Source organism: Cervus canadensis, chromosome 24, assembly GCF_019320065.1.
Source record: "Cervus canadensis isolate Bull #8, Minnesota chromosome 24, ASM1932006v1, whole genome shotgun sequence".
Lineage (NCBI taxonomy): Eukaryota > Metazoa > Chordata > Mammalia > Artiodactyla > Cervidae > Cervus > Cervus canadensis.
In genome coordinates, this window is record NC_057409.1 from 11,104,875 (window position 1) to 11,157,547 (window position 52,673).

General features: G+C 49.9%; 1 protein-coding gene across 5 annotated transcripts; it reads left to right on the forward strand.

Moving 5' to 3' along the window:
* Positions 1–448: 448 nt before the first annotated feature.
* OPRD1 (opioid receptor delta 1) lies at positions 449–52,024 on the forward strand. 5 transcript variants are annotated; one of them, XR_006265212.1, is made up of 4 exons: positions 449–939; positions 34,595–34,944; positions 37,794–43,213; positions 51,531–52,024. XR_006265212.1 is itself a non-coding variant. In XM_043445784.1 (3 exons), the coding sequence occupies exons 1-3, from the start codon at positions 713–715 to the stop codon at positions 38,333–38,335; spliced, it is 1,119 nt and encodes a 372-aa protein (XP_043301719.1). In that variant the 5' UTR covers positions 449–712; the 3' UTR covers positions 38,336–44,716. The 5 variants fall into 5 exon arrangements, 4 of the variants coding, with proteins under 4 accessions (XP_043301719.1, XP_043301720.1, XP_043301721.1 ...); XM_043445784.1 differs by lacking the exon at positions 51,531–52,024 and having other exon boundaries at positions 37,794–44,716; XM_043445785.1 differs by lacking the exons at positions 449–939; positions 51,531–52,024 and adding an exon at positions 30,074–30,356 and having other exon boundaries at positions 37,794–44,716.
* The last annotated feature ends 649 nt before the right edge of the window (positions 52,025–52,673 follow it).

Here is a 52,673-nt window from a genome sequence, read left to right on the forward strand (position 1 = left end):
GAATGGGCTGCAAAAAAAAAAAAAAAAAAGGATAATAATGGTTATTTACGAAGCATTTACTGTGTACCCGGCACTGAGATAAATTCTTTAACCCCATCATGTTAATCTCCCCAACAACCCTCTGAAGGAGGTGGTGTGATTATTCTCACTTTACAGAAAAGGAAAATGAAGTCGAGGGATGTTAAGTGACTTGCTCAAGGTCACTCTGCTTGTTGGTGCAGGGGTGAGGGGCGGGAATCATATACAGGTCCTTCCCACCCGCAAAGCAGCGAAAGATGCGGAGGTGAGTCCCGGCTGCGGTGCGGGCTCACCCGAGCCGGCGGAGCATCCCTAGGGAGCGAGTGGGCAGTTTCCCCCGGCTCCACTGCGAGCCGGTGGTGCAGCTCCCGCCCCCGGTCGCGGGCGCAGACTGGCGGCCGCCTCCGGGCCACGTGGTGCGCGCGGCGGGCGCGTCCGAGGAGCCCGCAGCGGCTCCGGGCTCAGAACTCTCCCGGCTTGGAGAGCGGGCGGGAGCCGGGGGCCGGGCTGGTGCGGGCGGCGAGGAGGCTGAGGAGGCGCGGAGGTAGCAGGGAGGCCGGGGCTTAGCGCCCGGCGGCGTCGGGGCCGTGGCCTCGTACCGGCCGCAGCCGCTTCCCTTGGCGCGTTGCTGGCACAGGGTCTCTGCGCCCAGGGCGCACGGCGGGCAGGGACGCAGCCCGGCCGCCTGGCCGCCATGGAGCCGGCCCCCTCCCGCGACCCCGAGCTGCAGCCCCAGCTCCTCGCCAACGCGTCGGACGCGTTCCCCAGCGCCTTCCCCAGCGCGGGTGCCAACGCGTCGGGGCCGCCAGGAGCACGGAGCGCCTCTTCCCTTGCCCTGGCTATCGCCATCACCGCGCTCTACTCGGCGGTGTGCGCCGTGGGGCTCCTTGGCAACGTGCTCGTCATGTTCGGGATCGTCCGGTGAGTCCACTGCGGGTTGGAGCGCCCGACAGGGCCCCGGGGATGAGGGTAGGGACCGCGACCTGGGACCCTTACTTCGGACTCCGCACACCCGGGGCCTCCGGGCTTCCTGCAGGGGGCGCCCGGGGGCCCAGCGGAAAGAGCACTTCCATGGCAAGGGGGACCCTGGCGCGCGCGCGCGTGTGTGTGTGTGTGTGTGCGTGTGTGTGTGTGTGTGCGCGCGCGCGCGCTCGTTTAACTAACATTGGATCATCTGTTGGCCTCCCCCTATTTCTGTGTCAGACTATGTGGGACAGTTTGGTGACAGTTGTGTGTCTGTCACAGTTTGTGAGTGCGTGATTCTGTGTTTGTGACAGTACCGATGCGTGTTTGGACCTCTACAAACCTGGTAGTGGTGGGCGGAGATGCCCGAGGTGTGCTGGGCCTCGGCGAGACAGCGGTGTGTGGGCTGAGTATGCAGGTGGGGGCACAGGAGCGCTTGTGTATCTGCATCACGCTGACGGGCGTTTACCCAGTCACATTTGGGGACCATCTGTTGGGGTTCCAGTGTTGGTGTATGTGCTCGTCTCACACTGTCAGTTGGTGATTCTCTCTGTAGGAGCGAGTGACAACGTGACTCTTATTTCTTGTCAGACCCTGAAGCCCCCATAGGAGGAGAGCATCCAGAGTGGCTGTGGACACTTGTGTGTGCATCTGCTGAGGGGTCGCCGTGGTTCCTGGGTACAGTGGGCCAGCCAGTTGCTCTCTGCTTCCTTCCCTGGGGCCATCTGGTTCTGAGCTCTGGATGTGATTCAGAGAGGCTGTGGATCCTCCTCACAAATGTCCCCTCTCTCATCTTCTCATCTCCAACAGTTTTTTTTTTTTTTCTGGCAAAAGCAAAAGCGATGTGGTTGTGCTGGAGTGGAGTTTGTACTTTCATCTCAGGAAGTAAAGTTCTCTTCTATGTGTCTCTGTTCAGTGCAGGGACCTTCTCAGAGAGTCTAAAGCATCATGAGCTTGCCCAGAAGCAGTTGTCCTGACCCAGCCCTGCCTTTGCAGACACCGGCAAAAGGGATTGAAAGGAAACTCCCATCCTGGTTAATTGGAAATGGGTCATCTGTGCTGGCTGACCAAGGGACAACCCTAAACCTCTCTGGGCCCTGGTACCACCAGACAGAGCAAAAGGCAGGGGGCAGATTGTGGATTCAGAGGCTGGAGATGCGAACTGAACTGTGGTCTTGGCCCAACTGCTGATGCCTGTCACACTGGGGGCCCTTTCCTCTCACCCACTGTCTGCTCCACCTGCCTCAGTTTCCCCATCTGGGGGATAGAGACCCTGTCTCTGCAGCTGGGAATGTGAGTTCCCGAGTGGGAGGCCTCTGTCGGACAGAGCACAGTACGCCCGAGTGTTGTGTGGTGTGGGGGTGTTGCGGGAGCTTTGGCTTGGATGACTCCGGGGAAGATTTGCTCCCCCAGGAGGAGCGGAGGGCACAAGAATTTCCTGTGCTTTCAGTGACTCATCCCCAGCTCTAGTGAGAAAATTCCCCCAAGCACAGGCAGGAACAGTCTTTGCTTTGTCAGTGGTTCTCCCCACTTTACCTTGGGAAGTAGTCCTGCAGACTCAAGTCAACCTGAGCATTAATTCTACCCACGAACTGGCTCTGCCACTGGGGTAAACCACTTGGCCTCTTTGAGCCTCAGTTTCTTCATCTATAGAATGGGGAAGTAATAGAGTCATCTTTGACAGGGTTTTTGTGAGGTGGCACTCAGCACTATAAATGCAGCTGGCATGGTGTCTGGACCCAATAAGTGTGAGGAGGAGGAGTACGATTCCTCAGAAGGAGAGTGAGGGGGCGCTTTTCCTAAGGTGGGCCTGGGAGTAGCTCTGATTCCAGGAGTCTCAGGTTCCTGCACGCGCGGTCTCTCGGGGGCTGGGGGGTAGGTCTCAGCGCTCTGATCTGGGGAAAGTGGAGCATCATTGTGTTTACTTCCATCTCCAGTCTCTTTCCTGGGGCCTCTGGCTGGTTGGCTGATGAGCGAAACCCCCTCGCCGAGCCAGGGGAGGGCCTCTCACTTCTGAGGGTCCACTGAGGGCAGGCTCTGGGCTCCCTGTGCTAGGGTGCTGCCCATCAACCTTGCCCCAAATCACCCAGTGTCAAGTGCATCTTGCAAGCAGCATAGCAGGCCCCTTAGGTCCCTGTGTTGCGCAGACATTTCCCGGGGCAGCCATCTATGTGATCACTGGGCCTGACTGATTGAATCTTCGCCTGCAGCCCGGTGGGCGAGCCATTAGCATCCCCATCATTGTCACCTCCAGTCTACACGTGAAGAAGCTGCAGTTCAGAGGGCGGCAAGGTGGCTTGTTCCCCCAGTCCAGAACTTTTTCCAGAGCTGCCTGGGGTAGGGGACAAAGAATTACATAGAAGGAGGGGGTGGAATCCTATCCCTCCTCTTGTCCTGGGATTCTCAGAGAATGATGGAGACAAAAGCACGATGACTCTACATGTTATTTAGCACATGTGCTTTAGGCTGCCATCCTTGGGGAGGGGAATGACAGGCCCTGGCACTGAGTCCTCCCCCACTGAAAGGGAGGCTAGGGACAGGGCAGCTGTCTGGGGCTCGGCTTCTGCTGGCAAAGTCCCAAGAGCAGTGTGTGGACAGCGGGGAGCCAGGATGAAGAAAACCTCCAGTGTATCCGTGGTTCTCTGACCATGCAGAGCTTAGCCGCACCAGTGAGCGAGTCAGTTGATTGACTGGATGAGTGAGTGATTGAATGGATGAATTCTGCCAGTCAGTCCTGAGCTCAACCTACTTGGAGAGCAGGGGAGGGTTTGCAAAAATGATCCAGCGGGCTGTTTGGGACAAAGAAGGAGGAAGGTGAGCGGCAGAGCTGGGGCTCTGAAGCCAGACATATCAATGTGTAAATCCGAAGTTCAAAGTCACTTACTTGCTGTGTATTCGGACTAGTGACTTCACCTTTCCAAAGCTCATTTCTTCACATATAAAGTGAAAGTAACAGCAGTGTATCTGGGGTGGTGGTGAGGATTAAAGGAGACATGTTGTGTCTGAGCCCTTTAAGCCCTTTGAGAACAGGGAGGGTTTCTATGTGAAGGAATGAAAAGAATTAACTCATTCAATGAAAACCCATGCTAGATGCTGAGATGTGATGGTGGGGAAGAAAACCCACCATCCCTGCCCTCATGGAGCTTAGGTCTGGGAGAAATAGACATTCATCCACTAGTCATCCAGCAGATAGAAGTTTGCAGCTGTGCTGAGGGCCATGAGGAGTGAGCTGTGGGACCCAGGATCGGGGTGGGGGGTGGGGGGGTCTCACCTGGTCTGGAAATTCCAGGAAGGCCTCTGAGGAGCTGAAGGGTAGGGAGAGGATAACTAAGTAAAAAGGTGAGGAACAAGGCTGACATACATGAGGGGCTGGAAAAAAAAAAAAAAAGAATACAGGAATCTCAGAATCCCAGAGCACAAAGCACTCCCTGTTCCTCCATCCCAACTTCCAAGAACATGCTTGGGAAGCCTGTTCATCCTTCTGGATACATGAGAGGAGCCTCTGGGAATTACACTCTTAGCCAACAGCCTGTGGTTCCTGAGGCTTCCATGAAGTGTGAGCAGAGTTTGGGGATGTGTGGTCCCCAGGCAGATGCTCCCTCTCTCCCCTTGCAGGGTGAGTTCAGCCAGTGTGGGGACTTGGGGAGTCTTTATAGCAGATGCCTGACAACCCCTCCTTCTGGGTGGAGTCATGCCCTGAGCAGGGCTGGTATCTCAGAGTTCCCATCCCAGCTCTCTAGGTGGAGTGGAGTGAAGGGCTTAAGGATCCCCGCATCTCTGATGACTCCATCTTCAGAAGTCATCAGTGGTGATGCCATCTTCCCTGTACGTGGCCCAGAAACTTCCTGGTTTGCCTGCCCTGAATCCAGGGAGGAGAATGGAGTCAATGCTTCTCCAGTGTGACCTCTCGTCCGCCTGCCTGTCCCCTGTCTCTACCTTGCCCTGACCCTGGCTTGGGCGTGTTTACACCTTGCTGTGTCTCTTGCCACCCCCCACCAGACCTCCCGGTCTCTTCATGACTCTGCCCCTTGAGCTCTTCCTGGGCTGGTGTCTCTTCTGACTCTCCTCCTTGTATCAGATGCCAGCTCTGCCACCTGCCCAGATCTTTAGCAGGTTGGATGGTCACTCTGTCCCCTGGTTTCTTCATTTATAAAATGTGGATCGTAGCACCTGCGTAAGAGGCACCTTTGTCCTAAAGATGACAAGGTGATGTTGGAAAAGCATTGTGTTTTACCTCCCATCCCAGGGAGCTGCAGGACGGAGCAAGCAGGCAGGGGAGGTTGGGCCTGGCAGCCTGGTGTGGGGCAGGGTCACGACAGGTGAATGAGGCATTCTGGTTGTCCCGTCTGTCTACTGCCCAGGTGCCAGGGGTGGCTGGGACGAGTGCTCAGAGTGGGAGCCTGAGTTCCTGTCTTGCTCTCAGAGACCCGGCATGAACTTCTTGCCTTCTGGTCTCCCTCCCCTCTCTTGCCTGGATTGAGGTCTTGCAGACCCCGGGGCCCCTGGGCCAGGAGAGATCCCAGTGAGGTGAGACAGTGCAGTGGAGAAGGTCACACCAGGAGGTCAGGTGGTGCTGGCCTACCATCCCTGCTCTACCATGTCCAGTGGCGTGGCTTTGGGCAAACGGCTTAACTCCCCTGAGCCCGCTTTCTGCGTTTGCAAAATTGTGGTGATCAGGCTAGGCTCTTGGGAGGACTGCGTGAGATCATGCGTGTAAAGGTCATAGCACAGCGCTGGGCAGAGAGTAGGCCTCAGCACGTGCCAGATGCTGAGATTAACTGGCACCCAGGGTCTGCTCTGGGCAGGCAGGCTGCTCCTGCTCAGGCTCTGGCCATGAGATTGTCTACACTTTCCACCTTGGGTCCTTTCCTGCTTCCTGCATCATCTGCACATTCACTCATTCAACAAGCATTTGCTGATACTGACCCTGCCAGGCCTGTCCAGCTGCAGCCCCACGGCCCAGACGCTCAGCTGAAGCCGCATCGTGGGCCCTGGCTTCTGACACAGGTGTGTCCCCTGGTCCCCCTAGTAAGTTACAGCTCCAGGGACAGTTGCAAATTTTCAGAGTTGATGGAGTCTGGAGGCACCCAGCCAGGGCAGGTGGTGACTGTGCTGAGTCGTGACGCAGGCAGGAGTGGTGGTTGGCTCCACGGAGAGGTGAGGATGGAGCATTCCAGGCAGGGGGAACAGCATGAGCAAAGAAATCTTCAGGAGATGATCGGAAGGCAGCACTGCACGGGGCGGGGAAGTTCACCGTGGCTGAACGAGGAGTGCTAGGGGGCGGGGCTGGCTGCCAGGGGCCACAGCAGGAAAGGTCTTGCGGGTGGGTGTCTGCCTCACCTTGGTTGTCAGGAGCGCCTGCCGAGTGCTGAGCTGTGGCCAGCCCCTGGGGCTGGTGATGAACCACTGACCACAGTCTCTGCCTTCCAAAATTCCTGGGGGGAGGGGGCTACACATATTAGAGGAACTCAGTGAGCCAGCCCCCGGGAATTGGAGGGAGTCATTCTGATGGGGGCTTCGCTGGTGGCTCAGATGGTAAAGAATCCGCCTGCAGTGCTGGAGCTGTTAAGTTGCTCATTCATGTCTTGACTGTTTGGACTGCAGCAGGCCAGGCTTCCCTGTCCTTCACCATCTCCCGGGGTTTGCTCAAACTCATGTCCATTGAGTTGGTGATGCCATCCAACCATCTCATCCTCTGTCACCCCCTTCTCTTTCTGCCTTCAATTTTTCTCAGCATTAGAGTCTTTTCCAATGAGTCGGCTCTTTGCATCAGGTGGCCAAAGAATTGGAGCTTCAGCTTCAGCATCTGTCCTTCCAATGAATCTTCAGGGTTGATTGCCTTTAAGCTTGACTGGTTTGATCTCCTTGCCATCCAAGGGACTGTCAAGGGTATTCTCCAGTACCACAGTTAGAGCATCAATTCTTCAGCACTCAGTTTTCTTTTTGGTCCAACTTTCACATCCGTACATGACTACTGGAAAGACCATAGTTTTGACTATATGGACCTTTGTTGTCAAAGTGATGTCTCTGCTTTTTAATACACTGTCTAGGTTTGTCATAGCTTTCCTTTCAAGAAGCAAGTGTCTTCTACTTTCAAGGCTGCAGTCACCATCCACAATGATTTTGGAGCCCCATATTTTCCCCCCATCTATTTGCCATGAAGTGATGGTATTGGAAGCCATGATCTCAGTTTTTAGAATGTTGAGTTTTAAGCCAGCTTTTTCGTTCTCCTCTTTTACATTTCTGAGGTCAATCCCGAGGTCAGAAAGACACCCTGGAGTAGGAAATGGCAGTGCATTCTGGTTTTCTTGCCTGGAGAATTCCATGGACAGAGAAATCTGGCGGGCTGCAGTCCAGGGGGGTTGCAAAGAGTTGTACACGACTGAGCGACTAACACTTACTACTATTCTGGTGGGGAGAGGGGAGGGAGGACTTAAGAGAAGCCTGGATTCAGGTCCAGCATGGCTGTATGAGGGGCTGGAGGCTGTGCTGAGGCTCGACTTGTGAGGCTGGACAGGTTCTTGGGCCCACGGTAAGGCAGTCATGCTGGGAAATGAGGGAACTTGGAGTCACAGGCCATGGGGAAGAGGACTTTGGAGCAGTCTGTGCAGAATGGAGTTCAAGAGGATGAATTTGGTGTAGGGGTCATGGGGCAGATTGGAAGGGGTTGGATCAGGGCAATGGAGAGCTGGATGACCTTGGGCAGGCCCCGGAAATCCTAGCCTTGGTTGTGCCTTTCAAACTGCAGTGCTGTGGGACCTGCAGAAAGCTGGAGGCTGGGCCGGATGAACCCTGGTGAGGCTGAGCAGGGAGGGCAGCTGCAGTCCTGGCCCGTGTCTCTGTGCCTCTTGGCCCTGCCCTGGGGCCTGGCTTCCCAGCCTCTTGGGTTTACTTTCTGGGGAGTGTGTGTGAATCATAGGCACACCAGGGAGAAGCCAGAGGAGTCACTCCCGCATTCCTGCCACATGCCAGAGGCTCCTCTGAGCCACGACGGGCCTGCAAGGGAGCAAGAGATGAGGACCAGAAAGCTCAGATGGAGCAGGTGCCTCTCACAGCCAGAAAGGGGCAAACCCAGGTCTTCCTCGCCCCCAAACCCCTCCAGACCCACTCTACCACTGCTGTCCATGAGACACATTGGCAGTGGAGGTGAAGGTTGGGGCTGTCTAGTTAGAGGAGGGAGGACCAGGGCTGGAGAGGAAGGCAGATTGCTGTCTGCAAACCTCTCAGGCCTCTGCGTGGGGTAATAGCACTTGAGAGCCTGGATGTCAGAGCCAGACTGACCTGGGATTGCATTTACTAAAAGAGGGAGCTTGGGAGATACATGCATGACCTTTCTTGGCCTCAGTTTTCTCATCTGTAAAATGGGAGTAGAAATAGACCCCGTGAGACCCCCACCCTCACAGGGTGCTTATGAGAAGTTCATGAGGCTGGATGTGAAGGAATTCAGTACAGAGCCAGGAACTTGGTAAGTACACTATACACATTTCCCATGATTTTGTCTATTTAGAAGAAGAGTGAGACTTGCTTCTCATTCATTTGAGCGACATTTCTTGAGCCCCAGAGGAACTAGAATTTTGGGGTGGATACTACAGGGAAACTATCAGCTCAATACTAAACATTTTCTTTTACAATAAACACAGTAACACATGTTGCTATAAGTAACACTAGTTATTTCAGAAACTACTGAGGTGATTAAGCAGAGACAAATGTTACCCATGATCCTACCATAAAGAGAAATGCTTTCTTATTTTGATGTATTTGCTTCCCATCTCTTTCTGTGTCTCTCACTGTGTGTGTGTGTTTTAATGACATTGGTGTCATACTATATTGAAATAATGATCACATCGTATATAATATTTTGCTAGCTGCCTTCTCACATCGTTCAGTTCAGTCACTCAGTCATGTCCGACTCTTTGTGACCCTGGGCTGCAGCACACCAGGCTTCCCTGTCCACCACCAACTCCCAGAGCTTGCTCAAACTCATGTCTATCACGTCAGTGAGGCCATCCAACCATTTCATCTTCTGTTGTCCCCTTCTCCTCCCGCTTCAGTCTTTCCCAGCATCAGGGTCTTTTCCAATGAGTCAGTTCTTCACATTAGGTGGCCAAAGTATTGGAGCTTCAGCATCAGTCCTTGCAATGAATATTCAGGACTGATTTCCATTAGGATGGACTGGTTGGATCTCCTTGCAGTCCAAGGGACTCTCAAGAGCCTTCTCTAACACCACAGTTCAAAGCATCACTTCTTCAGCGCTCAGCTTTCTTTATAGTCGAACTGTCACATCTGTACATGACTACTGGAAAAACCATAGCTTTGACTGGAGAGACCTTTGCTGGCAAAGTAATATGTCTGCTTTTTAATATGCTGTCTAGTTTGGTCATAGCTTTTCTTCCAAGGAGGAAGCATCTTTTAATTTCATGGCTGCAGTCACCATCTGCTGTGATTTTGGAGCCCCAAAAAACAAAGTCTCGCTGTTTCCATTGTTTCCCCATCTATTTGCCATGAAGTGATGGGACCGGGTGCCATGATCTTAGTTTTCTGAATGTTGAGGTTTAAGCCAACTTTTTCACTGTCCTCTTTCACTTTCATTAAGAGGCCCTTTAGTTTTTCTTCACTTTCTGCCATAAGGGTGGTGTCATCTGCATAGCTGAGGTTATTGATATTTTTACTGGCAATCTTGATTCCAGCTTGTGCTTCATCCAGCCCAGCGTTTCACATGATGTTCTCTGCGTATAAGTTAAATAAACAGGGTGACAATATACAGCCTTGACGTACTCCTTTCCTGATTTGGAACCAGTCTGTTGTTCCATGTCCAGTTCTAACTGTTGCTTCTTCACCTGCATACAGATTTCTCAGGAGGCAGGTCAGATGGTCTAGTGTTCCCATCTCTTGAAGAATTTTCCAGTTTGTTGTGATCCACAGCTTGTTGGCCTTCCACCCTTGGGCTCACCTCACTGAGCCTGTTTTTTCCTCTGAGAAATGGGGATGATAGAAAAACACCTGCATTGCAGGTAAACATATATTTGGCAGCTCGTCCTAAGTACCAGGCAGGGTTCTAGGCACTCGGTATGCAACAGTGATCAAGACACAGTCCCTGTCCTCATGGAGCTGACATTCTAGTGGGGAAAAGTTAGATGATAAAGAAATAGATGTAAAGCCAATGATATAGGCAATGAAGTCAACTCAAGCAGACTCAGGGAGGGAGAATGGCGGGGTTGCTGGTAAAGATGGGGAGGATGGTGGTGGGCAGGGGGAGGAGACCATTGAGCAGAGGCCAGTTGCTGGGAGGAAACGTTTTAGCAGAGACAACAGCGAGGGCAAACATTAAGGGAGATGATGCATGGCCTTAGCACGGGGCCTGGCCCATATCAGGAAGTTGTTGGTGATAACGATGCCTTTTGGATGGTTGCCTAGGACTTGGGAGCAGGGGTAGGGATTAAGCCAAGGGAAAGAAGCTGCTTCCCTCAGCCAGGCCAGATGCCTCTGCAGGACAGATGGAGGTAATCTGTTTCCCTTGGTTACAAAAACTCATCCTCCTGAAGTGCTGGGAAATGCCCCACATTTAGTGATTTTCCATTCCTCCTGGTGAGGAGGGCAGGAGCCCGCACGTGGTCAGAGGGCTGCCCTGTTGCGAGGGGCAGGTGGCCCCAAGACACTTCCTCCATGGGCTCTGGCCTGGTCATCCTGGATAAGAGAGAGGTCTATAGCAAAGCATGGCATATCAACTTGTTGGACTTAACACCAAAGATACCACTGCTGAGGGCTGACACGATGGGCACCTCTGTACCGAGTGCCTCACATACACGGTCTCATTTAATTCTCCCAACTCTTTGACATACTTGGTCCCTTGTTTCTGTCCATTTGACAGAGGAGGCCACTGAAGCTCAGAGCTGGTAACTTGCTTGCTGAGGGCAACAGTGGGAAAATGGCAAACTCAGCCTTTGAACCGAGGCCCTAAGATTCCTGAAGCTCACTCATGCAGTTTCCTGTCCATGAAGCTGTGCAAGAGGGTTCTGGCAAACTACTATGTGGAGGTTTGGCACTGGAGATTTAGGTAGAGGAAAGGTAAACAGAATTTCAGGCTCCTCTTCCCGTAGCTGGGACTGGAGGAAGACTGCATCTCAGATTTCCCTTCTCCCCTTCCTGGAGGATGATGCCTGAACTTTAGAGGAAGGGGGCTGTGCAAGGGCAAGACATGATTTCATTAACGTCAGAGTCCTGGGACCTCGGAATCTAATTGGCTACCCGGAACATCATAACATGCACAGGAAGAGGGATAATCGAGGGGCAGAGCAGAAGCCAGGCTTAAATTAGCAATTTACCATCATGCAGGCTGCAGCGGCCCCATTACCAGCTGAGGGGCGCGGAGTAGGACGGGGTGTCTGGGTTGTGTTCTATTGATTTAGAGCTCCCAGTGCAGCTGCAGAAATCAGCAGCTTTGTCTCTGGCCGGGGTGGGCGTGTGCAGCAAGAATTTTTCCTTCTGTAGCTTCCCAAGTCTTTCTTGATAAGTGGAAGAAACTCAAACTTCAGAGTCCTGGGAGGTCAGAAAGTCCCATTCAGGGGACTTCCCTGGTGGTCCAGTGGCTAAGACGCCATGCTCCCAATGCAGCGGGCCTAGGTAAGCCCCATTCAACAAACATAACACATGGGGAGGTGGAAATGTCCTCGCTGCCCTCCCCTGCAGAAGTAACCTTTTCACCAGGGCGTAGAATTTTGAATCATGGATGATGGTTCTCTTTATTGCACATTTATTTTGTGCCAGGTGCTCTGCTTAGGGATGTGTATATATTATCCTGTTTAATCCTCACCCTGTTAGTGAGTACTGTTTACCCCTTTTTCTAGATGGGGAAACTCAAGGCTCAGAGAATGTTTGATGTAATAACATCCTCAAAGTTCTGGAGTTGGATTGAAGTCAGGTCATTTTGATTGCAGAGCCCACACTCTTTTTTTTTTAATTGAAGATTAGTTGATTAAATATTAAAAAAAACAATAAGAATAAAATAAAATGCTGACTTGGTAATAAATAGAACAAAAGTGAAACTGCTGTGTGTCAGGCAGAAGGAGGTGTATATAATAAGGAATGCCCAGCATGGCCAAAGGCCTGGAGCGGGGAAGCCTGGGCTTTTCAGAACATGTGACTTTAGACCCTGGTTCTGTTCCTGCTGTGCTTCTTGACAAGCACCTCTCTGTGCTACAGGCTCCTTCTGGGAATGAAATGGAAATGTGTTGATACCCACTTCCCAGGGTGGGTGTGAGTCAGAGGAGACTGAGTGTGAAGTGCTCTGTCTTGTCCATCTCTTCAAGGAGTGACCCTGGGGTGTGAGGTCGGGGGAGGGACAGATCAGGCAAACTGGGTAGCATTCATATAGGATCACTAAGGATAATAAAGTTGTGGGCATTTTTTACACTGAATTACGGGATGGGAACATTCACTTGGCAATGGTAACGACTCAAAATAATTAAGAATCCAACCAGTTACAACTGTGGCAAAAATGAGCCTGTGTTTTGGTCATATTACAAGGCTCCATGCTGGAGACCTTCCATGCCAAATCTCACTTAATCTTCGTAGCACTTTTATGAGAGAGGAACCATTGAAAGTGCCTTTACAGATGATGAAGCTGAGGCTCAGAGATGTAAGACTTCTGCCCGAGGACACCAAGGTTAGTAAGTGTTTGCCTGGCCAGGCCTGCTCTCTCTCCACTTGATCACTGCCCTTCATCACACTCGACCCCCTAAACAACCTAGCACGCTGGTGGTGGTCATTGTCCTTTTCAGGGTGAGGAGATGGTGGCTTCCTGGCACCAGCCTTAGCCTAGAGCATGATTTTCAGGTCTGTGTCAGTCAGAATCCTACCAGAAAAAAAAAAGACCAGTGAGGTATATAGTTCAAGGAATTGGCTTATGCAACTTGGGGTCTGGCTAGGCAAGTCTGAAATTTGTTGGGCAGGTTGGCAGGCTGGCAACTGTCAGGCGAGAGCTGATGCTGTGGTCCACAGGCAGAATTTCTTCTTCCTCTGGGAAGCCTCAGTTTTGCTCTTCAGGCAAAACTCATTATCATGGATAATCTCCTTAAAGTCAACTGATTGTAGATGTTAATCATATCTACAAAATCCCTTCACAGCAACAACTCGCTTAGGGTTTGATTAAATTTGTTGTTTAGTTGCCAAGTAGTGTCCGACTCTTTGCGACCCCATGGACTGCAGCACGCCAGGCTTCCCTGTCCTTCACTATTTCCCAGAATTTGCTCACACTCCTGTCCATTGAGTTGGTAATGCCATTCAACCATCTCATCCTCTGTCACCCCTTACTCCTCCTGCCCTCAATCTTTTCCAGCATCAGGGTCTCTTCCAATGAGTTGGCTCTTCGCATCAGGTGGTCAAAGAATTGGAGCTTTAGCTTCAGCATCCGTCCTTCCAATGAATCTTCAGGGTTGATTTCCTTTAGTATTGACTGGTTTGATCTTCTTACTGTCCAAGGGACTCTCAAGAGTCTTCTCCAACACCACAGTTCTAAAGAATCAGTTCTTCACTGCTCAGCCTGCTTTATGGTCCAGCTCTCCCATCCATACATGACTACTGGAAAAAACATAGCTTTGACTCTATGGACCTTTGTCAGCAAAATGATGTCTCTGCCTAGATACGCTGTCTAGGTTTGTTATAGCTTTTCTTCCAAGTTGCAAACATCTTTTAATTTCATGGCTACAGTCACCAATCAGCAGTGATTTTGGAGCCCAAGAAAATAAAATCTGTCACTGTTTCCATTTCTCCCCCATCTATTTGCCATTAAGTGATGGGCCAGAAGCCGTGATCTTAGTGTTTTGAATGTTGAGTTTTAAGCCAGCTTTTTCACTCTTCTCTTTCATCTTCATCAAAAGGCTCTTCAATTCCTCTTTGGTTTCTGCCATTAGGGTAGTATCATCTGCATATCTGAGGTTGTTGATATTTCTCCTGGCAATCTTGATTCCAGCTTGTGATTCACCCAACCCAGCATCTTGCATGATGTGCACGTAAGTTAAATAAGCAGGGTGGCAATATACAGCCTTGTTGTATTCCTTTTCCAATTTTGAACCAGTCTGTTTTTCCATGTCCAGTTCTAATCATTGCGTCTTGACCTGCATACAGGTTTCTCAGGAGGCAGGTAAAGTGGTCTGGTATTCCTCTCTCTTTAAGAATTTTCCAGTTTGTTGTCATCCACACAGTCAAAGTCTTTAGTGTAGTCAGTGAAGCACAAGTAGATGTTTTTCTGGAACTCACTGGCTTTTTCTATGATCCAACGGATGTTGGCAATTTGATCTCTGGTTCCTCTGCAATATTAAGTAACTGGGTACTGTAGCCTAGCCACATAGACACATAAAATTAATGACCATCACAGGGTCAGCCAGACCTGGGATTAAGTCCTGGTCATATAACCTACTGGCTCTATGATCTTGGGCAAGTTTCTCTGCCTCTCTAAGCCTCAGAGTCCCCTAGTCTGCTAAATGCAGTGATAATGCTCACCAGAGTCATTAGTCATAAGGATTAAGTGCAATGATGGAAATCAAGTACCTTCAACCAGTGTCTGGCATATAGGAAGAGGGGAGACACACACACACACATTAGTGATCTTGAAATGGGTATTTTCTGACTGTAGTGTAATCGCACATTCCAGTGCTTGTCTTTTTACACCGGTGGCTCCTGGAGGGCGGGGACTGCGTCCCTTTCATCTTCTGTCCTGTTTCCTAGATCAGTCCCTGGCTCTGAGGAGGCCTCACTGAGTGTTTCTTAAATATCTAGTTGGCACTTTGTTAATGAGATTCCCTCTGAGGGGCTGGGATGTATAAGAAAACTCTCCCAATGACAAGACAAGAGAGAAAGAAGATGTGCGGGAACCTCAGACTTCTGTTTGCTTTACAGTAACACCCCTTCCTTTTCAGCTTAGTAGGGCTTCCCTTGTGGCTCAGCTGGTAAAGAATCCGCCTGCAGTGCAGGAGACCTGGGTTTGGTCACTGGGCTGGGAAGATCCCTGGAGGAGGGAAAGGCTACTCGCTCCAGTATTCTGACCTGGAGAATTCCGGGTATAGTCCATGGGGTTGCAAAGAATTGGACACTACTGAGCGACTCACTTTCACCTTTCACTTTCAGCTTAGTAAGTCTTTCCTTAGTAAGTTTCCAGGAGACTTCTCTAATGCCTTCTCTGTGTTCCCACAGTGTTCAGTGCATGCCACATCAGAGACCCGTACACTTTTCAAACCCCTGATCACTCATTCCTCTCTCCCCAGATGAGGGGGAGGGGGGGTGAGCATCCTTTGGAGGCCCAGTCTAGGGTCTAACACACTCAGGCAGTACGTAAGTAGGTGTTTGCAGGAGGGACATGTTCTATTTTCAGAGAACCATTGGGGCTTCCCTAGTGGCTCAGATGGTGAAGGGTCTGCCTACAATGCGGGAGACCTGGGTTTGATCCCTGGGTCAGGAAGATCCCCTGGAGAAGGAAATGGCAACCCACTCCAGTACTCTTGCCTGAAAAATTCCATGGACTGAGGAGCCTGGTAGGCTACAGTTCATGGAGTCACAAAGAATCAGACACGACTGAGCAACTTCACTTCACTTCACTTGACTTCATGGGCTGATAGGCCACATCTAAGGAAATCTGCCTCTGGGGCTTCTGTAGTGTCCAGCTGCCTCATCCGCTGGTCCAGCCGTCCTTACGCCAGAAGCAGAGCCAGGGTAGGGAAGAATTTCTCTTCCCTGCCTCCCATGGATGTGTTGTACCAAACAAGGTGCCTGCCCTGTTTATTGCTGGGTGCGCCCTGAAGGCCACCCCACCCCCCTCACTCATGTGCAGCTCAGGGGCCTTGTATTTCTACAAGGCCAGTCGTTAATCTTCTCTTTCGACACGCTTGCTGGGCCTCGTTGTCGTTAACCACTTTCCTTCCTCAGGCTTTGCCAAAACTGAGATAGCTAATTAGTTTCTGGCCAGTCGCCACTCAGATGGTGGGCAGGTCGTAGCTCGCCGCCCTCGCTGCCCAACCCAACTTGTTTTGCGAGTGGGAAGAGCAAGTGCACTTTGTTTACAAATACAGGGAGCCTCAGCCCGGACCGCTGGCTGGCAGTTGCTTTATTTAATTGCTTTATTTAAGCTGTTCATCCCCCCTGCATGGGCAGAGCCTTTGGGATCACTGCTGTAGCTGTGCCTCGGTTTCCTCATTTGTAAAACAAAGGGATTGAACGTGACCAGCTGAGAGAAGATGGGGTAGAGGTCAGGACTCTGGGTTCTGGAATTAACCCAAGGCTTACCCAGGCCCTGCCACTCCTAGCTCCAGGATTTTGGGTGAGTCACTTGAGCCCTCTGAGCCTCAATCTTTCTCACCTGTAAAATGGGGAGAATAATGGTCACCTCCTGTGGTGGCTAGGCACCTTCAGTGGGATGGTGAACACACATATGGCCCTTAGCAGGGCAACTGGCACATAGTAAATGCCCAGTAAATACTCTTATCTTTCCAGTGCTAGCATTCTGTATTTCTGATAAAAAAAAAAGTCTTTTTGCTGGGCTTGCTGGGGAGTGGAGCAGTTTTAACAGACATTGCTCCTGTGTTTTAGGCCACTGCTGGCAAGACGGTTATCCTTATGTATTCATTTCCTAGGGCTGCCATAACAAATCACCATAAACTGGGTGGTTTATTTTTATTTTCTAATAAATATTTATTTTTATTTGGCTGTGCTGGGTTGCAGCAGGCAGGATCTTAGATATTCCTTGTGGCATTCGGGATCTTTAGTTTCATCCTGTGGAATCTAGTTCCCTGACCAGGGATCGAATCCAGGCGCCCTGTTTGGGGAGCGTGGAGTCTTAGCCGTTGGGCCACCAGGGCAGTCTGTAAACTGGGTGGTTTAAAACAATAGAGATATTTTCTTTATAGTCCAGGAGGCTCGAAGTCTGAAATCAACAGGACTCTGCTCCCTCTGAAGGCTCTGGGGAAGAGTCCTTCCTCCCTGAGCTTCTGGTGGTGGCCGGCACTCGCTGTTGTCCTTTGGACTTGTAGCTGTGTCACTCCAGTTTTTGACTGTGTTTTCATGTGACTGTGTTGCTCTGTGTGTGTCTCTGTTCTCCTCTTACAAGGACACCAGTCATATTGGATTTAGGGCCCACCTTAATCTATTCAATAGTACAACCACTTCTTTTTTTTTTTTTTAGAAAAAATAACTCTATTTATTTATTTATTTTATTCATTGCAGTGGCTTCTCTTGTGTAGCACGGCTCTAGGGCACGGGCTCAGTAGTTGCAGCGCGTGGGCTGCAACAGTTGTGGTGAATGGACATAATTGCTCCACAGCATGTGAGCTCTTTCTGGACTAGGGATTGAACCCGTGTCCCCTGCACTGGAAGGTGGATTTTAAACCACTGAACCACCAGGGAAGTCCTTAGATGTGAATTCTGAGGGCAGCTATTCAACCCAGTATGCTCTCCAAGGCTCACTTTCCTCCTCTGTATGGGGATGATAATAGTAGCAATTTCAAAGGGTTGTTGGAGTGATTGAATGAGATAATCTATATAAATGTCATGGTAGGGTGCAATATAATACATCAGGCTCGTGTTAAGTACTGAGTCTGTGTAGCTGCTGTGCTGGAGATGGTGGCAAAGATGCTGACAGTGATGGGGACAATTGCATCCATGGACCCACCCTACACTGGTTAATCACTGGACACAGGGACATACAATGTAGGCAACGATCTTGTCAGGAACTCTGAAGCCTTGGACAGGAGACTGTTTCCCTTTGGCCTCTTGTCTTGAACCCTCATCTGAGATTTAGCTCCTGGGAGAGCAGGTTCAAAAAGTAGAAAGAACTTGAGCTCCCAGAAGTTGGGGGAACTGCTACTCTGTGTGACCTTGCACAACTGTCTTTCCCTCTCCAGGCCTCAGTTTTCCCATCTGCAAAGTGGGTGAAGAAGTTTGAACTCAGTGTTCCAGATCAGAGCCTCTGCTAGGGTGGAAGTTCAGCACAGGGCTCTGTGTTTCATCTCAATGGTGGTAGGTTACCAAAGGGCCAGAAAAGGAGTCAGGAGCCTGGGACCCCAGGACTGCTCACCAGGGATCATTCTGGGCCCATTTTCCTCATCTGGACAAGAAAAGAAGCCATATGATATGAATGTGCCAGGAGTGTCCTAGGGACATCATAGGCATGAACTCATTCCACACTCACCACACCCTCAAGAGGGAGGATGGTTATACCCAGTTCACAGAGGAGCAAACTGAGGCTCAGAGAAGTTAGAGCTCGCCCCAGTTCATACAGTTAGAAGCAGCTGTTGTTGTTCAGTTGCTCATTCGTGTCCGACTCTTTGTGACCCCATGGACTGCAGCATACCAGGCTTTCCTGTCCTTCATCATCTCCTGGAGTTTGCTCAAACTAATTCCACTGAGTCGGTGATACCATCCAATCATCTCATCATCTGTCATCCCCTTCTCCTGCCTTCAGTCTTCCCCAGAATCAGGGTCTTTTCTAATGAGTCAGCTCTTCGCATCAGGTGGACATAGTATTGGAGCTTCAGCTTCAGCATCAGTCCTTCCAGTGAATCTTCAGGGTTATTTCCTGTAGGACTGACTGCTTAGACTGACTGGGGCTTAAACCTAGGTGTGTCTGCTGCTGAAGTCCATGCTTCTCCTTGGCTGCACTTTTACTGTATCGTTTCCTAGAGCTGCTGTAACACATTGCTGCAAACCTCATGGCTTAAGACAACAGAAATGTATTCTTTTACATTCTTGGAGGCCAGAGGTCCAGAAAGTGTCTCCAGGACTGCGCTCCCTCTGAAGGCTCTTGGGGAAAAACCTTCCTTTCGTCTTCAGCTTCTGGTGGCTTCAACAGCCCTTGGCTTGTGGCCACATCATTGTAATCTCTGTTCCCATCACCACATGGCCTTCATTCTTCCTATGTGCTGTGTGTCTCTTACAAGGACACTTGTCGTTAGAGCTAGGGGCCCACCCCAGTAATCCAGGATGGTCTCAAGATCCTTAACTTAGGGACTTCCATGGTCACCCAGTGGTTAAGATTCTGCACTCCCAATGCAGGGAGTTCTATCCCTAGTCAGGGAACTAAGATCCTATATGCACAACCAAAAAAAAAAGTATAAATTAAAAAAAAAAACCACCTTAATTGCATGTGTAAAGACCCCTTTTCTAAATAAGGCCACTTTCACAAGTTCTGGATGTTGGGATGTGGACTTGTCTTTCAGGGGCTGCCATTTAACCCACTATAGTTGTTATTGAATTTTGGTAGTGACACTATCTGCTGGGGGTGCAAGGAGCTCAGGGACTTTCTGGAGCAGCTTAGAAGTAGAAAGAGAACAACAAAGTTGTGCGCTGGAACAAAGTTGCTAGTCTGGGGGGCATGGGTGATGGGAGCGTGGCTTACGCTGATGTTCCACCAGCAGTGATGTCAGTGAAGTAAGAAATACACAAAAAACACATCTGGGGGAAAAAATAAAAAGTAAAAAAATAAGTAAATAAAAGGAGAGACCCCCACCACATCTGTGTACGGTGGATGCAGTCAGCCATGGGGCAGAAACCTGAAAACTTATCCACAGAGGCCACGCTTCCTCGTGTGGCCTATGTCCACATTAATGACTTTGGGGTTATAGATCCCACTGAAAGTAGATTCAGCCTCCTTTACCCACCTGGAGAGATGGGAGAAGGCCTGAGTGTCTGTGATGTGGTTTACCTGCATCATCTTGGGCCTCCCTTAACCCAGAGGACGGTACCATCTTTACTCGGATCATTCCATTTTTAAAAAGATTTTATTTATTTATTTTTGGCTGTGCTGGGTCTTCATTGATGATGGGCCTTTCTCCAGTTGCAGCGAGCAGGGGCTACTCTTCCTTGAGGTTCACGGGCTTCTCATTGTGGTGGCTTCTCTTGTTGCAGAGCCTGGGCCCTGGGCACGGGCTTAGTAGTTGTGGCACACGAGCTTAGTTGCCTGGAGGCACGTGAAACCCTCCCGGACCAGGTATCGAACCTATGTCTCCTGCATTGGCGGGTGGATTCTTAACCACTGGCTCACCAAGGAAGCCTGATAATCATGTTCTTGAATGCCTGAGGCCTAGCTGAGATGGGGGCTCCAAGGAATGGCTACCCGGTGTGAGAAGGCAGCTTACCAACCAGCCGTACTGAGCACTTACTCTTCTTCATATTAACTCAGGTCTCACCAAGCTGGGTGAAGGGTGTACTGTTAACATCTTTATTTTCCAACACATGGAAAGGAGAAGGGTTAGGTTTAGAACCTGTGATTTGTGAGCGGAACCAGGAAAAATGGTGCCAGGTGACAAGGAGGCAGTTTTCGGCTCAGATAAAACCAAGAACTTGTTTTCCTGTGAGTTGTCCCCAGTGGGATGGACTGTGCTGTAGGTGGCGAGTTCCCCATCTGTGGATATACACAAGCAGAAACTGCGTAGTCACTTGTCTGGAGTGCCACAGAGGGAATGCCCTCACTGTGAAGTTTCCTTCTAGCTCTGAGATCCTAGGAATTTTCCCAAGAGACCTTCAGATATCTTTGTGCACAAAGACATTTATCACAGTACTGTTTATAATACCAAAAGAGCAGAAGCAACCTATATGTCTTTTAATTGGAGATTTATTAAGTAACTACATTTGGGAGCATTAGTGTCTGTGAGACTAGCTCCAGCCTGTAGTCTGTTCTTGTATAGTCCTTGAGCTAAAAATGATTTTTTACACTTTTAAAAGCTTGTAAGAAACAAAAACAGGAATTCCCTGGTAGTCTAGTTGTTAGGACTCCACACTTTTACTGTTAAGGGCTGGAGTTCAATTCTTGTTCAGGAAACTAAGACCTCCGCAAGCCCTGAGGCCAAAAAACAAAACTACACACACAAACACACACACATTAAACAAAAAGCAGAAGAATATGCATCAGAGACCTTAAGGGGCCTACCGAGCCTAAAATACTTACTTTTTGGCTCTTTACAGAAAAAGTCTGTTGACCTCTGGATTAGAATAATAGTCAGTCACCAAAAATTATATTAATTTGTGTCTGTGGATATGGAAAGATGATTACAGCATATTTTTGAGAAGAAAGAAACAGGTTATATAATAGTATTAGAACCAGATCCCTTTTATTTAAAACAGGGTCTGTATATTTGCCTGTTATCTGTTAATGATAGTCTGTCCTACTGATGGTTTTTAAATTTTCTTTATGAAATGATTCTGTGTTATTTGGACCTTTTATAGTGAGCAGCTGTTATTTCTGAGATCTGACAAAGCACTGGGGAAGAAAATTAACTCTGAATCCTCCCAACAGTCCATGCTGTTTGGGACCCAGTGAGTTTTGATCTAGGCTGAAGCATTTTGTTTGATTTGGTTCCTAAGGTGCCCTAAGGTCGATCAGCCTGATTGGTGCCCTTACCTTGTTGCTCTTATTGTTTTTAGGTCTCTTGCCTGGTGAGCTCTTATGCATGAGAGGTAAAAAAAAAAATACCCCTCAGCTCAGTTAAAAACAAACTCGCTCCTTTCGGTAAATGATCTGACAAGATTTCCCTTTGCCGAGGCATAGCTGAGTCACTGCAGATTCAGGGCAGGTAGGGTCAGGCCCAGATGTCCTTCAGGGGCCCTGGGTTGGCCTGGGTGGAGGATAGAAGGGACAAGGGGAGCACCGTAGCCTATCTCAGAGCTCTTGGGTCTGTGGTTGGTTACTTCCAAGGATCAGGGTGCCTGACCCTCCGTCCTCCTGGGAATCCCCCAGTAAATGCTGTGTTTATGATGTGGTTCCTGCCTAAAGGCTGCACTGTGTAGTGTGGCGGACAGATGCAGCGACATTCATTCATTCAACAGATGTGCTTTGAGCACCTGCTTGGAGCTGGGAAGTCCCAGGCTTAGTGGTGACCGAGACAATGACATGCCTTTGGGACTTAATGTATGTGAGGGGTGCACACTCTGGGTCTGCAGGGGAGAAGCTGAAATGGAAGTCCGAGGAAGGCACCAGGGACTTGGAGATGCCCAAAGGGGTGGAATCTCTGCTCAGCCTCTTTCTGCCTCTGCAGCCTTGGGCAAGTTCCTTTATTGCTCCCCGTAAATCGGGAATGATAAATCCTATCCACCCCATAGGGTGCTGGGAAAATTAAATGATGTAAAATGCTTTCCCAGTGCCTGGCACAGAGTCAGTGTCCAACAAATGCTTATTATCTATTAAAGAATAAAACAAAACACAGGTGTAAGAAGTACCTAAAATCATGCCCAAGAAAAACCTGGCACGTAGCTGTTGTGCCACAAATTCTGGCTGCCACCCTCGTGACCAGAAGTGGACATATTGTTCTGAACTGACCTCTCCTCCTTGCCTCATCAGGCCCCATCACGAAGTCTGTGCCATTGTTCTGATGTGTGTAAGTCTCTCTCCCCGACCCTTCCTGGACTGTGAGCAGATGGTCTCCAAACTCCAGATCACAGCAGAGTTGAGGAATGTGTGAGGGCAGGTGAAGGCTCTGGAACCAGCCCACCTCTGGACCAGTTCCCTCCCTTTGATCCCGGCCTCCAGACTGGCCCCTCCGCCATGGCTGATGTGTGATAAGCTAGGTCTTAACACTCAGGGTTGCAATGAGGTTGAAATGAAATCATGCATTTGGTGCAGTTGGCATAGCGCCTGGTACATGCGGGCTTCTCTGATAGCTCAGTTGGTTAAGAATCCGCCTGCAATGCAGGAGACCCCAGTTTGATTCCTGGGTCGAAAAGATCCCCTGGAGAAGGGATAGGCTACCCACTCCAGTATTCTTGGGCTTGCCTGGTGGCTCAGCTGGTAAAGAATCCACCTGCAATACGGGAGACCTGGGTTCGATCCCTGGGTTGGGAAGATACCCTGGAGAAGGGAAAAGCTACCCACTCCAGTATTCTGGCCTGGAGAATTCCATTGACTGTAGAGTCCATGGGGTCACAAAGAGTGGGGTATGACTGAGTGACTTTCACTGGTACAAGAGAGAAAAGACACTTAGAGAATATTGCTTAAAAAGAAAACCCAAATGAGCCACCCAAAGCTGTCAGACCCTTCCCCTCGGGGCCTTGTACATAGGAGGGAATGTTTTAGCCTTCTTCTGGGCGCTGGGCATTAAGATGTCAACCAGTCTAACCAACCACCCTGGGTTTGCCTGGGGAAGGAAATTCTTAGCAGGAGCTTACTTGTCATCAAGAAGCCCAGCTCTCCAGAGACCCAGGAGCATGTGTGGATTTCCTGTGGCCCTGGCTGTGCATTAGCCACTGAGCGTGGTCAATCTCTATCAAGTTAAAGGAAAATGGATAGAGATTGTGTCTGTTCTGCCCTGCCTGGGGCCGGCGGGGAGAGGGGCTTGTCTGACAGATGGTGGAATGGGTTTAGGACTCTGAAATCAACATGGTCAGCTGCTCAGTGCTTCCTATAAGGGGGGCCTCCCTGAAGTCTGAGAAGGATTGTTGTTTGGTCTGACTCTTATGACCCCATGCACTGTAGCCCACCAGGCTACTCTGTCCATGAGGTTTCCAAGGCAGGAACACTGGAGTGGGCTGCCATTTCCTTCTCCAGGGATCGAACTTGCGTCTCCTGCATTGACAGGTGGATTCTTTACCACTGAGCCACCAAGGAAGCCCCTGAGAAGGATGGTTGGGAGCAAATTCCCCAGCGGCTGTGTAATTCAAGATGCGCTAAAGGGGATTTTGACCTAGGAAAAATAAAAGCAATGAGTTTCCCAAGGCATCTCAGAGTCAATAGAGTTCACCCCCAGGGTTGGGCCCAATTCAGAAAGGATTGAATTCTATGAGAAAAATAAGCAGGAAAAATATCAGGGGAAATAAACCCCTAAAGGCTGCTAATTCTTGTCTCTGTGCTGGCCAGTAAGCTAGAGGATTTCACATGTGTTGGCTCCGAAAAGCATGATTACTCTGAAATTACCAATGAGGAAATGGCTTCAGAGAGGTGAAGTAATTTATTCAAGATCACGCAGCTAAGTGTGTTGAGGAGCTAGGATCTGAACGGCACGAAAGACCTTCCTCGTCAAACTCTCTAGCTCAGAAAACAGACACAGTGAGAGCACTTGATTAGCCACAACTTATTTATTGCAGTAAAATACACATAAAATTTAACCGTTCTTAAGTGTACGGTTCACTGACGTTACATATATTCACATTGTTGTGCAGCCATCACCAGCATCCACCTCTAGAACTTTTTTCATCTTCCCAAACTGACACTTTGTACGCATTAAATAATAACCCCTCATTTCTCCCTTGCTTCAGTCCCTGGAAAGCACCATTCTACTTTCTGCCTCTCTGAATCTGACTACTCTAAGTACCTCATGTGAGTGGAATCACAGAGGTCTTTGTCTTCTTGTGACTAGCTTATTTCACTTGATGCCTGTCCTCAAGGTTCATCTATGTTGTAGCATGTGTCAGAATTTCCTCTCTTTTTAAGGCTTGATAATATTCCCTTGTATGTATAGACCACATTTTGTTTATCCATTCATTCATCTGTGGGTACCTTTGGCTGTTGTCGATGATGCTACTATGAGCATGCATGTACTGATTTCTCTTTATGATGCTGCTTTTATTTTTTGTCTTTTTTTATGATTTATTTTTAATTGGAAGATAATTGCTTTACAATGTTGTATTGGTTTCTGCCATACAGGTATACCTATGTACCTTCCGTTGTGAACCTTTCTCCCACCTCCCACTCCATCTCACTCCTCTAGGTTGTCACAGAGTCCCGGGTTGAGCTCCCTGTATCATACGGCAAATTCCCACTGGCTATCTATTTTACACTTGGTAATGTATATATTTCAATGCTACTCTCTCAATTCATCCCACCCTCTCCTTCCCCTGTTGTGTCCACAAGTCTGTTCTCTATGTCTGCGTCTCTATTTCTGTCCTACAAATAGGTTCATCACTACCATTTTCCTAGATTCCATATATATGTGTTAATATACGATATTTTTCTCTTTCTGACTGACTTCAGTCTGTAAAACAGGCTCCAGGTTCACCTACCTCACTAGAACTGACTCAAATGCATTCCTTTTTATGGCTGAGAAATATTCCATAATATTATTTACCATGACTTCTTTATCCATTCATCTATAATGGACATCTAGATTGCTTCCATGTCCTGGTTATTGTAAATAGTGCTGCAGTGAACACTGGGGTGTGTGTCTTTTAGAATGGTTTTCTCAGGGTATATGCCCAGGAGTGGTATTGCTCGTTACATGGTAGTTTTCTTCCTAGTTTTTAAAGAAATCTCCATATTGTTCCCGATAGTAGCTATATCAATTTACATTCCCACCAACAATGCAAGAGGGTTCCTTCCCTTTTCTCCACGTCCTCTCCAGCATTTATTGTTTGTAGATTTTTTGATGGTGGCCATTCTGACCCATATGATGTGATACCTCATTGTAGTTTTGATTTGCATTTCTCTAATAATAAGTGATGTTGAGCATTTTTTGTGTGTGTTTATTAGCCATCTGTGTGTCTTCTTTGGAGAAATGTCTGTTCAGGTGTTCTGCCCATTTTTTGATTGGGCTGTATGTTTTTCTAACATTGAGCTGCCTGAGCTGCTTGTATATTTTTGAGATTAATCCTTTGTCAGTTGCTTCATTTGCAGTTATTTTCTCCCATTCTGAGTATTGTCTTTTCATTTTGCTTATGGTTTCCCTTGCTGTGTGAAAACTTTTAAATTTAATTATCTCCCATTTGTTTATTTTTGTTTTTATTTCCATAATGACCCTGCTTCTAATTCTTTTGGGTATATACCCGGAAGTGGAATTGTTGGATCATATGGCAATTCTGTTTTCAATTTTTTGAGGAATTGCCATGCTGTTTTTCATAGTGGCTGCACCATTTTACATCTCCACCAACAGGGCACAAGGATTCCAGTTTCTTCACATCTTCATCAGCACTTGTTACTCTCTGGTTTTGTTTTGATTTTTGATAGTAGACATTCTAATAGGTATGGAGCGATATCTCATTGTGGTTTTGATTTGCATTTATCTAATGATTGATGATGTTGAGCATCTCTTCATGCGCTTATTGGTCCTTTGTATATCCAGAGAAATGTCTGTTCAAGTCCTTTAGCCGTATTTTAAATCCGGTTGTTTGCTTTTTTACTGTTGAGTTGTAGGAATTCTTTATATATTCTGGATATTAACCCCTTGTCAGATATGTGATTTGCAAATATTTTCTCCCATTCTGTGGGTGGCCTTTTCACTCTGTTGATCATGTCCTTTGATGCATAAAAGCTTTGAATTTTGATGTAGTCCAGTCTGTTTTTTTTAATTTGTTGCTTTTGGTATCGTGTCCCAGATTTTGTTGCCAAATCCAGTGTCATGAAACTTTCCCCCGGTTTTCTTCTAAGAGTTTTATAGTTATAGCTCTTACATCTAGGTCTTTGATCCATTTTGAGTCAATTTAAATATGGTATGATAGAAGGTTCCAATGTCATATCTACAACTTTTTGAAATAGGAAAAAAAAAAAAAAAGAATTAGAGACCAACAGTAGGATTGTGAGATGTGGGGAGATAAAATTTATCTTCCTAGGAAGTTCATTCTCTCACCCACTCCTGCTCTGCCCTCCAACTAGCCCCCACACTGTATTCAAAGTGATCTTTTGAGAAACACACATAAGTCAAACCCCATCACTCCCCTGCTTAAAAAGTGCAGCAATTTGTTCAGTGCCTGCCCCCTCCCTAAGACCCTAAATTTCAAGAAGTCAGACTGCCATCTTCACTCCTATATCCCTTCCTCAGTGCCAGCACATACCAGCTGCTCCATTAACACCTGTTGGATGAGTGAACAAACCTCAGCTTATAACTAGCTCACTTTCTTTGACTTTTTCAAGGAATGTGGGGGAGGAAGGAAGTGGAGGAGGAAGGAAGGTAACAAGCACTGAGGGGCAGAATAGCAAAGTCATTACCAGCTGTTGGCACTAGACTTCCTGATTTAAATACTAACCCTGCCATTTCATGGCCATGTGACCTTGGCAAATCACTTCACCTCTTCGGTCTCAGTTTATGTTCTTTAAGGGATGGCAACACCTATTTGGATGATGAAAAGCAATTTGAACAGGAGGAACAGGCTGAGCAAGGGTGAGATATGGGGCTGAAAACAGGGGTAGGGAGTCGGTTACCTATAGACAGAACAGTGAGACCCTTAGTTCCCCATCCCTTGTACCCTGCACAGCCAGGGGGCCGCCCCTCCGCTCTGCAGGAGGTTAGGTTTTTTCCTTGGAGAAGGTAACCTAGGGGAACTGAATTTGCAGCCGCAGACACAGGAAGGGTCACAGTGAGATACCAAAGGAAGAAAAAAATGGTTTTCCAGACCCCTTCTGCTACCAGAATCCTGACAGCCAGAAGTGTGCTTTCCAGGGAGGAAATGGCAGGATTCTTTTCTGAAGCCCCCAAAGAAGAGAGCTACAGTCACTGATATTTAAGTGTTCCTAGAATAAAAGCCAGATCTCCATTCAGTCCGCCTAGAATGAAGCACACCAGTTGGCAGCCACTCCCCCGCCCCCAATATTGTCAATTAATTAGTGCTTCACTCAAATGCCAACCTTTAGGGACCTCCCAGGTGGTCTGGTGGCTAAGACTTCACACTCCCAATGCAGGGGGCCCAGATTCAATCCCTGGTCAGAGAACTAAACTCCACATGCTGCAGCTAAAGAGCTGGCATACTGCAACGAAGACTGAGGATCCCGCATGCCACAACTAAGACGTGACACAGCCACATAAATAAATAAACACTAAAAAAGAAAAGGCCAACCTTTGATCACATATCACCAGATATCCAAGCCTCCGGGATAAAAGAGGGAGGCCAAAGCAGACCAATAAACAAAAATGTGTGAAGCAGATAGACCATGCAGAGAGCAGAAGAAAAGACAAGACAAAAATTATTAGGATCCTCAGAGACTAAAGAGAAGATATTACATTCTTGAAATAAGATGCTATAACTGCTATATAAAAAGGAATAATAAAAGAAGAAGAGGCACTGGGAAATAAAAATGAGAGACAAAATAACGTTTTAAAAAAGTCAATAGAAAGGTTGAGAGGTAATGAAAAGGAAATTTCCCAGAAGATGTACCATGAACACAGAAAATAAAAAAGAGAAGAAAAGGAGACAATCAATCTAGGAGGCCCAATATCTGACTACCGGATTGTCCAGGGATTCCAGAGAAAGCAGAGGGGAGGAAAGGCCTGAAGAAATGATGAGAGGACATTTTACACTGAAGGGCATAAACCTTTGGACTGAGAGGACCCAATAAAAATGAAAAAGAGCCATCCTACGGCATATCATCACAAATGTCAGAAATCTAAGAGTAAAGCAAAGGTCCTAGGACTTCCCTGGTGGTCCAGAGGTTAAGATTCTGTGCTCCCAATGCAGGGAGCCCTGAGGTTCGATCCCTGGTCAGGGAACTAAGATTCCCCCATGCCTTGTGGTGTGGCCTACAACATTAAAAAGAATTAAATTTTAAAAAGAGAGAGAAATTCCTAAAACTTTCAGGGGTGGGAAGAATAGACTACATACAAAACATCAGAAACGAAAATGGTTTCAGATACCTCAGTGGCAACACTGGAAACTAGAGGATGAGGGAGCCATGCCATCAGTTTTCTGATGGAAAATTATTTCCAATCTACTATTTTATGTAGGGTCAAAGAAATCAGACGTAAGGATAGAAGAAAGACATTTGCCGGCTTGCCAGGGTGTAAAATTTTTCCTTCCTATGTACCCTTTCTTTAGGAAGTGACTAGAGGATGTGCTCCACCAAAACAAGGACATAAACCATGGTAAACAAGACTTGTAACCCAGGAAACAGGTGCTCTAACAGAGGAGGACAGGTGTTCAGTGGTCTGAAAAGCAACCAGTTCCAGATTGAGAGAGGAGGAGGGAAGCTCCGGGAAGTGAATTCACTAGAAAAGCAAAAGGAACTTGATAGATTATGTGAGTGCGTGGAAAAGGCATTTTGTGGGTCTGCTGGAGTGTTTGAAGAGATTTATTAATGTGTACACAGAACTAAGCAAATTAAAAAAAGAAGCAATCGTTTTTTTAATTGAGGTACAGTTGTTTTACAACGTTGTATTGGTTTCTGCTCTACAACAAAGTGAATCAGCTCCGAGCATACCTATATTCCCTCTTGTCCCTCCTTCCCATCTCCCCTTATCCCACCCATCTCGGTCATCACAGAGCACCGAGCTGAGCTCCTTGCATTATACAGCAGGTTCCCACTATCTATTTCACACATGGTCGTGTATACATGTCAGTCCCAGTCTCCCAACTCACCCCACCTCCCTTCCCCCCACCGTGTCCACATGTCTGTTCTCTGCATCTGTGTCTCTATTCCTGCCTTGCAAATAGGTTCATCTGTACCATTTCCCCAGATTCCACATATGTGCATTAATATATGATATTTGGTTTTCAAAAAGAGGCAATTATCAACTCCACAGAAACCAAAAATTAGTACTAAAAAATAAACACTATAGTATACCATTTGGCTCAGCAGTGGACAGTACTTACAAAGGCATAAGAATGTAAACCCTGGGGACTTCCCGGGTGGTCCGGCGGCCCTGACTCTGTGCTCCCAACACAGAGAGCCCAGGTTCGATCCCTGGTCAAGGAACTAGATCCCATATGCCACAACTAAAGAACTGACACGCCACAACGAAGACCGAAGATCCTGGGTGCCACAGCTAAGACCTTGGCACAGCCAAAGAAATAAAAATAAATAAATAACTTTTTAATAAACCATGACTGTAAACCCTGGGAAAAAAGTAAACTCTGGATATCAACTTGACTAAACAGTTTTGAATTGTGGTAGAACTATATTGGGAGGATGGAGAGGAAGCTGAGTAGATGAAGAGAATTAATCTTTATTTGCCATATTAAAAGATTTGTGGAGGACCTTAGTAGGGGTTTCCCTGGTGGCTCAGTAGTAAAGAATCCACCTGCAATGCAGGAGATGCAGGTTCGATCCCTGGGTCGGGAAGATCCCCTGGAAAAGGAAATGGCAACCCACTCCAGTGTTCTTGCTTGGGAAACCCCATGGACAGAGGACCTACAGTCCATGGGGTCACAGAAGAGTCGAACGTGATTCAGCAACTAAACAACAAGGAGGAAGTTAGTAGTAGTCACTGGTACTTGGTTCTCCCTCCTTCTGGGCACGCAAAAGATGACTTTTCAGTCCCTTGCAATTGGATGGGGCCAATATAACTACTTCTGGACTGTCAGTTTCAAGAGAATGTGCTGTGTTGCAGCTAGAATGAAGCTTAGATGCCTCTGTCTGTCCCCTCTCCCTCTGTGGTGGCCAAGGCAGCTTTGGGTTAAGATAGCAGAGCCACAAGATTGAAGCAGGCTGGAACTGCCCCCATGGAATATGGATGTCCTGGAGACACTGAATGGATTCTGCAAGGGTAAGAAATAAAGCTTTTTCATGTGTTAAGCCACTGAGATTTTGGGATTGTCTGTTACTGACGCACACCCTGACTTTGTTATTGTTGTTTAGTCGCTAGGTCGTGTCCAACTCTTAACGGCTCTATGGACTGTTGTCCCCCCCAGGCTTCCCTGTCCATGGGATTTCTCAGGCGAGAACACTGGACTGGGTTGCTATTTCCTTCTCCGGGGGATCTTCCCACCCAGGGATCGAACCTACATCTCCTGCACTGGCAGGCGGATTCTTTACCACTGAGCCACCAGGGAAGCCCATAACTTGACTTAACTGAATATAAACGTCAACAGCTACTGTCTAAAATAGATATATCAAGAAATAGACATTTAAACATATTATTTAGAATTATGGAGATAATCACTAGAAGAATAAAAATATTAAAAGTGGTTGCTCTGGGGAGCAGGGCTGAGAAGTAGAGATAGGGTGGGGCAGAGGGGCAGCTGTTTTCATTACAGTCCTGTGATACGAGGGCATTGTGTTACACTGGCGGAAACCACATATATGCGGCCGGGAGGATTCCTGCCAAACCAACACTGTGGCCGGCTCTTCGGAGAGAGGCCATGCTAGAACGTCTGAGGGAACCACAGATGGGGTTGGACAGGGTGGGCGGGCGCAATGGGAAGGGAGGCCACCCAGATGAAATGCCAGTGTGAGGAGTTTGGTTTTTATCCAGATGGCAATGGGGAGCCATGGAAGGATCATAAGGGGTAGAGTTGAATCTGCCTGAGCAAACCCACCTTTACAGTGAGCATCCTGGCTCACGTGGAGGATGAATGGTGGGGGCAGGAGGCTGCTGTGATGGTCCCGAGAGAGCTGAGGAGGCCTGGACTGAGACATCCGTACCACCGATGTTGATGGAGAAGCTACTGTTCGTCTGGCAGGCCTGATGATACAGCAGGGTACGAGATGGGCAATGTGCCCTGCCTTGGGGGAGAAAAGAAGATAAAAGTCAGGAGGTGGTTCATACTGTAAAGAAGACTGAAGCAGCGTAAGGAGATAGAGGGGCTTCCCTGGTGGCTCAGAGGTAAAGGAGTCGTGGGTTTGATCCCTGGGTTGGGAAGATCCCCTGGAGGAGGGCATGGCAACCCACTCCAGTATTCTTGCCTGGGAAATCCCAGGGACAGAGGAACCTGGCGGGCTACAGTCCATGGAGTTGCAAAGAGTCAGACATGACTGAGTGACTTGCATGCACACACGCAAGGCGATGGAGAGGAGAGAGGGTACTAAGATGTCGGGGCAGCAGCTCTGAGGAGGAGATATTTGAATAGAGTCCTGGATTAAGTGAAAGAATGGGGGACTTCCCTGGTGGTCCAGTGGTTAAGACTCCGAGCTCCCAGTGCCGGGGCCTCGGTTCCATCCCTGGTCAGGGATCCCAGGTGCCGCAACTAGGACCTCACGTGCTGCAACCAAAAAAAAAGATTCTGCGTGCTGCAACTAAGACCCAACAAAACCACACACACACACACACAAAAGAAGGAACAAGGCATGCACAATTTGGAGGATGAGAGTTCCGGGCCAAGCAAACTGCAGTCTGGTGATCCTGAGGTGGGACGGGCTTGATGTAGCCAAGGTACAGCAAAGAGGCTGTTGGGGGGTGTGGGGGAAGGGACATCCACCAAGAGGAAGGTTCTGGAAGCTGAGGCCTGAGAAGTGGTTGGGGCCAGCCTATGGAACGTGGAGAGGACTTTGAGGAGCTCCTAGGGGACTGAGAATCCTATGGAAAGGGGAGCCTAGCGGGCTACAGTCCATGGGGTCGCAGGACACGACTTAGTGGCTAAACCACCATCCCTAGGGGGCTGAGAGCCGTCGAGTGGCAGGGCTGGCACTGAGGAGGCAAGGAGGACCCGGCTTGGTGGCCAGTGAGCCTGCCCCTCCCTCTGCCGGGGCCCTACCGACCCCCGCCCCAGAGTTGGCTGTGCCTCAGCCCTGTCTGGGCCAGCTACAGCAGCTTCATCACCCACTCCCCTTATCCCAGCCTCCTCTGGGAATTGAAGGATCCTTCACAAATCAAAATAGCAGGCAGAGAACAGCCTCTAATTGTTCTGCGTAAAAGAAGTGAAATTAGACGAGTCAGCTGTGGGGTTGAGACCGCCTCCCACACAGCTGTGATCCCGCACCCGCTGAAGGCAGACTTCCCGAGACTTGCAATTCTGCTGTTTCTGAGCAAAACTTTTTACTTCTCCAGCCCCAGGGCAAATGACAGCTATTCTGGGAGGAAGTGAGACAGATGCTGGCCCTGGAGGACAATGAAAAAGTCCTTTTTTTTTTTAACCAAAAAAAAGAGAAAGAAAGAAAATCAGTCACTTTGTGAAGGAGCAGCCTTAGATGATGTGACTTCGTTCCGTCACTCAAAAGAGTGGGTGCGCTCATCCTGGGTGCATCGGACTCTGCCACCGTCAGGCAGGTTCCGGCCCAGAGGAGCAGAGGTGTGTGGTGTGGCCCCACCCTTGGTGGAGTAGGGAGATAGGGATATCTGAGTGTCAGGAGGTCCAAGTTCTCACCTTGGTCTGCCCCTGTTGCTCTGTGACCTTGGATCAGTTTCCCATCTCTCCCCAGTGTGGGCTTTAGGCTGCACTGTTGTGGTTGTTCAGTCTCTCAATTGTGTCCGACTCTTTAAGAACCCACAGACTGTAGCCCACCAGGCTCCTCTGTCCATGGGATTTCCCAGGCAAGAATATCGGAGTGAGTTGTCATTTCTTCCTCCAAGGAATCTTCCCAACGCAGAGATCGAACCCATGTCTCCCGCATTGGCAGGTATTCTTTACCACTGAGCCACCAGGGAAGCCCTTTAGGCTACATAGTGTTTCTCAAGCATTAGAGTCCATGAGAAGCGCATGTGCATGTGCGAGCGTGTGTGTGTGTGTGTGTGTGTGTGTGTGTGTGTGTGTGTGTGTGTGTGTTGTCTGGTTGAAGGTGAAGATCCCCAGGCCCGATTTCCAGAGATTAAGATTGAGAAGATCTGGGGTGCCGTCTAAGAATCTGCACTTCTCACAGACTCTTCTGGTAGTTCCCTCCGGAGTCCCTGGACCACAGGGTAGTAAAAAAACTTTCCCTCAATCTCTCTGGGCTCTTCTTGCTCTGCAATTTGAAGTGTTGCTCATGCAGCCCTCCCCTGGGTTTCTCAGATCATTCCAGGAGCATGGAGGGTGTCCTTACCCCTGCCTTGGTGTCTGTGTGTTTCCGTGATGATCATGCTGCACGGGGGCGGTCTGTTTCAGTGTATTTGGCTTCCTCCAGGCCACCTGGCGCCCAGCCTGGGCCTCAGCACAGGAGAGGTCATGACTGTAAATGCTGGCCCAACAAGAGGCCAGCTGCAGGGCAGGCAGCTGGGCAGCAAGTAGACCGAGGAAGGATGCTGCCAAGCTCTGGGTGCCCGGCGTGGCTGCAGACATCTGGTTTGGACACCTGGACTCATGCCCCTGGGTCAGGTGTGTGACTCTGTCACCTGCTTCCCTTGCCCACAGCTGGGGAAGTCCAGCCACCTGGGGCTAAGGTGGCCTGGATAGGCCCACCTACTGGGAGCCCTGGTCAACCCTGGAGAACACCCAGGCCGTCTGAGGCCCGAGCCAGTTTGTCTCGGCTTCCTCAGAGCTGGCTAATCGTATTCCCCAAAGGCCAGGTCAGTGGCAGAGGCCAGAGGGTCAGGTCACTCTGGTCTAGCCCCCCCTTCATTTTTATATATGGAGAATAATAACAGCTGTCATATACTGAGCACTTACCATGCTCAGAGCTCAGGGCTAAATGCTCTATCATCTGTTATTAAATTTTATAACAGCCCTATGAGGTTGGTAAAAGTATCAGTCTTTTTTCTTTTTTTCTTAACAATATGGACACCAGGGCTTAGAGAGGTCAAGTTACTAGACCAGAGTCACTCAGCTAATAAATAGTAGAGGCAGGATTAGAACTGAGACCTGTTTTCCTCTGGAGTCCAGTTTTATTTTTAAGCATATTGCTTAGAACCCCTGAGAAGATAAGGAGTTTTTCCTTGAGTAACTTCCTACTAAAATTACTCCCTGCTGGAGAACACCTTTTGTACTTGTTATAGTGGAAAGGAGTGATGCTGAATCAGATAGTTCAGGGTTCTAGTCCCACCTGTGCCCCTGACCTTTTCCTGTCACTTTGGGCCAGTCATTCCCCTCCATAAGTTTCATGTGAAACTGAAATCTGTGAAATGGAACAATTATATATGCACTTCCTTTTAAGGTACACTAAGATGAAGACGGCCACCAACATCTACATTTTCAACCTGGCCTTGGCAGACGCCCTGGCCACCAGCACACTGCCCTTCCAGAGTGCCAAGTACCTGATGGAGACATGGCCCTTTGGGGAACTGCTCTGCAAGGTCGTGCTCTCCATTGACTACTACAATATGTTCACCAGCATCTTCACGCTCACCATGATGAGCGTCGACCGCTACATTGCCGTCTGCCACCCCGTCAAGGCCCTGGACTTCCGCACCCCTGCCAAGGCCAAGCTGATCAACATCTGCATCTGGGTCCTGGCCTCCGGTGTCGGTGTACCCATCATGGTCATGGCTGTGACCCGCCCCCGGGGTAAGTGAGGAAGGGAGCCTTGGTACAGATCACTGCCCGCAGAAGGCAGCACACAGGCTTCTGTGGGTTTGTAGACCACTTATCAGGGTGGGCGTAGGTGGATCGCCAATGGAGGTGTGGGTTGCTGATCAATGAGAGGGTGGATGGCTGGCCAGTGGGAGTGTGAATAGTCAACCAATGGGAATGTGAGTAGTGGACTGATGGGAGAATGAATGACTGGTCAGTGGTCGTATGGGTGGCTGGCCAAAGGAATTTTATGAATGGGATTATGGGTGGCTAGATGTGTGGATTACTGACCTATAGGGAGATGGTGGATAGCCAGTGGGGTGAGGGTAACCAGTGAGCAGTGGGGGCCATAAGATCTGCAATCCCATCCCAAACTCCCTTCCACTCCATTGGCCCAGATGACCAAAGCAAGGCCTAGAGAATGGCCTGTGTAGAATGACAGGTGCATTTCCTCAGAGTAGAATGCTGTCCGGATTAGTGTAGTATAGTAACTACCTGTATCAGTCAGGGTGGCTGCTCTAACAATGGCCATAGCTTAACGCAGTAGAAGTGTATTTTTCACTCACATCACAGTCCAGTGTGAGTAAGAGGAGGAGGGGCTCTACTCCACACAGTCAATTAGGGATCCAGCCTCCAAATGATGGTTTGGATTACAGTGTGCCGGCATCTGGGCTTCCAAGGTGGGTCAATGAATAAAGAATCCACCTGCAACGCAGGAGACGAGGGTTCGATCCTGGGGTCGGCAAATCCCCTGGAGGTGGACATGGCAACCCACTCCAGTATTCTTGCCTGGAGAATCCCATGGACAGAGGAGCAAGGCAGGCTACAGTCCATAGGGTCACAAAGAGTCAGACATGACTGAAGCGACTTAGCAGACACGCACGTACTAGTCTCTGGCCAGCAGATGAATATGGGAGTGGTGAGAAAGGAATTACTTGAAATGCAGGGCCCATCACTTCCTAGTGATATCTGGTTAGTTGTTGTTTTAGTCATGTCTGACTCTTGTGATCCCATGGACTGTAGTCCTGCCAGGCTCCTCTGTCCATAGGATTTCCTAGGCAATAATACTGGAGTAGGTTGCCATTTCCTCCTCCAGGGGATCCTGCATTGGCAGGCAGATTACCAGTGAGCCACATGGGAAGTCCAGTGATAGCTGGTTACATGACCCCAGCTTGATATAAATGGGTAAAGTAATTTAGCAGGGTGTCGAAGACACTGGTCACTAACCTCTCTTGAGCCACGCTCTGTCATGGGGTGTTGAAAAGATTAAATGAGATGATAGGTTGTAAAACACTTAGGACAAGGCCTGGCTCATTGTCAAGGCCCAATAAATAGCAGCTATTAGAATAATTGAGCCTGTGAGATAGACAAGGCAGGGACTCCTACTTCCACTGGACTGAAAGCAAACAGAATCAGAGAGGTCAGGTGGTTTATTTAGCAGACATTTGGTAGAATCTGGCCTAGAACCCAAGGTTCCTGTCCCCATAACTGTTGCTCCTTTTTGCCGCCAGGGTGAAGGTTTGCATTGTCGTAGGAGAGGGAACAGGCTTGGTGGGGAGTTTCTTGGCCACCCTCGACCCTCACAAGGGTAGAGTTCCCGGTGCCCTTATATGGTCCCTGAGTGATTAGTCTTGACTCAGCAGCTGGACCTCATTCCTCACTGTCAGCCTTCAGTTTACAGGCCATTAACTGCAGCCCTCCTGGGGGCTGGGCCAGATGGGCCTCCTCATCCCCCACCCCCCACTCTCTTTCTCTCTCTCTCTCTCTCTCTCTCACACACACACACACACACACTCCCTAAGTGTGTACCATTAGCACTCAGTTCTATAAGCCACTTGCTGTGTGACCTTGGACAAGTGCTATTCCTCTCTGGGCCTGCTTCTGCCATCTGTACCATGGAAGTCCTTGGGTCCATTTGTGGCTGGTGGTCCTGCCAGCCTGATGTCCTGTGGACCCACTCTGTCTGTGGACCCCAGCCCCTTTCTCAGGCTCCAAGTCCACTGGATGGGTCCTCAGATTCCGGAATCCCAAGAGGTCCTGGGAGTCCCCTGGGCCAGCCTCAGCCCTGTATCTTAATCCCATAACATCCCCAAGGTGCTCATCCAGCTTGAGCCCACACTCCAGGAGAAGGGAGCTTATCCCATCCCCTCTTATCTGTGGACAAGTGTGGCAGTCAGAACGCTTTTGACATGAAGCTGAGATCCGCCTCCTTGGCCCTAGCTCTGACCCCGGACTCCCACGTGTTTCTGCCCTATGAGTGCGCCAAATGTTTGAACCATTTTGTGCTAAATGCTTTCCACACCATGGCCCATTTGATCCTCACAACAACCCTATGAGTTTAGATACTGTTGTTAGTCCCACTATATGGAAACTGGTAGAGGTCGAACAATTTGCCCAGGCCACATCACACAGTTAGCAGGGCCTGAGTCCTACTCTTAACACATGCTCTCTAAGTCAGTCTTAGCACTACTGTCCCCACTGGAGCTACTTTGTAAATGTGTGCAGTGTTTTCAGTTATCATCATGACAGACATTTAGTGGGCTTGAGCTAAATTCTATCATTATATCACTGCTCCCCACCGGCACAGAGGCTGATAAAGGGGCTGGGAGAGAATATAGAAAGCAGACCTCCTTGGTTAGGGCCAGTTTGCTGGGGTCTTGAAGGATGAGTAGGAGTTCACCAAGTGCAGAAAGTGATGGAGGACATGGCAGGGAGAAGAATCGAAAAGGCCAGGAGGAGGCAGCGGGGCTTGACTAGGCCGAGAAGGGTGGGCGGGCAGGGAGACGAGGTCCTTAGGCCCAGCAGCCCCTCACCCACCGTCTTTCCTTGTTTCCCTGGCTCAGACGGGGCAGTGGTGTGCATGCTCCAGTTTCCCAGCCCCAGCTGGTACTGGGACACGGTGACCAAGATCTGCGTGTTCCTCTTCGCCTTCGTCGTGCCCATACTGGTCATCACCGTGTGCTACGGCCTCATGCTGCTGCGCCTGCGCAGTGTGCGCCTGCTGTCGGGCTCCAAGGAGAAGGACCGCAGCCTGCGGCGCATCACCCGCATGGTGCTGGTGGTGGTGGGCGCCTTCGTGGTGTGCTGGGCCCCCATCCACATCTTCGTCATCGTCTGGACGCTGGTGGACATCGACCGCCGCGACCCGCTGGTGGTGGCCGCGCTGCACCTGTGCATCGCGCTCGGCTACGCCAACAGCAGCCTCAACCCCGTGCTCTACGCCTTCCTCGACGAGAACTTCAAGCGCTGCTTCCGCCAGCTCTGCCGCACGCCCTGCGGCCGCCCAGAGCCCGGCAGCTTCAGCCGCGCCCGCGAAGCCACGGCCCGCGAACGGGTCACCGCCTGCACCCCGCCCGACTGCCCCGGCGGTGGCGCCGCCGCCTGACCCGGGGCCGGCGGGCCCGCCGCGCGTCCCTCCGGAGGGACCCGGCGGTTAGGCGGAGTCCTAGTGGGGGCGGGGGCCACGACGCGAGTTGGGGCGGGCGGGGGCCGTGCGGTGGGCTGGATCGCTGGTCTGGGACGGGCGGGGAGTGGGCCGGACGGCGGGGCGATGCCTCTAGGCCGAGCTCAAGGTCAAAGGCTTTGGGTTGGGGCGGGGGGAGCTCGCTAGCCCAGGGGAGTGGACCTGTGGCTCTGGGATTAGGCCGCTAAATGGGGGCCCCTGCCACGAGATCTAGTTGGAGCTGGGTTGGCGGGAGTGGGAGTCTGGTTTGAGACCCGGCCCAGGACCAAGGAGGGCCAGTGCTGGGGACGGTGCAATCGAGCTTCAAGATCGGGCCCAGATGTGATGAGGAGGGGCCTCCTCTGGGGGTGAGTTGAAGGACAGGACCGTGAGACGGAGGCTCCAGCTCCGGATTGGCCTGGGAGAGAGAGCTCGGGTGCAAACAATGGGGCCGCAGCTTGGAGTCAAGTCCCAGCCCCCGAGTTCCAGAAAGGGGCGGGGCTCGCCGAGGTCCAGGCCCAATTTGCCATTTTTATGAACGAATAGAAAATAAACTAGAAACTATACAACTTTCTCTCCTCCACAGTCGTTTCCCTGGAAGGGGCAGGGAGGCGCAGCAACGAAGTGGAGCTTGAGATGGGACAGTGGAGGTGCAGGACCCGGTAGCAAGCAAGGCGGGCCTCAGCTGGGGCGGGGTCCCCACGGGGAGGAGCAGGAGGGCCTGCGAATCCCAAACCAATGCCAAAGGCTGGTGAGGGGGGTTGAGGCAAAGGGAGGGGGCTTCTACTTTGAAGTTAGGTCCTCAAGCCACAGGGAGGACACTTTGGGGGGTCCCCACGACCCTTGTTTCTCTGGCCCAGGTCCTGGAGGACACAGGGCCATGCCAATAGCTCCGTGAGTGTCGGAGGCCCCTGGCTCTGGGTTGGGGGTTGGGGGCCTCTTAAGCACCAGGGTGGCATTTTCCTTCTCTCAGACGCTGGCACCTTGATAAGAACCTCCAAGAAATCCTCTCTCCCTTCTCCCAACATCTGGCTATACCCAGTATGTCTGATGAGCTGCATCCCGGCTCTGGGACCTGACTTGGAAGGGACTGGGGGGAAGAAGGCTTTTGTAACGTCAGTGCCAGCATCAGTCTGTGTCCCCAGTCCCCACCCCCTGCGCACGCTGACCCCTTCAAGCTGCTGAGGGCAAGGTCCACCAGAGTTAGGCACAGTCGTTTTCCTTTTCACTTGGCATTTTATTCCGGCATCCCCAGATCTTTGCTTCCCCCTATATCAGGGTCTGGTCTGTTCTCTGTGTCCCCCACCCCAAGCTTCACCTCCACCATCCCCCCACCTCTCCCCTCTTTTCCCAACACCGCCTCTGTCACATACACCCTGACTCCCTATTGAAGCGGTGTGCTGACATCTTTGTAAAAACAAATTTAATTTTCTTCCCTTTTTGGGACAGATGGAAAGAAATTGACGTCTTTGTCTCAAACAGGGGAAAAAAAAAAAACAATATACCTCTTCTCTCTTTGACAGTCGTTTCCTTGCAACAAAAGCCTTTCTCCTCTCTGGGAGGCTGTCACTCCAGCAGGGGCTGAACTAGCATTCTGGGGGTTGGGGCTTAGGCACCAAGGTGGGCTTTGGGCACAAGAGGGGCAGGGATGCCCTTAGTGGGCAAAACATAGTCACCTTCTCAGGATGAGAAGCCCCAGACCTGAATGTCCTTCCTTCAGGAAGTGGCTCCACCAGTGTCCTGGAAGATGTGAGATCGTAGCCAGCACTCCGATCCAGGCTGCTAAGCTATCAAGGCCTGGGGTCCCAGTCCACCTGGATCATTGTTACCATCTAAATGGAGCTTGTGACTATAAAGATCTCTGTGTCTTAATGGGGTGGGGGGTTCAGCAAGGCAGGGAACACACTCTGGGACACTTATTATCATCACTTGGGACCCCTCCTGCTAGTGCCTTCTGGAGACGTATAGAAAGGGGACAATTTAGGAACCAGGGAAGACTCTTGAAGGAGGTGACATTGGAGCCAGAGCTCTTTATTCTCCTTGCAAAGATTGGGTCCCCACTCCAGATCCAGTCACTGCCATTTCCTGTGGCTGTCTGGACCTGCCTGCTTGTTGCCAATCCACATATATAATTTTGTCTTGGAGTCAGCAGGGGTCGGGTCCAGACCACGTGCATTTAAGGTAAAGCAAACATGTTGAAGTCTACTTCCTGTGCACACTGGGCACTGGGACTCAGAAGTGAGTCCGATATGACCCCATCCTCAGAAGATTCGAGCCTATGCTTGGACCAAAGCATAAATGAATCTTTGCAACTCAGTGTGATTCACGCGGGGTGACAGGGAGCCCCGGCATGGGTGGGGGTGTTGCAGGGAAGTGCCTGTTCTAGCTTTTTACTGAAACCCGTATTTGTAGCAATTCTGAGAAGGGTGGAAAGGGTCAGAGGGCCTTAAAGGATGACTAGGAGTTAGCCACCAAGAAGAGAGAGCAGTGTGTGCAAAAGCGTGGAATGATCAAGCGCTTGGTAAACCCAAGAAATTGTGTGCAGCTGAAGTGTGGGGCTCAGTCGAATGCTTCTGTGTGCTGGCCCCCAAGCCACGAGCTTGATGCCCATCATTTCTCTGGCCCATGACAGCCCAGTGGAGCAAGTAATCCTGTCTTTATTTTAAACAAGAAGTCAGGCTCAGAGAGGTCAAGCCACTTACTCCTAATTCACCGAGCCTATTCGTGGTAGCAGAACTCAAGTCAGAACTCCAGGGTCCAAGTTGCCAGTGAATTCCAGGCATCATTGAAGTATAAAAGCCTTAGTAGCTGGTATCCTGGGGTGAAGTTTTTGGAAACTTAAAACTAAATGGGAAAATCTGAGGGAAAAGGGCAATTTTCCGTGAACTTTTGTTCCTCCTGAAGCTCTCCAAATCTTCAAGCTTCAAAGTGTATTGTGCATGATGCATTTTAAAGCTCCAAATTGACAATGTAATTCTAGATCATCACCGGGCTCTCAAAGCGGTGGAGTAGGTCTGATTTTCTACAAAATTTCCACTCCTCTCTTTACAAGAGGTAGGAGGAAAGTTTTTGCTTCTGGTTTCAAAATGTCCTACAATTTCATATCTCTTCTTGTAATAGAAGTAGTGGTTAAAGCTGGGGTCAGAGCTAGGCTTTCCCTCTCTGTGCCTCAGTTTCCTCATCTGTAGAGTGGACTTCCTTCATGGGATTGTTGTAAGGATTTAATAAATTAATGTATGTACAGGACCCTGCACATGGGCTATTAGTGTGTGGAAAGTATCCATTATTACTCAAAAGTAGAGTTGCTGTGCAAGGTCAGAGCTGGAGACCCAGATGGGAAAGGAGGGGAGCTTTCAGGGGTAGTGATGAAGAGAGAAGAGATGGGGGACCCAGCCTGGGGATCCCCTGCTTTGTAGGCGCCACCATGGAGAGTGAGAAGCTGCCAGAGAGGAAGGAGGAGGATGGGGAGAATGTGCTACCATGGAAACCGGAGGAGGAGGGCGTTCCCAGGGGGAGGGAGTGATGGATAATGTCAAGTGTCATGTCAGAGAGGTTGGGTGGGGAGGGCAGGAGAGTGACGGGAGTAAACCGGAGCCTTCAGGTTCAGTCTTCGGCGTGGCCTGGAACCCTCAACAATGGATTCAGAAATCAGCTCTGATGCTAACTGTCTGGCTGTGTGACCTCAGTAAGGAATTTGCCCGCTCTGTACTTCTGTTTCCTCCTAGACTTAAGACAAGGGAATGAGTCAGCCTCTAATACGATGCTCAGTTTCTAATAAGTGTCCTGATTTTGATGGACTCTTGACCATTTCTAGCAGTATGATCTTAAGCAAGTTGCTTCACTTCCAAGTGCCCTCCCAAGTGCCCTCTCTGAAGGACAGAGAGAGCACACGAAAAGTGAAAGTGTTCATTGTTCAGTCATGCCCAACTCTTTTCAACCCCATGGACTGCAGTCCACTGGGCTCCTCTGTTCATGGACTTTTCCAGGCAAGGATACTGAAGTGGGTTGCCATTTCCTTTTCCGGGGGATCTTCCCGACCCAGGGATCAAACCTGGGTCTCCTACACTGCAGGCAGTTTCTTTACTGACTGAGCTACCAGGCTGCATAGTAGGCCTCCAAGCCAGGGTTCTCCTGTAATAAGAATGGGGGTGCCAGAGGCTGCTGTCTAGGGAGGTTTGCTTGGCTTGAAATTTGAGCTGTTCCCTAAGATGGAGAGGGGTCACCATGTCCTGAGAGGACTTGGAGGAGCAACAGTCCAGGTTGGGCATCTGCTGGGCCTCTGGCCCAAGACCAGCCCCTTGGTCATCAGCAGCAGATCCTCAGCCTGCCTTCCTACCTGGCAACTACTGCAGATCCAGGCTGGGAGCCAGCTCAGGGCCTCCAAAACCCCTAGGAAGTTGTCCCCCTGGATCCTGACTCCAGCACTCACATACAACACACACACACACATAACACTCACACACACACACCCTTTTCTCTTATCATTTATCGTCATCATTTCTTCCTTTATTTCATTTCTGGGCACTGTGCACATAGTACAGAGTCAGGGGAAGTGATGGGTGAGGAGTCTGTAGCAGGGGCTCGAATTGCAGGCTGGGTGGTTCTCGGGGCGGGCAGCTTGGAAATTCAGAATGGTAGCCAGAGGGGAGCTGACGCGGTCAGGATGGACCCCCTGATGGAGCAGAGCACTGGGCTCAGGGCTTGCTCAATCTCTGGTTCATCAGCGGCAGCTGCCACGAGCCCCACCTGTGAGCAGCTCTTCCCGGACACGGAGTGCCTTCGCATCCCCATCTCGGTGAGAGGCCAGTATCGTCACAACAGGTAATACAGACGGCACGTGGGGCCCTTCGTTGTTCTAGGCACTAGATATGGGGTGACACTTCATCTTCACAGCATAACTATGAACAGGCATTACTGTTACCCCTATTTTATAGGTGAGAAAACTGAGGCTCAGAGAGGGCAATGACTTGCCTAAGGCCACACAGCTGGTCCGTGGCTGGTCCAGCTAGAATGCTGTCTTGGGTCTGTCAAGTCCACTTCCTCTGCTTGCCTGACTCCCAAGCAGACACTCTGTGATTACACGAAGGAGTACTAGGGAGACCCTGGCGTCCAGCTCCCAAGTGTGAACAGCACACCCCCCACCCCGGCAGGCCCCGTGTCTCATCACCTGGGTGGCAGGGGCACCGGCCGGCGGCCGCCTGAGAAACTGCTGTGACTTCGGCAGTTGCTGCTCTCCCATCCAGTCCCCCCGCCTCAGAAGACTGCTTTGCTCTGTGCACTTGTGGACTGCCTGCCTTGTCTGTGCTGTGTGACCTCGGGAAGTCACTTCACTCCTGAACCCATTTCCTCCATGGTGGACGATGACGCTCCCCTGGTAAGAAGTTGTGGGGATTTACAAAGAAGCTATGAGTGAAGGACCTGTCTGTCTGGGTCACACGAGCGTTCCTGGCAACTGACCTGCAATGCACACAGTAGTTGTTCTGCCGAGTGGAGGAGAGAGGTGCTTGGCCTGCAGTAAGTGCTTAACATATGGAGCTTTTTAACATTATCTGATGTTCTTGTTTATCCCTGCTCCGACTCCGTCTCTGAACGCTGTAGGTTGGTCAGGAGCAAAGAACTTTCCTTTTTAGCCATCTGCCTGAGTTTGCGTTTCAGAAGGTGGGACAGCATGCATTGGAGAGGCAAACTTCAAGAAGATGTCTTCTCTCCAGGTACCTTCTACAGAGCTGTCCCCTTTGGTCCTTGCCGGGACTCAGAGACCCTAGATTGGGGCACAGCCTGGGAGGGAAGAAAGGTCCCCAGGTGGCACCGGCCTGGGCCTCCTGGCCTGCACGGTTGAATCATGGAGATGGTGTCCCTGGGGAGGTGTCAGTGCAGGTGACATCCATCCAGTGGGTCATCTTCTAGAATCTCCTCTTGAAATGAGTCCCAACCCAGTAGACAAGGAACATGGGTTTGACTCTCCATCTCCCACTTGCTGTGTGCCCCTGGGCAGGGCTCTGTCCCTCTCTGGGCCTCTGCACCATGGACATGGGTTGATGGATTCTGAGGGCACTGCCTTCCTGGGAGAGAAAGAGATGTTTCCCTCATGTTCCTCAATCCCAGAAACAGACATCTATTGGTAAAATGCCCTGGGCATTTGCCAGAGACTGGGAGAACCAGAGGCCCTCTAGGGGTCCAGTGTGTGTCACTGGAGTTGTCCCCCTTTGCGGGTGAGGGAGGCAGGCGTGTCAGAAATGAAGCTTGGCTCAGACACCTGGCTTTTGCCTCTCCCAGGTTCCATTTGGGGACCAAGGACCCAACTTTCTGTTTTCCCAATAAAGTGAGCCCTGTTCTCAGTGTCTGCAATCTCCGGCTGTTTCTTTTGCTCACCCCCGTGGTCCTCCCAAGAGGGGAGCCCAGTCTGTGGGGGGGATGACATAGACCTGCCCGCTCACAGAGGGAAAAGTACAGCCCCCGCCTCAGGACCTGACTCAGAGGGTGATGTGACCCTCTCCTGAAAAACCCCCTCTGGGACTTCCCTGGTGGCCCAGTGGTTAAGAATGCAGGGGACGTGGGTTCGATCCCTGGTCAGGGAACTAAGATCCCACATAACTCGGGGCAACTAGGCCCACCACAGCTACTGAGCCCGTGTCAAAAACTGATCTGATGGGAGAACCCCACTCAAGAGACAGCTGTAGCCACTTCCTAGCATGTGCCCCACCCCTTCCCCTCCAGATTGACTCCGCCTTCTTCCCTGTGGCCCACCCCCCTAATCTAAGGCCCGCATGCTCCTCAAGCCTGTTGGGGCTCCCACTCACCGCCCTCCCCCCCTCCCCCTCCCACCGGCCCTACAATGGGCCTGCCTTTGGTCATGAAAGTGAAAGTCCCTCATTCGTGTCTGACTCTTTATGACCCCGTGGACTACAGAGTCCATGGAATTCTCTAGGCCAGAATACTGGAGTGGGTGGCCTTTCCCTTCTCCAGGGGAATCTTCCCAACCCAGAGATCGAACCCAGGTCTCCCGCATTGCAGGCGGATATCTTTACCAGCTGAGCCACCAGGGAAGCCTTTGGTCATAGAAGACCCAAATCTCCTCTGCGCTCGTTCAAGGCAGTGCTGGGAGCAGGAGTCAGAGCCTGAAGCCTCAGAGAGCGTCCCCACCTCCTCAGGGTTCTCCTCAAATACATGCTGGCCCTGAGCTTACTGCCTAACTCTCTGGAAGGCGGACTTCCTGTCCCAGGACCTGCCTTCCCACCGTGTGAGACCAGGTCCTGAAGAAGGCATCAGGTCACAGAGCCCCTCTCCCCCTCAGGACAACCTTCCTTCCAAGCCCAGAGCCCTAGACCTGGGCTGCCCATCTGGGGCCTGCTGTGTCGAGGAGGTGAGGTCCAACACCGTGGGGAGACTGGGACCTCAGCCCCCACCCCAGCGGCAGACAGTGTGGGCAGCAATGGCGGCGGGGCTACCAGGCTGCTCCGGGGAGGAAGGGGGCTTGACTGCTTGGCTTCACTCTCCTCAGAGAACCTTCCAGAAGCCCTACAGCTCTGCCCAGAGCCAATTCTCCCTGAGGCTGGAAAGAACAGCTCTGAGGGTGTGTTGGGGTGGGGAGGGAAGAGGAGAGGGAAGCGCACACCAGAGCATTAGGTGTTTGAGTATGTGCACGCTAGAGATTTTCTTTCTTCACCGCTGTATATATGCCTTGAGGAAAAGCATATCTGCAGGACCACTCCAGGCATCTCTTTCCTCTTTTGTAAAATAGGAGAGCAGTTACCGTAACCAGGATTCTCTTCAGGACCCAACAAGACAGCAGCTGTCATGTAACGAGGGCACATTATTATTGATGGGGAAACACACTCTGCTTTTCACCTTCAATAGCTTCCAGTTGCCTGAAAAGTCCAGATGATTTCTTGTGCTCCTTCCCAGTGGAGGATGCCAGGAGCCTAAGTGGATTGAGCCACCACCTCAAACGCCCTTGGAGAGAGAGGGGGACCCTCTACAGGGACGGGGCTGCTGAGACCCAGCCCAGGGGTGGGCAGTTCTCAGAGAAATGGGGCAGGTGGCGCAGGCTCCTCTCAGGTGCCAACGTCATCACACTTCCAGGTCAGCGCCGCTTCCTCTGCCTCCAGGAAGGCTTCCTGGATTGCTCTCTGCTGACCCTTGGCCCTGCTGGGATATCTTGCAGCTGCTATACCCCCTCTGCCACCCCCGTGCTGAGCAGGACCTGCCCTTGCTCAGAAGGTGGCTGGGCCCCCACAGCATTGCCCAGACTCGAGAACCCAGCTGCTTCCTAACGGGGTGTGGGGAGAGGGAGGGAAATATGGCGGAAGGGAACACAGGCTTTTTTTTCCTTTCAGTGATGTTTACGGTCATTATAGAATGCTCACTATAGAGTCTGAGGATAAGCTTAAAAAGAAGGGGAAAACATCACCCATAGTTCCCCATTCTCTTAACATTTGAATATACTCCCTTTACCCAGGGGAGCCCCTGGGGGTCCACCGTGATTCTAGAACCCTCTGAAATGGAGTCTGCACTATTTGTCATTAAAAGACGCTTGCTTCTTGGAAGAAAAGCTATGACAAACCTAGACAGTGAATTAAAAAGAAGAGACGTAAAAAAAAAAAAAAAAAAGCAGAGACGTTACTTTGCCGACAAAGGTGTGTATAGTCAAAGCTATGGTTTTTCCAGCAGTCATGTATGGATGCGAGAGTTGGACCATAAAGAAGGTTGAGCGCTGAAGAATTGATGCTTTCAAATTGTGGTGCTGGAGAAGACTCTTGAGAGTCCCTTGGAGAGCAAGGAGATCAAACCAGTTAATCCTAAAGGAAGTCAAACTTGAAGATTAATTGGAAGGACTGATGCTGAAGCTGAAGCTTCAGTACTTTGGCCACCTAAGGTGAGGACCTGATTCATTAGAAGAGACTCTGATGCTGGGAAAGATTGAAGGCAGGAGGAGAAGGGGACGATGGAGGACGAGGTGGTTAGATGGCATCACCAACTTAATGGACATGAGTTTTAGTAAGCTCTGGGAGATGGTGAAGGACAGGGAAGCCTGGCGTGCTGCAGTCCATGGGGTTGCAAACAGCCAGACACAACTGAGTGACTGAACAACAACGACACTCTGTGTCAAGTGTGTGCTTTGCCATGGGATTCACTGGGTGTTCCAGAGATCCAGGACCCAGAAGGCTCAGAGGCTGTGCTGGGGTTTGGGGGGAGTCTACACATACCACACAGCCACTTGCAAATAGACCCACACTGACCTGAGGGCCACACACACACACCCACACACCCAAATGTGTGCCAAACACATTCCCCACACACACTCCTTCACACCGTCTGGTACCTTCTGTTCTCTCACCCAGACTCATTCCTGGCACCTGTGTATATATTGTTCACAAACACATGCACACAGGTGTTCATGATACAGGCATGCACATGCACTTCTTTATACACACACTTCCCACTGAGACACACACTCATTTACAGCAATGTGTTCACTGTATGAACACAGCCTGGCCTAGGAGAAATTTAGGAGTCCACAAGGAGACAACAGTTAGAACTGGACATGGAACAACACACTGGTTCCAAAGAGGAAAAGGAGTACGTCAAGGCTGTATATTGTCACCCTGCTTATTTAACTTATATGCAGAGTACATCATGAGAAACGCTGGGCTGGATGAAGCACAAGCTGGAATCAAGATTCCTGGGGGAAATATCAATAACCTCAGATATGCAGATGACACCACCCTTATGGCAGAAAGCAAAGAAGAACTAAAGAGCCTCTTGATGAAAGTGAAAGAGGAGAGTGAAAAAGTTGGCTTAAAAGTCAACATTCAGAAAACTAAGATCATGGCATCTGGTCCCATCACTTCATGGCAAATAGATGGAGAAACAGTGGAAACAGTGGCAGACTTTATTTTTTTGGGCTCCAAAAATCACTGCAGATGGTGATTGCAGCCATGAAATTAAAAGATGCTTCCTCCTTGGGAGAAAAGCTATGACCAACCTAGACAGCATATAAAAAGCAGAGGCGTTACTTTGCCAACAAAGGTCCATCTAGTGAAGGCTGTGGTTTTTCCAGCAGTCATGTATGGATGTGAGAGTTGGGCCATAAAGAAAGCTGAGTGCCAAAGAATTGATGCTTTTTAACTGTGGTGTTGGAGAAGACTCTTGAGAGTCCCTTGGACTGCAAGGAGATCCAACCAGTCCATCCTAAAGGAGATCAGTCCTGGGTGTTCATTGGAACAACTGATGTTGAAGCTGAAACTCCAATACTTTGGCCACCTCATGCGAAGAGCTGACTCATTTGAAAAGACCCTGATGCTGGGAAAGATTGAGGGCAGGAGAAGGGGATGACAGAGGATGAGATGGTTGGATGGCATCACTGACTCAATGGACATGAATTTGGGTGAACTCCGGGAGTTGGTGATGGACAGGGAGGCCTGGCGTGCTGCGGTTCATGGGGTCACAGAGTCCGACACGACTGAACGACTGAACTGAAGAAGGAGACAAGCTCATTTCCCGGACGCTTCTGCCACCTACTGGTCTTGTGTGGCATTAGCACCCTTATTTGGTCCCCACTCCATTCCCCTGTTGTGCTGTCCACAGCTGATCCACCTGGCAGCTCTCTCATCCCTGGAAGCTGTAGACTGGAACTGGTTCCTGAAAGAGGGTCTTGAATGAGGGGGGGCATTCTATTGGGAAATACTGGATGAGCATGGAGAACTATAACTGACTGACCATCCATTATATACCAGGCACTCTTATCCTTTCAAGTTATTACCTATTTTATTCTCTCTATTCCATGGGCCTTATGCAGGGCCTGGCACATGAAAAGTCATAATAAATATATAAAGTGAATAGTTAAAAACACCTTAAAGTGAGTATTTTTAACAAATGAGGAGCTGGAGGCTCAGAGAGGGAAAGTGACTTGCCCAAAGTAACACAACAGCTTTCTCTGATAGGATATTGCTCCAGAGAGAAAGAGAAGGAAGACACAACGAAGCTGAAATCTTTACTAAGATCTACAGGAAGTCCAGCCCAGATCCCAACCCCCAGAGGACCAGGGAAAACACCCAGAGATGGATGAGGTTAACCTGGAGGGATGATTTCCCCACCCAAGAAGATTCCCCTGAGCTGCTACCTCAAATCCAGTCATTCAACTAATATTTATCGTGTTACAGAGTGGCAGGCTCTGTGCTAAGACAGAGGATAAGCAGTGAGCAAACAGACAAAAGTCCAGTCTTTCTCCTTATTCAGCATGGGCTCCAAAAGGGCCCCTCTTCTTTGCTGTCCCACTCCCATGGCCCCTGGGGCCACTTTGAGCTTCTCTTCACCATCCTGGCTGTGCTGAGTGGAATCCAGAATGATACTGGAGGGAGATGTGAGTCAGGGGTGGGGAGGATGGTTCAGCCCTGACGGTCCAGTACTGAGACTGAGCAGAGACAGCCTGAAACCTGGACAGGCAGATCTAGTGCTACTGAACCAGGTTCATCTGCTTGACATGCGGCAAGTCAGATGCTGAGATGCAGAAGTTTGCAGCAGTTATTGTTGTTCAGTTGCTAAGTCATGTCTGAATCTTTGCGACCCCATGGACTGCAGCACACCAGGTTTCCCTGTCCTTCACTGTCTCCTGGAGTTTGCTCAAACTGGTCCATTAAGTTGGTGATGCCATCCAACCATCTCGTCCCCTGTCATCCCCTTCTCCTCCTGCCCTCAGTCTTTCTCAGCATCAGGGTCTTTTGCAGTGAGTCAGTCCTTTGCATCAGGTGGCCAAAGTATTGGAGTTTCATCTTCAGCATCAGTTTTTCCAATGAATATTCAGTGTTGATTTCCTTTACGATTGACTGGTTTGATCTCCTTGCTGTCCAAGGGACTCTCAAGAGTCTTCTCCAGCACCACAGTTCGAAAGCATTAGTTCTTCAGCGCTCAGCCTTCTTTATGGTCCAACCCTCACACCTGTACATGACTACTGGAAAAACCATAGCTTTGATGGACCTTTGTCAGCAAAGTAATGTCTCTGCTTTTTAGTATGCTGTTTGTCATAGCTTTTCTTCCAGGGAGCAAGGTCTTTTAATTTCATGGCACAGTCACCATCCATAGTGATTTTGGAGCTCAAAAAATATAAAATCTGCCACTATTTGCAGCAGAGAAAGGGTTTATTCACAAGGCAGCCAAGTGAGGAGACAGGAGAAGAAATCTCAGATCTATCTCCCTGAAGGGATATTTATGAGATAAAGAAGCAGGGTTTCAGCATTGGGAAAGGTGGTTGGAGGTAGGGAAAAGGTGAGGTAATCAGGGTCTGTGCAGGTGCATCTGAGTGACATGGCCTCTTTCTAGGACGTATGCTCAACAATGGAGGTGCTTAGCATGATCTGAGGGTGGAGTTTTTGGCTCTGTTGTCCAAAGGTCATTCATCAGAACTCTGTGCAGGCCCAGTTTTAGGGTGAGTGGTCTGACCCAGTCCTAGCCAGCTTGAACTGGACGGGAGCTTACTCCAAGCTCCTGGAAAACAACTTAAGCTCCTGTTACCGTAGTGACCCATATGTCAGAGGTGTTATCTATAGGGGTGATTAAGGAGTCAGAAAATAATTAAGTGAGCTTGGTCAGTGGAGGCAGGTTATAAGCAGAGGGGTTCCCCCCCCCAAACCATTCCCTTACCTGCTGTTCTGTAAGACAAGCCCAAGAATTTCTATTAGTTACCAGTTTCTGTTAACCCTATGCGGTATGGTTTCAGAACTTTTTAATCCTATGGGGTACAGTTTCACTAGGTTTGAACACATCCTTGGCTACTAACTTGTTCTGTGACCTTGGTCACATCTGTTATCCTTGCTAGGCCTCTGTTAAAACAAAGAACTTGATCTTAGTGGTTTCAACTCATAGTTTCTTAGAAGGGCTGGGGAAGGCCAAGCAAACAGAATTTCCATATCCTCTTACATCGCTTCACGCAGCACAGTCCTGCTTCTCTCTGTTTCTTACACTGAGCTTTTGTGGCTAAATGAGTTTGATAATTACTTGGACTCTTCCATCTTGAGGTTACTGCCAGGCCTGAAAATCTCGAGACTCAGTCTCCATCTTACCTGACCACCAGATTATGAGCTAGAGGAGGGCTGGGACTGGGTCTGAGTCCTTTTTTTGTCTCTCACCCTCCACCCCCCAGGCCTCGCTGAAGAGGAGGGCCTTAGGATGTCCATCTAGACTGACCACACGTGGATGACACCCTACGGACAGCGCTGCAGGGACTCAGACAACAACTCCGTACGGACCAAAGGCCTCCTGGGGAGGCGAGGGCAGCTGGAGAAGGCTTCCTGGGGCTTATAGCCTTGGGCCTCCAAGTCTGGAAACCAAATGAGGGTTGGATTGGATGGAACAGAGGATCCCCGAGAAGTCCTGGCTGGAGCAACCCAGCTGTTAGGATGTGGCCACACACAAGGTCCGTTGAGTATGGGCTCAGCTCCAGGTAGGCAGCTCTGGAGGACGTGGGTGAAGAGCCTGCCTGTGGGGTATGGCAGTGGGGCTGGGGTGAAGGGGACTGGTTGGGAGACACGAACCCAGCTCCTGCTCTGGCTTCAGAATTCCCGCATCTCCCATGGGCACCTAATACTTGACCCTGCCAGGCCTAGGGGTGGATTCACCACGTGGTTTATGTGTCAGTCAAGGCTTCACACTCGCATAGGTCCTTCCCTAGGAAGGACCCTGGCCTTATGTTCACAAGGTCATAAATGTCCATAAAATTTGCAAAAGTGAAATACACAAACCTTAGTTGGTTAAGAGCACTGTCTCTCTCCATTCTGACTTTCCCTTCTTCCCACTTGTGTCCTGCAGCCTTGAGTGGCTACATGCATGCGTACTAAGTCGCTTCCGTTGTGTTCGACTCTTTGCAACCCTATGGACCGTAGCCCGCCAGGCTCCTCTGTCCATGGGATTCTCCAGGCAAGAATATGGGAGTGGGTTGCCATGCACTCCTCCAGGGGATCTTCCCGACCCAGGGATCGAATCCATGTCTCTTATGTCTCCTGTATTGGCAGGCTGGTTCTTTACCACTAGCGCCACCTGGGAAGCCCTGAGTGGCTACAGGAATTTTTTATTTCTTTGTTGTTCAGTCACTAAATTATGTCAGACTCTTTGTGATCTCATGGACTGTATCATGCCAGGCTAGAGCTTTCTCAAATTCATGTCCACTGAGTTGGTGATGCCATCTAACCATCTCATCCTTTGTTGCCCCCTTCTCCTCCTGCCCTCAATCTTTCCCATCATCAGGGTCTTTTCCAATGAGTCTGCTCTTTGCATCAGATGGCCAAAC

Coding starts and splice junctions, on each gene's coding strand:
- OPRD1 (XM_043445784.1), top strand. CDS start 713: ATGGAGCCGGCCCCCTCCCGCGACCCCGAGCTGCAGCCCCAGCTCCTC. Junction 940..34,594: donor GTCATGTTCGGGATCGTCCG/GTGAGTCCACTG, acceptor CTTCCTTTTAAG/GTACACTAAGATGAAGACGG. Junction 34,945..37,793: donor GGCTGTGACCCGCCCCCGGG/GTAAGTGAGGAA, acceptor TCCCTGGCTCAG/ACGGGGCAGTGGTGTGCATG.